The sequence below is a fragment of the Helianthus annuus genome, chromosome 6 (genome assembly GCF_002127325.2).
Source record: "Helianthus annuus cultivar XRQ/B chromosome 6, HanXRQr2.0-SUNRISE, whole genome shotgun sequence".
Taxonomy (NCBI): domain Eukaryota; kingdom Viridiplantae; phylum Streptophyta; class Magnoliopsida; order Asterales; family Asteraceae; genus Helianthus; species Helianthus annuus.
In genome coordinates this window covers 41,223,793-41,295,257 of record NC_035438.2, presented here as the reverse complement: position 1 = coordinate 41,295,257, position 71,465 = coordinate 41,223,793, and the positions used below count along the sequence as shown (strand labels likewise).

General features: G+C 38.3%; 7 protein-coding genes, 1 long non-coding RNA gene and 1 pseudogene across 8 annotated transcripts; 4 read left to right on the top strand and 5 right to left on the bottom strand.

Moving 5' to 3' along the window:
* The first annotated feature begins 2,967 nt into the window (after positions 1–2,967).
* Positions 2,968–3,801, top strand: LOC118479783 (nicotinamidase 2-like). Its single transcript, XM_035974545.1, has one exon. The coding sequence runs from the start codon at positions 3,006–3,008 to the stop codon at positions 3,597–3,599; it is 594 nt and encodes a 197-aa protein (XP_035830438.1). The 5' UTR covers positions 2,968–3,005; the 3' UTR covers positions 3,600–3,801.
* A 12,408-nt stretch (positions 3,802–16,209) lies between these two features.
* On the bottom strand, positions 16,210–16,893 carry LOC110944653. Its single transcript, XM_022186306.1, has one exon. The coding sequence runs from the start codon at positions 16,891–16,893 to the stop codon at positions 16,210–16,212; it is 684 nt and encodes a 227-aa protein (XP_022041998.1).
* Positions 16,894–17,431: 538 nt separating this feature from the next.
* On the top strand, positions 17,432–20,025 carry LOC110865298. Its single transcript, XR_002550517.2, has 2 exons — positions 17,432–17,639; positions 18,729–20,025. It is a non-coding gene; the product is annotated as an uncharacterized LOC110865298 (long non-coding RNA).
* Positions 20,026–21,485: 1,460 nt separating this feature from the next.
* LOC110865294 (protein POLYCHOME) lies at positions 21,486–23,512 on the bottom strand. Its single transcript, XM_022114542.2, has 3 exons — positions 23,331–23,512; positions 22,476–22,880; positions 21,486–22,237 (listed from the first exon to the last, which is right to left on the bottom strand). Exons 2-3 carry the CDS (start codon positions 22,863–22,865, stop codon positions 21,851–21,853), a joined length of 777 nt encoding a protein of 258 aa, XP_021970234.1. The 5' UTR covers positions 22,866–22,880; positions 23,331–23,512; the 3' UTR covers positions 21,486–21,850.
* Positions 23,513–25,591: 2,079 nt separating this feature from the next.
* On the bottom strand, positions 25,592–28,165 carry LOC110865295 (protein cornichon homolog 1). Its single transcript, XM_022114543.2, has 4 exons — positions 28,002–28,165; positions 26,325–26,506; positions 26,063–26,185; positions 25,592–25,871 (listed from the first exon to the last, which is right to left on the bottom strand). The coding sequence occupies exons 1-4, from the start codon at positions 28,074–28,076 to the stop codon at positions 25,799–25,801; spliced, it is 453 nt and encodes a 150-aa protein (XP_021970235.1). The 5' UTR covers positions 28,077–28,165; the 3' UTR covers positions 25,592–25,798.
* A 4,199-nt stretch (positions 28,166–32,364) lies between these two features.
* LOC110865296 lies at positions 32,365–33,682 on the top strand (annotated as a pseudogene).
* A 1,540-nt stretch (positions 33,683–35,222) lies between these two features.
* On the bottom strand, positions 35,223–38,582 carry LOC110865291 (FT-interacting protein 3). The gene is made up of 3 exons (XM_022114536.2): positions 38,317–38,582; positions 38,034–38,086; positions 35,223–37,819 (listed from the first exon to the last, which is right to left on the bottom strand). Exon 3 carries the CDS (start codon positions 37,801–37,803, stop codon positions 35,476–35,478), a length of 2,328 nt encoding a protein of 775 aa, XP_021970228.1. The 5' UTR covers positions 37,804–37,819; positions 38,034–38,086; positions 38,317–38,582; the 3' UTR covers positions 35,223–35,475.
* Positions 38,583–39,713: 1,131 nt separating this feature from the next.
* LOC110944652 lies at positions 39,714–40,402 on the top strand. The gene is made up of 2 exons (XM_022186304.1): positions 39,714–40,130; positions 40,178–40,402. The coding sequence occupies exons 1-2, from the start codon at positions 39,714–39,716 to the stop codon at positions 40,400–40,402; spliced, it is 642 nt and encodes a 213-aa protein (XP_022041996.1).
* A 3,115-nt stretch (positions 40,403–43,517) lies between these two features.
* Positions 43,518–49,071, bottom strand: LOC110865290 (alpha-soluble NSF attachment protein). The gene is made up of 10 exons (XM_022114535.2): positions 48,909–49,071; positions 47,637–47,821; positions 47,349–47,398; positions 47,175–47,247; positions 46,846–46,925; positions 45,255–45,406; positions 44,759–44,918; positions 44,629–44,676; positions 44,466–44,546; positions 43,518–43,836 (listed from the first exon to the last, which is right to left on the bottom strand). Exons 2-10 carry the CDS (start codon positions 47,779–47,781, stop codon positions 43,753–43,755), a joined length of 873 nt encoding a protein of 290 aa, XP_021970227.1. The 5' UTR covers positions 47,782–47,821; positions 48,909–49,071; the 3' UTR covers positions 43,518–43,752.
* Positions 49,072–71,465: the final 22,394 nt, after the last annotated feature.

Here is a 71,465-nt window from a genome sequence, read left to right as displayed (position 1 = left end):
TTGAAAAACTAGATCATGTGTTGCATTTTCCTTTTGATTTTGCCTCTACCCAACAAGCAGAGGTCGGTTGTATCCATCAATTGAGGTAACAATTCGAACCTTCTTCCGTGATTAAATGCGTAATATGTATATCCTACATATATGGATATACATGATATAAATTTACCGTTATAGTTCTGCGACTTAACTTTTGGTTTCCGGCCATGAAGAGTATGCAAATTAGAAACTAAAAGTCAAGAAGATAGAATCATAGAATACAAATCTAAGATATCCAGAAATCAAATTTATGAAATCCCCACATGAATTTTTTTAGAGGTTGAACATACACGTAAAACTATAGTGCTATGATTAAAAAAAGGATTTTGGAACGAGTCGGTTTCGATGAATTCGTTGGCAAAACCGTTGGTGACGTTACCAGGAAATTCTATTTTCCAGGATATAACTTTGACCTAGTCTTGCATGATATATTTTACTTTATTGTGAAATTAATTATTAAATGCTTCATCAGTTATTATTTTTTTTAAAACGTTCTTAATTGTGTGTGTAAGGTAGAAATAATGATAAGATATAACTACGATTTCTGTGTTCTGTTACAAGTTTTAATAATATGCTTAGAATTAATAGCACCCTATCATATAAAAAAAATATCTTAGCGTTGAATAGAATAATTATCCATAATGAGTTGGTTTATTCATACATACCTTAATGATTTCACGGAAATCACGGTTGTCATCATCATTAACAATAAATCGGTTCCCATGGCTTCCGCCGGAGAAAACCGGTTACGAACAGGAAAATTGGACTGGCGGTTACGATCATGACAAAGGTATTCATTTATCAATTAATACTATCATTAATAAAAAGTCAAGTCAACAAAGGTGAGAGTTACATACATCTCTTTGTTTTTATATCGTTAATAATTAATAATTAATTAACATGGCATAACCATAAATTAATACTATCATTTATTAACCTCTTATAATTTAATTATATATTGAATTTCAAATTTCTTTTATTAAACATCCCTTTTCTTTCAAGAGTTTTCTAACCCTCTATTTTTAAAGATAACATAGGCTATGTTAGAGAAATCTCATGTAAGCTAATAATTTGCTTTAAAGCTGGGTTTTGGATATTGTGTTGGCTGGTTATACCACTATTCATTTATAATACATCTATAGCCTACGCATGATGCCATATAATGTTATTTTTTTTAAACGATTATCTGTATGATTAAGTTGTGTTTTATTAAAATAGGATATATATCAATAGATGGATAAAGAGGTTGACATGTTTGAATAGATATGTTATCGAAAACATAACAAATTAGAAGCGAGTGGAGAGTCTTTACTAGGGATGAGCATGTGGTACCATATACCGATACCATACCGATACTGTACCGGTACCGTCCCGTACCGATACCATACCGGTTGTATTCGGTATCAGTATCGGCATTACCTTTTACCATTTTTTCGGGATCGGGATTTTCGAGATTGATACCGGTATTTTTAGGTAATACCGAATTAGCACCGATTTCCCACTACATAGGAATTTCCCACCTATAATTCATGTAGTGGGTTAACAGTCGGTACTAAAAACCGCAAGTTATGATCACTTAAAAAAAATCCAAGTCATGATCACTTGCCCATATATATAGGCTTTAAATTGGTAAAGAACAAAAACAGCTAGGTGTGTGTATATGTATCAAGTTAAAAGCTTTGTGGGTTTAGAATAAGTTAAAGAAAAGTCATGGCTGCAAGGGCAGTAAACAAGCGATACGAAGGGCTAACAACGGTTCGAGCGAAGGCGGTTAAAGGGAAAGGAGCATGGTACTGGGCACATCTCGAGCCCATCCTCGTTCGAAACCCGGAAACCAACAACCCGAAAGCGGTTAAAATCAAATGCAATCTTTGTGAAACTGTGTTCTTAGCTTCAAACCCATCAAGAACCGCTTCCGAACATCTCAAAAGAACACCTTGCCCCAAACTCAACTCAGTTTTACCACCATTGTCTTCCCCTTCATCTCAAACTAACCGCAAGTGGTTCGCTTCACTAACTTATCAATTTAAGAATTCGGTATCAACCGGTATCATACCGAAAAACGGGTACCGATACCGATACCATACCGGTACCGTACCGGTATTTTCGGTATGGTATTCGGTATCAAATTTTCATGAATATCGGGATCGGGATTTTCGAGATCGGTATCGGTTCGGTATTGGTTCAGTACCTTGCTCATCCCTAGTCTTTACAGAAGAATTAATGGAAATGGTTAATGCTTCGTGCTGATAACGTGTTATGAACAAGAGAGAAATATAGGGAGAAAATTTATTCAATCTCATCATTCATCTGACATATACATAGTATATATAAACTATTACAATAGAATCCCTAAAAACCTAAAGCCCATAAACATTGGGTTGGGCCTAAAATGGTTGCATTCATAACAAAACTAAATTATTGTAATTTTATTTTAAACTAAATTAATGTAATTTTATTTTAAATGTATATAATCTATTTTAAATTTATGTAATTTTAATATAATTTTATGTATGTTTTAAATTTTTTAAATAGATTTTTTAAACTATTTAAATATAAAATAATAACAAAAAGTGTATGTCACGTGTAAAATAATGTCACTCTCTCACACCCGTTGTTTTTGCACCACACCCCATTTATAACGCCTGCATACTTATCGTACACATATCAGAAAACATCCCATTTTCAAGCCATTCACACTGTATGGTCTAACGGGGTTCAAACCCTTTAACAAGGCTCAAACCCTTTACCAAAGAAAACAACACCCTAACTCTATTAGTTTCGCTAATTAAACCCAACCCCACCCCAAATGTAATTAGGTAACGGATTTATATAATAAAATTTATATCATCTATCGTGGAGGTCCAGACCCGTTACCCATGAACCCAAATTCCAGAGGTTTCTACACGCCTCAATATAACTACAAATAGCAATCGATCATTTTAAGTTCGTACGTATTCACCAAACCAATGGCTTCAATCACTTCCTCATACAAGAAATACCAAATCAGAAACCGAAACCCTAACCCTGAAACCTCCGTCCTTTTAATAATCGACATGCAAAATTACTTCTCCACCATCGCCAACCCAATCATCCCACCACTCACCTCCACAATCCAAACCTGCCGTCGCGCTTCCATCCCCGTCATCTTCACGCGCCACTGCCACAAATCCCCCGCCGACTACGCCATGCTCGGAGAGTGGTGGAACAACGACCTCATCATCGACGGCACGCCAGAGTCCGAACTGATGCCGGATCTGCCACGGCGGGCGGAGGATCCGGTGGTGGAGAAGAACACGTATAGCGCGTTTAGGGGGACAGGGTTGGAGGAGAGGTTGAAGGAGATGGGGGTGGAGGAGGTGATTGTGACGGGGGTGATGACGAATTTGTGCTGTGAGACGACGGCTAGAGAGGCGTTTGTGAGGGGGTTTAGGGTGTTTTTTTCGACGGATGCGACGGCGACGTCTACGGAGGAGTTGCATGAAGCGACGTTGAAGAATATGGCGTATGGGTTTGCGTATTTGGTTGATTGCAAGAGTCTCGAACGTGCTTTGTGTCTGTGATTTGATTGCCACGGTGGTGTATTTAGTAAATACTTGCTGTGTTATTGATTTAGTGTTTTGATCGGTATCGGTTTGTTACGTTACACTGTCGGTACAAGTCTGGTACTTAGTATAGCTTTGGCTATAGCTTACTTTGCTAGAAAAAATACTTTGTTGTGTTACGTTGAGAAAATCATAAAAACAAATATTCTCGGTTGTGGCATGCTTGTTTTCGTGGTTAAACCGTTCTTATGACCAACGATTTTATTAATATATGATAATAACAAAATTTGTATTAACTTAGAAAAGTTGTAAATCATTGAGAAAATAAATACTTTTATTTAAAATGTATATGATAAAATAAAAATCAAATATGTTTAGTTTTAGAAAATTACTATAAAAACAACATAAAAACTAATGGACCATGTGTAGACACTAATTAAAGTTTACCATTCCTCACTATACAATGTGAGATTAAATATATTATTAATATATTATTTAATCTTTTAGTCATTATAATAATTTATATTATATTAGATCAAAATATATTAATAACCTATTAATAATTAGTTGGTAATTGTTGATGGACCATATTACCCTTATTAACTAATTAGGTTTCCTCTTGGGTGTATATATAAGGAGATCATTAGAGAGTTTAAGGGTTAGACAATTACACAATTCACACAACCCTCATAACATCTATTTCGTCTCTCTCTCCCAACCGATTCTTCCCTAGTCTCGGTTTCATCACCATCATAACTTTACACCCTAAGGAGGAACCAGATCATCCTGACAATCATGTCGAACTTGATGGTTGCATCTCTGACTGGATTCTCTGCTGGCCTGTCTGCTGTAACAGGTATGTTATTCATGTTTTCCATTATGTTTAAACAGAACTGATCCAACATGTGGTATCAGAGCATATGTTGATAAATCAGTTTTGTTTTCGTATCCATTATTCTGGGATCAAAAATCTGGAAAACGGAATTTTTAAAGCCTTTTAAATGTCTCGGCTGATTTCGAGTACCATGTGCCGAAGTCACTGTTTTTCGGAAGAATGTTTAAATATTTGACTCGAAATTATAAAGGGTTAAACTTGTTGTTACGAAATCCATTACAAAACCATTAAAATTCAGGTTTCGGATTTCCAGAATTATGTTTATAATTTTAGGGTTCATCATATTGTTCTAAGAAAACTCGAAAATTCATTAAGTTTTGGAATATAATCCGGATTAGTGGGTGTTTTTACTATTTTGATCTGAATTTTATCTATTAAAATTTTCGAAAACTGTTAATAGATTTTCAGTTATTATTTTCGAAATCTTTTGATAATTTAGATCAGCAATAAAATAGGAAACACTATCTCACAATCCCTAAAAGTTCGAGTTTTCAGTTATCATCATAAAACAGCTGTTAACAGGGATTCGAGACCATCAGTCTCGACTCGAAATCATCAGGTTCTCAAAACTTTATAACTCGAGACAAAGGTCTCGACTCGAGACCATAAGGTCACAACTCGAGACCATAAGGTTGCGACTCAAGACCATAAGGTTACAACTCGAGACTAAGGTTACGACTCGAGACCTCATAATTGACTCGAGATCTCATAACGCAGTCGAGACCTAACTCGAGACCTGACTCGAGACCTCACTCGAGACCCCATTACCTTAGGCTGTTTCATGTGAACTAAATACTTGGTTTTGTTAACACTTAATTAAATAATCAGAATCAGATAATTTTTTTTTACAAAACCAAATATAGCTTAACTTGAATGAGCTTCTGATGTATTAATTCTGGCCAAAGCTGATTTAATACATCTATTCATTGTTCAAGTATTATAAAAGCTATGTTGGGTATGCATTATAAACGTGAAATGTCTTAATTCTGGCCAAAGCTGATTTAATTCATTTATGTTTAGCATGCTTGACAAGTGCATAACTAAAGTGATTGTCTCATTTCTGGCCAAAGCTGATTTGTCATGATTACTTTGCACACATACTTAAATGATTACACTTCTAGCCAAAGCTGATTTGCCTTCGTTTAAGTAGAATTTTACTAAGTCTATTATTTTGATGTTAGTAATAGACATTATCACAGCTTCATAATTAAAATGGTCATTATTTATGCCTGCCTTAGTATAACATGCCCTTAGATCACATTAGGACTTCTTTCTTAGTATCATAACTTGCTCATCTTATTTCCACTATCAGCACCCAATTGCGGGATTCCACCTTTGACTGGTAATAACTTTGCTGAATGGAAGGATGCCCTCATGCTTACACTAGGATTGCTAGACTTCGATTATGCTCTTAGAGAGAATAAGCCAGCAGATCTTACTACTCAAAGTACTGCTGCTGATCAGATAGTTCATGAAAAATGGACTAGATGTAACCGCATGTCTCTCATGTTCATGAAGCAATCCATTCACAATGATATTAGAGGCGCCATTCCTGATTCTGAAGATGCTAAAACCTATCTGGCTTCTGTGGAGGCTCAATTCAAAGGAACATCAAAAGCACACGCTAGCACTCTTATCCTCAAGCTGGTGACGACTAAGTATGACGGGAGGAGCGGCATTCGCGAACACATCATGATGATGCATGACATGGCCAATAAGCTGAAAGGGCTAGAGATGGAAATCAGTGATGGTTTTCTTGTTCACTTCATCATCACTTCGCTTCCTTCGTCCTATGAAGCATTCAAGATAGACAAATGGACGATGAGTGAGCTGGTCGCTATGTGCGTGCAGGAGGAAGAGCGTATGAAGATGGATCGCACTACTGATGTTGCTAATTTCACAACCTCCAACTCTAAGAAGAGGAAGCACAATCATCAAAGAAAGGATGTTTCCAAAGTCCAAAAGCCCAATCCTAATACAAGTGCACCTTCCAGCTCTAAGAGCTCCTTAGGCAAACCCTATTGCAAGTTCTGTAAGAAAACAGGACATAAGCAAAAGGAATGCCCTGACTTCAAGGAGAGGCTGGCTAAGAAAGGTAACGATTTTTTCATGATACTTGAGTCCTTTAATTTAAATGTTCCTGCTAATTCTTGGTGGTTTGATTCTGGTTCTATGGTTCATGTAACTAACTCTACTCAGGGATTCCTTTCAATCCGGAAGCTGGGAAGAAACCAAAGAACACTTAAAGTTGGGGATGATCGGGAATTAGAAGTGAAGGCCATAGGAACATTACAATTATTTTTGAAAACTGGTTTATGTATTAAACTTTATGATACCTTATATGTTCCTGAGGTAACTCGGAACCTTGTATCAGGACCAAAGTTAGACATGGACGGTTTTGTCGTTTCTCATGGTCATCGCAAACTCTCTATTCTCTATGATTCCGTTGTTTATGGTACTGGCATTCTGGATGGTGGTCTCTATAGATTAGAACTAGATGATAATTTTTTCAAATCTTTGTTGTCATATAATATCAATGAATCACTCACAAAGATGAAACAAATTCGAGACTTAGAGACTTCATCTATGTTGTGGCATCAACGTTTAGGCCACATCTCAAGAGAACGATTAAATCGTCTCGTAAAGGATGAAGTCTTACCTCCTCTCGATTTCACTGATTTTGGAACATGTGTCAAATGTCTTAAAGGCAAAATGACATCAGCGAATAAGAAAGGTGCCACTAGGACTTCTAATTTATTAGAACTCATTCACACTGACATTAGTGGTCCTTACCAAATCGCTGGCATAACAGGACATACTTCATTTATCACTTTCATTGATGATTATTCTCGTTACATGTACTTGTATCTTATTAAAGAAAAGTCTGAATCTCTTACAACTTTTAAAGATTATAAAGCTGAGGTTGAAAAGCAATTAGATCGTCAGATTAAAGTTGTGAGATCAGATAGAGGCGGTGAATATTATGGAAGACATACTGATGGGGGTCAAGCTCCTGGTCCATTTTATGAGTTTTGTAAGGGCCAGGGGATTGTTAACCAATACACCATGCCTGGTACACCTCAGCAGAATGGTGTCGCTGAACGAAGAAATCATACCCTTATGAACATGGTGCGCAGTATGTTAGCCAACACTAATTTACCATTATTCCTCTGGACTGAAGCGTTAAAAGCATCTGTTCATATACTCAATATAGTTCCTTCTAAGTCTGTCCCTAAAACTCCTTATGAACTTTGGACAGGAAGGAAACCGAGTCTTAAATATATGAAAGTATGGGGCTGCATTGCTGAAGCAAAACTCTATAATCCTTTCCTAAGGAAACTTGGCCCTAAAACAGTTACCTGTTTCTTTATCGGGTATCCTGAACATTCAAAGGGTTATCGTTTCTATTGTCCTTCCCATGTCACCCGTATTGTTGAAACCAAGCGTGTTGCGTTCCTGGAGGATTTCAAGGTCAGTGGGAGCAGTACCAACCCTTATGAAGAATTGCAAGAAGTACAAGACGCGGGGGGAGAGACTCGTCGCTTACCATTACTCCGTTTACTCCTCTTGTACCCCATGCAACTGCACCTGAAGTCACTGCACAAATTCCATCTCCACAACCAGAACCCATTATACCTCATAACGAAGGCACATCAAACATTCAAAACCAAGACAATGCTGAACCCGATAATCAACTCAAGAGGTCATCTAGGCAAAGAAGGCCTACTAATTGGGATGATTATGTTACCTACCTGACTGAAATGGATGCTGGAAAGCTCAATAATCCTATCTCTTATAATGAAGCCATTAGCAGTGATCAGTCTTCTGAATGGAATAAAGCGATGATTGATGAGCTTGAATCCATGAAGAAAAATGACGTTTGGGATTTGATAGAATTACCCAACGGTGTCAAACCTGTAGGTTGTAAATGGGTGTTCAAAACAAAACTGTATCCGAATGGGAACGTTGAACGCTACAAAGCGAGATTGGTTGCAAAGGGCTACACTCAGAAAGAGGGAATTGATTATCAAGAGACGTTTTCACCTGTCTCTCGTAAAGATTCATTAAGGATCGTTATGGCCCTAGTAGCTCATTTTGATTTAGAGCTGCATCAGATGGACGTCAAAACTGCTTTCCTTAACGGAGACTTAGACGAAGATGTTTACATGAAACAACCTGAAGGCTTTAAACCTGAAGGTCATGAGCATCTAGTCTGTAAGTTGAAGAAATTCATTTATTGGTTAAAACAAGCATCACGTCAATGGTACCTCAAGTTTGATGAAGTCATGAAGAGGCAAGGTTTTTATGAAGAATCAAGTGGATCAATGCACCTACCTCAAGATGAGTGGGAGTAACTTTACTATACTTGTCCTTTACGTAGATGAGATTCTATTGGCAAGTAATAGTTTAGACATGTTGCATGAGTCGAAGCAGTTACTCTCGCATAACTTCGACATGAAGGATCTCAGAGATGCTTCTTACGTCATTGGCATCGAAATTCACCGAGATAGACACAAAGGGATCTTAGGATTGTCTCAAAAGACTTACATAGATCGTGTCCTTACACGTTACAACATGCAACAGTGCAAACCCTCCGTCACTCCAGTAGTTAAGGGAGATGTTTTCGGTTCATTCCAGTGTCCGACAACAGAGGTTGAAAAGGAGCAAATGAGCCAGATACCTTACGTGTCAGTAGTTGGGAGCCTGATGTATGCTCAAGTCTGTACTCGCCCAAATATCGCTTATATTGCTGGAATGCTAGGCCGTTATCAGACTAATCCTGGCCTAGATCACTGGAAAGCAGCTAAGAAGGTCCTTAGATATCTGCAAGGGACGAAAGACTATAAACTGACTTATAGAAGAAGTGATCACTTAGAAGTGGTAGGTTATTCTGATTCTGACTTTGCCAAATGCAAAGATGACAAGAAATCCACTTCGGGCTACATCTTTATGTTAGCAGGCGGACCTATCTCATGGAAGAGTCATAAACAACAGTTAACTACAACTTCCACAATGATGGCAGAAGACATTGCTGTTTATAATGCAACCTGTCATGGAATGTTGCTTAGAAATCTGATCACTGGACTCAAAATCGTTAATTCCATTTCTAGACCATTGAAGCTTTACTGTGATGACTCAGCTGCCGTTAGTTTCTCGAACAGTAACAGTTCGACTGGAGCTGGTTTATATCTCGATACAAAATATTTGTTCGTACGTGAACGAGTTGAGGAAAATAATCTTTGTATTGAGTATATTAGTACTAAAGATATGCTTGCGGATCCGATGACTAAAGGTCTCCCACCTAAAGTTTTCGAAGAACATGTATCGAATATGGGACTTACTAAAGACCTTATTTAATGGCATATTGTACTAGCTTATGTTTTAATTAATAAAATTTCCTCAGTTTGATTTTGTATGTCTCTAACATATGTTCTGCCGGTGTAATGACATATAGACAAATATAAATACAAATCAGACGCTAAAGGGCTTATACATATTTTGATCATAACTATTAGGTTTTAAATTGAGGCTATAGTATGATTAATGGGGGTCCTGAGTCGAATGATGATTCAACGGCTGTATTTCTCTGCTATAGTTCTTGGTTTAAGGCTAAAATGAGTGTTAACTCCTGGCCAGGCTCATCTAATACTCATGATAAATGATTACTCGGCTAAGTGGGAGAATGTGAGATTAAATATATTATTAATATATTATTTAATCTTTTAGCCATTATAATCATTTATATTATATTAGATCAAAATATATTAATAACCTATTAATAATTAGTTGGTAATTGTTGATGGACCATATTACCCTTATTAACTAATTAGGTTTCCTCTTGGGTGTATATATAAGGAGATCATTAGAGAGTTTAAGGGTTAGACAATTACACAATTCACACAACCCTCATAACATCTATTTCGTCTCTCTCTCCCAACCGATTCTTCCCTAGTCTCGGTTTCATCACCATCATAACTTTACACCCTAACGAGGAACCAGATCATCCTGACAATCATGTCGAACTCGATGGCTGCATCTCTGACTGGATTCTCTGCTGGCCTGTCTGCTGTAACAGGTATGTTATTCATTTTTCCATTATGTTTAAACAGAACTGATCCAACATACAACTCTAATTGTTGACAAACTTTAGAGTGTCAAAAAGCAACATAAGAAAACTGATGTGCTAAAGTGGTCTAATTAAACTAACTAAATTAAACACTAAACTAGACTCTCTAAGTTTTAAATTTATAACTAAGACTCTCTAAACCTAGACCACACAACCGGCAAGTGTACCGGTCAATGTAGTATAGCCTAAGTAAGTCCGAGTGTCGAACCCACGAGACTCTCTAACTACGTTGACTAGACTCGACTAACTTAACTGACCTAACTGAATTACTTGTTTTTATTGTTTCGGGGGGTTTTCTAACAATCCTAAAATTACGACTAAAATAAACTAATTAACTAGACTAACTAAGACGCGACTTAGACGAAGATTTTGACCAGAGATGACGAATAACTACCTAGGTTAGAATCCTATTTAACTAGGAATGGATTTCTATTCGAAACTAAAGTGGTATGGAACCGGGATCTTTGTGTGCTAAACCCTAAGAAATCCCTACTAAGACCTCCCGACCCTTCTCAGGAAGAAACCTGTGAGACTCTACAGGGCTGTTATGACTACCGGTTGGTTAGACTTCCTCTCAGTCCTCTAACTTCTTTAAAAGTGCCTTAATCCGACAATCTACCTCTCAGCGCGAAAGTCTAAGGCAACTATGGATTTTAATTTAGTTTAATAGACACTAATAAGATTAGGGAACTAAGACCGATTTCTCTCAAAACCTAATCCTAGCTATATATCAAACCGAGACCTATTAATAACCTCGAGCCTCTCAGCGACAAGATTAGCAGAATATCAAGTTCTAAATATATTTTATTTACCGTTTCTAAGGTTATTGGCCAATTCACCCAAAGACTACCCGAACCCGCAAAGACTCGAACAATCAACACAAACCTATCCTATGAAAGACATTCACCAAGGTTCATGTGAAACGAATAAACAATCAATAATCAAAACTAGATACGCATACGCACTAAGTTAAAGATTCCAAAGTTCTTTACTTTTTAAGAAAAACCCATACACACAATAATAAACAAAAAGAAATCCAAACTTTATTAAATATTCATCTTAACCTAGGTAGTTTGAAAAGTCTAGCCAAGAATCATAACCAGTAAAAGGAAACAAGTCTTGAATAATAAACAATCCATAGTAATCAAGTTTAAAAACACAAAGTTATTAAAAATTGAACACTAATAAATTGCAAACCCGGACGTGAATCTTGATCGTGGCTTGAACCCTTGAACCAATTGATTTCCTTCTCTTTGATTTTTTTCTCTTGATCGCACCTACTGTCTTGCCGTCCTCTCGTCTGATATCGAATGATGTCCCCCAAAAATATTATATCTCTTCAAATTCGGCTCTCCTTAATATATATATTCTTTCTTTTTCTTGTTCCTTACGTCACCACAAAAAGAACCCCCATTCCATATTCCATAATAATAATAAGTGGCGCCTCCCTTTGTAATTTGCATGGCCCAGCCCCCACTTTCTCATGTTGAAAAATAATAATATCCGTGGTCTCCTGTCTTTCAACCGTATAAATGGCCCATGTTTCCAATTTCATGATAACATGGGCTTGTCATCTTTTTGGTCGCCCAACAGTGTTTATTTTGCCTTTGATTGGCTCACAAGAAATCATGCCAAGACCCATTAAACTCTCGTCCAAATTGCAATTTAGTGTAGCAGCCATTTTAGATTCCCTTTGTTATATTATGAAGCTTTTTTTTAAATATAATATATTGCAGTAGTATCTTATTCTATAGAGATAGTGGACTCGGCCCAATCAACGAAAATAGCGGCAATTTTACTTCGGTTTTTGACACCTCACTCTGGCCAACTGGCTGGTCATTTCCATATCACTCGTTTTTGCTCCATTTGCACCAGGATCTGACCAAACACAAAATAGTGTAATATAACACTAAAACTAAATAAAAACAAATAAAAATATACAAAAGTTATACAATCTACACGAGACAAATATGTGTATTTTACCCCCACATCAAAAACCTAATGGACCATAGGATTAGGTTCAAACGTGAACAAAATTCCAAGAGTGAACTGCGTGAACTAATCTGGTCCCTTGATTTTTATGATCTTGAGATTTTAAGTGAATGGCATGATGGTAATTATTTGGTTATTTGTTACTATTTAATTAAGTGAATAAGGGTATTTGTGTAATTTTCCATTTAATTAAATTTCATTTTTAATACGGAGTTTTCAAAATCAGTTACCTAATCCTATTTTAATGTGATTTCAAAAATATCTTTCAAACTTTAACAAGATTCCAAATCAGTATTCATCCAAAATACCTAGTTCGACAGTTTTTTTTCTTTCAATCATCTCCTATATTCCAGAATCGCATACTCTTCAATTTTATCAGTTGCTTCATCGTTTTTTCTCATAAACCAAGCCATGAATCAATAAAAAAAAAACAAATGATGAAGAAGGTTACAGTTGGAGACCGATTTGTTGAGGAAAACAAAGATGAGTGGATCTCTGCCTCCAACTCTGGCGGCACCGTCGTCCGACTGCAGCGCCGACATGATCTGGTGGTTTAGCTTGTAAGTCGATCTATATCGTAGATGTTTCCATTTGAACATGTTTAGCAATTTACGAACAAAAGATATCCAAAAGCATAATTTATTAATATTTTTCATGCGTCAGCGGAACTACAGGAGGGTCCCGGGGGTCACCGGACCCTCCGGCCGACCAAACTCTCATAATATAAGTTTTCAAAATTGTGATATTTTTTGTGCCTTTGACCCTCCATTTTAGCAGTTAGAGTAGTTAAAACGTACAGAAAAGAGTTCCGAAAGATTTCATCAATGTGTTTTTCCGCGATTGCGGTAAACGGCAAAAGCAGCAGCACTGCATTTTTAATCTAGAGAAGAAGATGATGGGGTATTTTCGTAAATAATGCTCAAATAGTTTGTTGAAGTCAAAGTTTAATATTTTATTCACTATACTTTTTCACTTTCCAATTGGTTTGTCTTTTGGGTTCTACTCCTACCTAACTAGTCACAAACGATTTATGGAGTGAATATGTTAATCAAAGTTTTCATTTTTTAACTTATTTTTTAAGAAAAAAAAAATTATAACTCAAAATAACAATATTTATTTTAATCGATCATATTATTTATTTATAAGATTATACGTAATTTGGATTTAAGTTATGTATTTCTTTATAAGATTATACGTAATTTGGAATTAAATTATGTATTAACTATATGTTGTGTAAGTTGATTGGTTAATAAAATATAATTGTATCTTATTTGAGATAAGTTATTCAATAAAATTTCTTAAATCTAGGAGTGATACAAATACACAATAGATCGTATAATATAACACAACGAATCGTAAAATATAACACAGTGTCAAGGAAAAAATTGTTAAGCCTTCATTTATCTTTTCAATTTTAAAAATTATATTAATGCGATGTACACATGTGTATTCTGATTTTGCTCTGTTTTTAATGCGATGTACACATGTGAATTCTGATTTTGCTCTGTTTTTAATGCGATGTACAAATGTGTATTCTGATTTTGCTCTAATTTTAACCCAATGTACACATGTGTATATCGTCTGCTTTTGTGATATCTCATAATTTTGTGTATTGAATGTGTAAAGTTGTTGATGTACACTTGTGAATTATGCAAAATATTAGTTGCTGAGTTTTTTTGTGCTATTATAGGAGATGTCGTTAACGAGAAAAGTGGAGATGGAAGGTCGATAAGGATGATTCACGTATGAGGCTGATAAGGATGATTCAGCATACAACGTGGCGAATAGTTGTAAAAGATTATGTTTTTTGTTTTTTCGATTATGTTGGGTTTATTGTTTTTACGAAACTGGAACTTGTAATTATATGTTTTTTGGTTTGGTTTGGAAAACATTATGGAACTTGTAATTTGTTAAATATAAAATAGTTTTACAGGTATTGTTTCTATGTATGTATTATGTAGCTAATTACACATATGTACGATTCTGAGTACACATGTGTACTGTTCTATTTATATCCAAGTACACATGTGTATACCGTTGAAATATGAAGGTTACGTGGATCTTAAAAATCAAAATTTGAATTCTGGTGATGAAATCTGAAATAAAAATTGAAATTGAAATATGGTGATTTGTTGTTTGTTTTGATAATTATCTTATTAATAAATAAAACATAATGTGGATAATGAATTTAAATTAGGAAAGATGTAACTTAATTCAATTATTAAAATAATTATTTAAATCTAATTTTTTAGATAATTACAATCCTACCCTTAACAACTAAAAAGGAAATCAAGGGTCCAGATCTGTTCACGCAGTTCACTCTTGGGAGGTTGTTCACGCTGGAACCCTACCCATGGACCATATGTGTAGAAGCCATCTAAAGTTTACTCTTTCTCTATATGTTATGGATAAATACTATAACTAGCGTGATTCCTCACGCTTTGCAGCAAGCTTTAGACCGGTATAAGCAGTGGCGGACCTATCCTTTGGCGAGGGTGGGCGGCCGCACCCCTTGAAAAAAAAAATTAATGTATATTTTAGGCCAAAAAACCGACCGCACCCCTTTAAAATATGGTTGAACACATCATCCGCATCCCCAGCAAATAATTTCTGGGTCCGCCACTGGGTATAAGTTCATGTTCATTACAGGATTGAAGCTGACCTATGAAATTAGTACAATATCGACACTTTTTATAGCTTAGAATACCAAAAAGATAATTTATTGTGAATACCAAACTGTTTTGAAACGTCGGGAAACCCATTAAAGCAAATATCCATACAAAAGCTCAGGCGATATCGGTTCAAATCAATTATATATGACCCTTGTTGAGAAAACCATAAAAATTGAATACCGATCCCGCTTTTATTCGAACAACATCGATCCGTCATGTCATAGTAAAGAACAAAATAAAATATATTTGACTCTTACAACTCCGTTTTATTTATCGAAACGTAGATCAAAACCGGGGCGAAGCTAGCGTATTAGAAGGGGTAGCACGGGCTACCCCTCAACCCCGTCTCCGTACCGTTTTCGAAGTAAAAAAAATTCTCGTTTTATACAAAAGATACCCATGATCCAAAAAAAGAATGGGCTGCCCCAAAAATTTTTTGCTAGCTCCGCCAGTGGATCAAAATATGCACGTTCGTCACTTTATATATGAAAAAAGTAAACTATAAGAAAGCTTTGATGACATGTACGTCCGTGCTTTAGTTACTTTTAGTTGTACACTTCTATTTACAACTCGATTTTAAGTAAAATTTATAGCGGTATGTATCTAAAATATTATGTTCGAAAAGTAATTTTAGCAAGTTATATTAAAAGCTTAAAAAGCAAAGGCAAACGATTTTAGTGTTGACTACTGAGTGACGCAGATCCATCTAAGTAAAATTTTGTTAACAAAGAGTCAAAAAAGCACTAATTATTTAATTGCAGCACTATTCACTATTTACATTTACCATAATAAATGTTAATTTTTTTTTTTAAAGAACTTCATAAAAAAACATCTCCGACCCAAAAGAGCAAAAGGTCAAACAATACACACCCCCGACCCAAACGGGCAAAGGGCAAGAAAAAGCAATTACAACATATACATCGAGTATTTACACCACTCACCTCAGCTAATATAGTTACAAGACGTTCTATTTTTAAACCAAGCATAACCTCTCGATTTAATCTCCCTCACAATCTCCTGCGGGCTACGACTGATTTGGTTGAAAACCACCTCGTTCCTTCCTTTCCAAATACTCCAACACGAAATAATCACCAACCCTTGGATAATATTCTTTGCCTTCTTTTCAACTTGAGAGTAATTGTGAATATCCAGAATGTCTTTGAATTCAAAAATATAAATCGGAGGGATTTTACACCAAACACTTATGGCCGCCCAAACCCGAGTCGCCACTAGACACGCCGTAAAAAGATGCTTCATCGTTTTCTCAAATTCGTTGCAAAAAGGGCACATAACGGATATAATGTCCACATTCCTTCTTAAATTCACTCTTGTAGCAAGTCTATCCAAATTACCTCTCCAAGCCACAATGTTGCATTTAATAGGCACCCATTTACACCAATCGAAATTAGTAAGCCGACCATTTCCTCTTTCGGCGATCAAGGCCTTCTTAACAGCCTTCACCGAAAAACCATCTTTGCTATCTTCAATCCAGACCCACCTATCCTTAGAATTGTTGAGTGTCACCATATTAAGAGTCTCGCTGCAATCCTGCCACTCCTTTAACTCTACGATCGACTCAGGTTGTCTAGACCAATTCCAAGCAAAACTGTCATTTTCCCTTTTCATCTCCACTCTGTCTGCAACCTTGCAAGTTTTAAGCAATTCCAAATCAAACAGATGTGGCCATCTTTCCAAAAAAGGAGTATCTCCTTCCCATGTGTCGATCCAAAACCTAATATCTTTCCCGTTCCCAACCTTACCCAAGACCAAATGGTTTAAACCCTTCCCTTTGATTTTAGTTTTATAAATCGAATTCACTATATTTTTCTAACACCCTCCCATATGTAACACCCCGAAAACAGGTTTGGTAATTAAACCCCGTTAATACTAAAGACGGGGAAAGTACCGTTAGTGGTAAAAGTAAACCGGAAAATATTAGGAATCAAGTGAATAATCCTAATATTAATTAAAAGTGAATAAGAGCCTCCAAGAAAAATAGAATGGATAAAAGGCCCGATTTAATGGGACTTAAACTAAAACGGGTTTTTGAACAAGATGAATAACTAGGAAAATTATAACCTAGTTAACTACAAGTCTAAAAATAACTTAAATAGGGTTAAAACAACAAAACCTTATGGTAAACAAAAGTGAGGACTAATATTGTCAAAACTTAAACTTATATTACTAAATTAGTGAAAACAAAACCAAATACCCCATAATTGAGGTGTCTGGTCGTACAAGAAGCAGGAGGGCGACAAGGGTTCTTCACCAAACCCTAACTCTCACAAAAATTGATCAATTGAAGGATCAAATCAAGTCCAAAACGAAAATCGAGCATAGATTAATGATCCTCATTGTAAGGAGATCATAAGGTATGTAAAATTTTATAAAAATTCTCTACTTGAAATTCTCATGAATTTGGGGAATTCGAAATTGGTTGATGCATGCTTGTTATATGGATGAAATAGGAACATTGTAGTGTTTAGAACTAAACCCTAGACAAGATATGTTGAAATCGTGCCTAATTCTAGTAAAAATCCATGAACACCATTGAAGGTGATTGTTGTTAGGGTTTTTGATTGCTAAAATAATGTTATGAGGTCAAGAACATGCTTAAATTGAAAGCTGAATTCAAACGGCTCTTGATCAGAATTTACAGCCGACTTGTATTGGCTGTAACGTGGACAAAACGTGACAAAAACGTTTGTTTCTTAAGTCTAAAATGTAATTCCAGGGAATATCTTTAAAACCCCACTGGAATCGCATTTTTTCGACGAAAATTGAGCGTTTTATGAATTTTTCCGTATCAAAGGTTCAAGCTGCGTTTTCTGGCAGAATTTGCAGCCCATTACGAATGTCATAACTAAATTTAGGAATTGAGTTATGATCTCAAATTCTTACTGTAGAAAGTATTAAGTGATTAGAAGAATTGCCAATTGGAATTTCGTTAATCGGATAAACGAGTAATTTTTAATGAATTTTTCCGTAAGCTGCAGTCAGAAGTGACGAATCTGAGTGCAACTTAGTAGATGAATTTTTACGAATTTTTTGTAAAGAGTTAGATCTTGAAATTTTAACACAAGTTCTAACCCTCCGAGGGGTATGCCACACAAAAAAATCATAATTTTTGAAGGCTTGTAAACAGGTTAAACAAGTCACCAAAAACAGCCCATTTTCTGCAATATGAAACATCTAAATAAAATCGCGGCCTACTAGTTAGTATGTAAAATTTGATTTCGTTAAGAGGTCGGATGAAATATGCCTAAGTGAGTTCATTGAACCAAATGTGCATTTGAATATGTTGATAAGTCAATTGAATTTTAAAAAGTCGAACCGACCAATGATTAGATCGAATGAAAATTTTGATATGGACGAATGATAAATTCGACATAAAACCCGTAGGATGGAATAGTCGTAAATGATTATGACTAATCTAACCACCTTACGAAATATGATGATAGTTTGACACCTAACGAGCTAGATGGAAGCTTGTGGATGAAGCGGGTCAAACGGAGCAAGTACGGAAAGAAAAGCGAGGCATGGATGCAAGGTAAGTGAAACTTACACCTTTTAGTAAAATAAATGTTCATCCTATAAGTTTCAAATACACTAAGAATAATTTTCAAGATATGGTTCCCGACGCGAAATAATACGGGTCAGAACTAACATAAATGATAAAAACCATGTTTAATGGTAAAAGAGATAGAACGGTAAATTAGCCATGAAAAGCTAATTATAAAAATGGGTTTTTGAACGGCAACTATAAGTAAACCTAATGAATAAAAAGAGTAAAACGGGTCAAATAGTAATGTGGATACCATTTGACAAATATCGACTAATAAGCACTTGTCGAGTTTTATGCTTACAGGATAAAGTAGCTTATGAATTAGCGTTGCTATGAATTAGCAAATTTTCGAGACAAGGTATTAAAACGGGTCAATGTATTGATCCGAGCCAGGTACGTGTAATTATGTTATAGTTAAAAGTGATTAAAGCATGGATATTGCTTCGTAACATGATTGATTGTTCTATTGTTGACAATTGAATATTGACATATTAAAACACGAGAATTTAATATGTTGGTTGTTAGAATAAAAGATTCGAGAAATTGGTATGGGCAACACAAACAAAACAGTCAAAAACTTACATGTGCAGAGGCTACCGTAAGTTACGGTACCACCGTAACTTACGGTAGAGGTCAGAAGGCTACGGTAAATTACCCCTGTGTTACGGTGGAGCCCTAAAATTGAATATTGAACTTTGTCTATTTTCTGAAATCAAATCCGTTTTTAAACGTAGTATTGATTACGTAATATTCCTAAGAATTTCTAACATTATGATTTGTTAAAATCTTTAGTTTTGCTCGCGGCACGCGAAAGATCAAGAGGAGTCTGTCGCGTGGCGCGACAGACTAAATTCCGAGATTTTATTTGTTTTTGATTGTTCGATAGTAGAACTTGATTATACTATTATTTAAGATATCGAAACTAACTTTTAAGTTAGTTTTGATCTTAGGTGAATATCAAGAGTACCCGGATGAGGATCAAGCGCGAAAAGAACCGAACACATGAAAAAGAAGCTTCCGCACGTTGCATCGTTGTTATTTCTAAATGACGAATCTAATTACATTCTGTTGTATCATTTTCACGTTGTAAAAGTTTAAATAAACCCGTATTTTCATAAGTATATGTAGTCGTAATTACTTATTTCTTTTCGTAATTTATACGAAAAGCGCTAAATAATAGTACGGGTGTTACACCATAATACCTTTAAGAGGAAGAAAACCCCTATGATTTATTTTACCATGACAAGCATCGATCACTTTTCTCCATAAATTGTGATTTTCAACCTTGTACCTCCATCCCTATTTAATCACAAGGACCTCATTAACTTCTATAAGACGATTGATACCCAACCCTCCACTAGATGAAAACATCTAGGACCGTGCATGAATACGGCATACCTACCAAAAATTTACTGTTTCTCAAAATGTTATAAATTAACAATATATAAATATATAAATTAACAATATATAAATATAAATTAACAATATATAAATGATAATTAAAAATTACTGAAAAACAACATAAAAACTAATGGACCATGTGTAGACACTAATTAAAGTTTACCATTCTAAAGTTTACTGTTTCTCCGTATATTATGGATTAACACTATAATAATAATAATAATGATAATGATAATGATAATGATAATGATAATGATAATCTTATCGTTTATGGAATGTGAGTAAAAGCTTTTTTAATCAAGCTAAACGTATAACTGAAAAACTAATTTTATTATAATTTTATAATAATAATAATCCGTAAGTTTTGACCTATGTGGAAAAATGAGTACAACAAAAATTGAAGGTTTTATACGAAGAAAAAGTGTTAGAAGGTTTTATATGAAGAAAAAAATGTTGAAACGTGGACGTCACACAGAAATAAAGGTTTATGGGTTTCACCAATGAGCGCCTCTCCCTTTTTGTATGTCGTTGGAGGCACAACCAAAGAGAGGATGGATGATGAGGCACAACCAAAGAGAGGATGGATGATTCGACGCATTCAGTGGCGGACCCAGAAAATATTTTCAAGGGGTGCGGATGAGGGATTTAACCAAATTTTCAAGGGGTGCGGGCAGAATTTTACCTTATAAAATACATTAATTTTTTTTTTCAAGGGGTGCGCCCGCCCACCCTGATCTCTTACTAGGTCCGCCCTTGGACGCATTTATCTAAACGAGTCAAATAAGTTAACAGCCATCTGTCACAGAGGCTGCCACTACAACTTCACAAATGTTGTTGATGTAATATGATATAATGATAACAAGTTTCTTGATGAGTTTCTAGTATGATCCATAAGAAGAAAACATAAATTCTTTATTCCATAGGTTAAGTAAACAGTGGGTTATGTCTCGAAAGTAAGTGGCGTCATACGTTACAAGGCACCCACCCACAGAAGAACTAGAAAACCAACCCATATCAAGTTGAGAGTTTTTGTAAAGCTTTATGACTATGAGGATGTCACCATGGTTGGAGACTATATATTGAAATGATGAATATAAGACCATTGGTGATTCAGTAGTTCAGAATACATATTACTGATTGATTTACTGCAACATGGCCACCATCATCATCTTCAAAGAAGAATCAAATGTTTACTAACCAAAATAATACCCTTGTTTAAATTCATATCATCAAATTCTGCACTCCAACAATATTCATACCCAAAAAGGAACAGGCTGTTTTATACATCTATTCAAGTGAAAACAGTTAATCCATCTGCTACTACTGAACCACTACTTAAAGAAACGATGCCCAAAATGCAGACTAATGTTATTACAAAATATCGCCTATAGATACAAGAGATATCATCAGCCGCTGCTCATGTCTATACCAAAAACAAAACTAAACCTTTAAAGAAAAAAGGTAAAAAAACTAGGAGCCCAATCATCAGTAGATGATCAATCAAACATGCCTACGGAACATCCTCTCTAACTGTGCTCAACGAGAGTAGAGTCTTCTGTAAGTGTGCACCGAATCTAAGAAAGATCCAATCAATCCCTTCACCGACATCAGATTTAATCACCTCATCGACATCAGAGTTCTCACCTTCTTCTCCCTCTCTGCCTTTTTAGCGGTAGGTGTTCTCTTTAATCTGTTCAACTCCTCCATCACCACCTTCTCAACCAAGTCTATTGAGTTTAGCAGCTTCTTCTGAGGTGTTAACAACTCTGAGTCCCCTTCAACTTTATTTGCAATTGCAGTTAAGATGATTGGAATCTTTCCCAGTGTACAAGGTTTATACGTCTTGTATGCTAATTTCGGCTTCGGTGTCACAAAAGAAACCTCGTGCTCTAGCTGAACACCCAACGATGATTGTTGTCGGCCGGCAGTCTGATTCGTTGGGATTGGACTCCCCAAAATTGACCCTTCACCATCTCCCAAATGCTCTCTTCTTCTTTCAACTGCCTGTATAACAAGTTGAGAAACAAATTAACATTATTGATCAAGAAAGACTAATTCAATATCCGAAAAGCACAATAAGTAATAATCAAGAGCCTACTTAAACTAACTGAACATAATAAGACTAATATTAACATTGTTGATCAAGAAAGACTCGTTCAATATCAAAAAATGCACAAGTAACAACCAAGAACCAAATTGTACTAATTGAACATAATCAGACCAAAACTAACAAACATCATACCCGAACGACGTGAGTGATGTCACGAAGAGGCGTGCGTGGATACCAAGCAGGTAGAACACTAGAGTGGCCGCCTCGGCCTCTCCGAACACTACCAGCCGGCGGCGTGTTCTGCATCCGGCCTCCACGCCTATCAACAGTCATTGGTGTCCCAAAAAGCCCTCTTCCAGAAGCACCTCCTCTAGTTGCAATTCTAGTAGCAACAACCCCACCTATCCGTTGACCTGAACCGTCACCGGTCAATGGTGTTGTCCCCCACCGAAAAGGAGTCCGGCTGACACTCCTTTCGCTATCTGGAAGTATGCCAATGCTATCTACTGCCATTTGACGATGACTATACATTTCTGCAATGTCATTGTTTGGCCTAGATAGCCTGTCTCTTGATTCCGGCATTTTTAATCGTTTAAACTGCAAATTGAATACAATTTATACATCAACAATCGAATAATTTGTGAAAAAAATGCAATTCAACAACACATAATCTATCCAGAAGTTGACCTAGGGTTTTGACTTCAACTAAAACATACAAATGCAACTCAAAGAAATTCATATGTATTGCCGTAAATTAAAACTATATAAACCTAAATTGTTTTACATAAATCTCTTGATTCCGGCATTTTCAATCGTTCAACTACAAATTGAATACAGTATATATATCAACAAGCGAAAAATTGATGACAGTGAGATAATATGTAAACAAATTCAATTGAACAACACGCAATCTATGAATAAGTGAACCTAGGGTTTTGCATTCAACTAAAACACACATATGCAACTAAATTGGAACATTGTAAACCTAAATTGTTGTACATAAAAGCTGAATTTGTCATAGATCTAGAAAATAAAGCTGTAAATTACCTGATAACTTGTGTAATTCAGATCTCGGTGAGGTTCAGGTGAAATGAAGAGAGAGAGATTTGGGAGAGGCGAAAACGGTGGATTTTGAATTGAAATGTATGTGGTTTTTATATAACTTGAAATCGAACAAACAAAAAGTTTGAATTTTGAAATGATTTTCTGAAATCTGAATTGAATTTCATTTCGTGAGAATGAGAGTGAAATTTCAGTGGAAGTTTTCGAATTTCAAATGTGTGACACTGGGCGGGATGATTTTGTTAAGGTGAAGTTACTATAGTGCCCTTCGTTAGTGATGGTGCGTTTGTTTGTCAATGGGGTGAAAGTGTAAAATCAGTCAAGTTGCTTTGACCGGAAGCAGATAAGGTCAAAGTAATAAGTCTTTAACAATATCCGTTTCTGTTACAAACGGTTTTTATGTTGTTAGAGAGTGTAACATCTGTTTTTCTTTGTATTTCTTTTTCTTCCTTTCAAAATAATATTACATTCTTAGGTAACGAAATTTTTGTCATTGTTCACGGAAGCCAATTGATATGATTTAATGTTCTTAATAATATTTACGGTTGCGATATTAATGTCCTTTTAGCTTTTTCTCATTCGGAGTAGTAGTCGCAACTTCTTTCACAGTATATCCGATTCACTCCCACTCTCAAGGTCACAATTGGTTTAGCAATCATGGCTTTGTTACGGTTATCATACCGCCTTCATCCTCGTCGAGACGTTGAGTGCCTTAATTGAGTATTCGCATGTACTTCAAGATAAAAGTGTGTATGAACATCTTGAGAAAAAACACAAAGTAACAAAAAAACATGGTAAGTAAAAAGGCAAAGACAAGATAAATATTAATGAAAAGTGATATGAAATATTGTGGCCATTTTCAAGAATAACCAGATCAACGTTTCAACATTATTGACTCCCGGATGAGACTAGATATGGAAGAGAATATAAACATGCTCCACAAAGGCATGTATAGGCAAAGGATTGCTCACCATTAAATAGAGCAAGTCTCGAGAATAGAACAAAGTGCATTCGAATTAAAACAATGTGAGAGTGGGGAGTGAAGTAGTGAAAAGGGGTGTAGAAACACCACCCCCTCCATGCGGGAACTTTAAGTTATCCTCCCCATACGGCGTTCCCCCAAGCTCCCATGTTTCCACTCCGACCACCTTTCTAGTGCATTCCAAACCAAAGTCCCTGCAATAAGCTCCAAAAACTGTAACTTGCTTCTTCCCCCAAAAAGGGGTCGATTTCGGTATGTTTTCATAGAGTATTTTAGAACGAATACATATAAAAGGAGAAGTGAATTCACAAGTTGGAAAACCTTACAAAGGAGGAGGCACTCGTCGAAAATACCCTCCCACCAACCAATAAACGGCGTCCCGTCAACTACCCAGAGACCATAGCCCACATACCACTCCATCAGCGACGATGTTCACGCCTAGAAAAACACATACCTGAATGTCTCTCTCTACTCTCCACACACATCACACAACATACCCGCTTTGGTAACTACAACCTACATCCTCAACCCGCACAACATACCTACGGCAATGTTACCGCACAATGAATCCTACGTGGAGAGGGGTATCCGCAGGCACCCCCCCCCCCCCAATAAAAACTTAGTGTACAACCTAATAATCCCTATGGAGGTCTACTAATGGTCGATTTAACATTAGCATTAGGGACTAGGAGACCATAGGAGGAGTAAATAAACAACTCTTGACATAAAGGATCAAGATCATAGGAGAGATCATGAGAACTTCTTCACTAATTTGAGTATGTCTCTCTCAAATTGTCTTTCTCCACTTTCAACAAAGAATACATATTAAAACTTAAAAGGAAATGCGTCGTATTTTGTCTAAGACTAACAGAATCAGAGTTTAAACTATGTTAATTGTTGTCTTTGTGGATAGTAGTAGAATATTAAATAGAAAACTATGACAATCGCATGTAACTATTGTTTTCAATGTGATGCCAACTCTCTTTTCAAAATTTATTTTAAAGCACTATGTACAAGTTTTTAAACAGTCAATCTAATTATAACTGGGTTATCACAATGGATGAATAAAACCGTGGAGGTAGTTATGCAGCGTACAACAAACAGGCTACAGAACAGATAGATGTATACATACAGATTCGGTTTGATCTTATTAAAAATAGTAAAGAGGTCGAGCCGCTGAGCCATTGGGCTTAACCGTATAAAAATAAAAATATATTCTAAAACCTTATGCAGCAAGAATGCAAAATCACCAAACAAAAAAATATTCTAAAAACAAATATTTCCATGGTCAAACATACCGATACAAGGTCAAACACAGTCAAAATTGATCAATCATGACAATAGTTAGCAAACACAGCTTAAAACAAATAAAAACAGTACAACAACTTTACAAAACCTGCTCAACAGATGTCCAAAATATGTGGTTTTATCTGCCCCACAAAACCTACAACTAATGTTACAAACCCAAGAATCAATATATTCCGTACCCATGTAACACTTCTTCCTTGTCGTCTATCAAATTGTTAACGATCGCTATTACCATCCTGCACGATCATCAGCAACAACAAATTAGTAGGTCTTTTAAGATGATATTATACACTTGTTTTTGGATAATTATAAATTAACACCGATAACACGTGTATGAAAAGAGGTTTTCACTACAAAAGTCAAAATATCTCTATTTTCATATATAATGTATGGGAATAATGTAATTAAGCAATAAAAAACATCTGACCCGATAATGACTAGAACAAAGAGGAGCAAATAAAAGGCAAGCTTAACGATCCGAAGCTTCTTTTCAGCATCAATGGATCTAAAAACTTCAGTTACGTCAATAAGATGTCTTCTTTTCGAGTATCTGAAACATAAATAAATATAACAAACTCATAGGGGTTTATCATAAACTCAAAAAAAGCACTTAGATCAGCAAAAGGATAGAAAAATGTATATCATTATAATATAGATAAACCATGGTAGATCGGTAAAAGGGAACTTACAACATAGTATTATATATCGTAATGGGGAGTGTAAGAAGAAATAAGACCCAGTGGCCTGTCATAAGGAAAAGAGCACACCATACACCATGGACCACCATCTCGGGAATCACCACTGCGTTAATGCGAGCTGATGAATCATACGGGTTCATGTAGTCAGCCTCCAAGTCTGTTAGGCACACTATCTACATGTTCATTATTAGAAACTTGTTTAAAACACGCTAAAAACAGAGTAAATGAGCCAACATAATAAAATGCAATTAGTAATAAATGGGAAAGTGAGGACATTTTCTACATACAAATCCTATCCTAATTCATGTGCTTCATTGACACTGTGTCGTGAATATAAGTTTATTTGCAATCAAGATTTCAAGTTTTCTTTCTAACAAGTTAAAGGATCAACCGATCAAACAAGCAGCCAACATCATTGTGATCCTCTTGGTTTAAAAAAGCGTGAGGCGCTCCACGCCGTTTTGGTCCCAATAGCCGAGACGTGCGTCTATGTACCAAATAAGCTTTATATACAACCGAAAACTGCATATTTCTCATCTCTTTTACATATAAACCTAATTATTAAGTAAACTATTGTATATCGGTTCACCGACCCGCTCACGATTATGGACCTATCGTTACAAGACAACGGTTCAAGACCCCAAGCTCATTTGTTTGGTGAATTCAAGAACACAAACTTTTCTGAGTCATGCAAGTTCACCCCCACGTAGTGCTTCATTTGTTATCTTAAAATTATTGTTTTTATTTGTAATTGTGTTTCTTTTAATTTCCATGTTTAGTCGGTTTTTAATTCAGTTTCTTATTCCTAAATTTAAGCTATGTGGACTGAATTTTCTTTTCATTTCACTCTATGTATTTGGGAAAATGAAATGAAAAAAAAGGCAGTGCGTTTTGATCATAAAAAAAAATCTCTTTGGTTGGTTTATCTCAATGGAAATATGGAATTTGAGTTAAATTGATTGTGTCTATGCTAGCTCAACCGTGGCACGTTGGGTGGTGTTCTTAGACTCGAATTCATAACCGGAGTGGTGATTTCTGTATCTTCAGGAGCGATTCGCAGCCCTACCGTAGGTTTTGGTGGTGAATCCGTATCCAAAACAAACCGTAGATCTATCCTTTATTTTATTGTTTGATTTAAACCGGTGATTCGGGGTCTTACTCCTATCATAAACCCTTCACAATTTCTATTCTACATCCGTTAGGTTGTTTTTACATATAAACCTCCTACCAACCTTAGTTTTGACCAAGGTCATCCTCAACATAATGAGTCAGAAGCACAAGACTGCGCGTCTAGTGCGCTTTCTAATACCAAGACTCAATGTGCATACGAGGACAAACTTTGATTCGACTTATTGCTTAAAACTCTAGCTAGCTAGCAACGTTTGTAACTTTGAAAACCAACCCTTAAAACAGCACCTAATCTCTGATAGTCAGAGAAAGACTACACATTGTTGATGATTCAAAAGGTAACTAACTATATAAAGATGCTTACATAAAACATCAACATGTGGCCTTGTGATTGTGGCAAAAAGCAGATCAATTTGGTTAGAATGAGAGTGATATAACTAATCACTAAATGGAAATAAGTGAAAATAATAAAACCCTACATTCAAACAGCGTTTGTTAGAAATACAAAAGGCGCAATGATAAAGAATGATGATACGATACCTGATACAGATTAGAGGCGACGAGAGCGACGTTCATTACGAAGAAGATGACCCACAGAACCACTTCCCACGCCATTTAATCAATCGTCTCTTTCAGGATGAAAACAATTCAGGGTTTTTCCGATTGAAGAAAGAGTAAAGAGAAAACCCAGACTTTGGGGGTGTTTGGCCTAGCTTTTTTAACTTTAGTAAATTACAAGTTTTTTTTTCCTTTATTTTTACACCAAATAACACGCTCTGTATTTTTTTTTCCAAAAGTTTACAGACGGTGTCCTTAACTTTTCAAAATCTTGCACGTTATATCCTTTAAGCCAAACCCAGTTAAAATTTTTGGTTAAGTTATGTCATGTGCAAGGCACATGAGGGTACCATTGTAATTTCACCTATTTAATTTAAAAAATAAAAATTGCATATACAAACCCAGTACATTTCTCTATCCCTCAACACTCTTTCTCTCTCTAGTTTTTGGATTCTTGAAGGAGAGAGAGATAATTTAGGGACTATCCGAGTAACCTTCATCCGTTTTAGGGAATATCCGAGTAACAACTTGTCAAACCACAAGGACTAAGAGTGTAATTCTGAAAAGTTAGGGACTAAAGGTGAAATTTCACCAAACCACAGGGACTATCCGTGCATTTTACTCTATTTTTTTCGAATCACTGCTATTTTATTAAAAACCAAATAAAATAGAACATAAGTGCCAGCAGGAAGCTAGAAATCCAAAAAAAAAAAAAAACTAAAAATTACATAATTATATCTCTAATATTAAAATCTCGTCATCTCTCCCAATCAAGACTCACATATGTGGATCTACACTTTAACCACATTAAAGACTCCTTTTTAATTCTATCAACAATATGATCCACCCGCACCTTCCTCCCGTCGAATATCCTCTCATTTCTTGATTTCCAAATAATCCACAAAGCCGCAAACAAAATAACACAAATGGTTTTTTTTCCCAATTGTTAGAACCTTCAAGCTTATGAATCCACTCTAACATATCCACAATCGAATTAAAATCGCCATTAGTTAGAAGTTTTAGCCACACCCAAATGTTTCACCATACAACACTAGAAACCGAGCACGAAACCAATAAAATTTTTAATTCGATTGTGGATAGTTTATTTTACTATCCGAATTTTGGTGTTGCATCCTGAAAAACAAACACAAGAATTGAGACGCGAAATATGTTTTTAATGAACCATGTAAAAGTCCAAACTTCTCTTATGCTAACCATTTTTTGCATTTCATTTTTTAATACTAACCCATAACGATATTTCCTTTCAATATCTATTTGTTTTCATTTGGTATTGTATTTTTATAAAAATATAAAAAGAAGTATCTTCAGATGTTTGATTCCATAGGTATCAAACACATTGGGGGAGGGGGGATCCTTTATAATTTTAAAATTTTTGGACAAAAAATCGGAAATTTTATAGTTCTAACCGAAACATTGGGGGGACGGGTGCACCCCGGGTATCAACTATCCTTTGACCCTGGGCACCATACACTTTAAAAACCGAACGATTTAAAAGAAATGTTTAAAACTAGTGGTCGGTTTAAAACAACGTTACGAAAATTCACGTAAAAACGTAGATAAAAATGATAATAAACTGATTATTTTTTATTCATTTAATTTGGTTAGTTTTTTTCCAAGTTCAAGGTCATTAATTGTTGCATCTCCATTAATATGGAAACTTTTGACCTCAAATATCATTTATTATTATTTCGCGGGAGATTTTTTGTCATCATCTTCCGTTTTCTGTCTCCACCCAGAATCCTGTTTTTTCCTTGGAAGTTCGAAAGTTAAGGTACCATCTTGTCTTGTTCTCTCCTCACTCATGTTATTCATTTGCTAATCCAGAGAAATTTTCAAATATATTGTTTAATCATTAGTTGAATTCAGTATTTTTGTTTCCTTTTTATTACACAAGTTGTTCTTGGAGCAAGAAATAAAAAGAAAAAGCTAGTTACACAATCTTTTCATTAAAAAGATTGCATATATATTAAGAGGTTGTATGTTGTTCAACAGGTTGATTCAATTTTTTCTTATCTTTCGGTTGAGTTTTTTTCCAACTTCCTCAGTGTTCTTCTTGATTATAATGCAAATTAATTTGCAGCCCTCTGATGTCTACCCGGAGCACAGGAATCTTTCTGGATGAATATGATAGCTACCGGACTCCTTTTAGGTGGGGTGCGATACCGTTGACGGGTCAAAGTTCAGGTCAATGGACAGGTGAGGCTCTTTCTACTACTACTACTACTAGGATTCGGAACACACAGGGTGGTAGAGTCCGTAGAGGCAGAGGAGGACCCCTTTGGGCACACGGGATGTTACCATCTTCTTATCCACGTATTCCTCTTCGTGACATCAGTCATGTCGTTGAGGTCAGATTCTGGATTTTATTCCTGGGAACCCATAAATGTGGGCTGGTTTTCGTTAACTTTACTATTCTTTTGATGATATATGATTATTAGGTCTAGTGAAGTTTTGTTAATCTTAGTTTTATCATGTTCCGTTACATTAACAAGCCTGTCTTTATTGATCAACTCTATTAGTTCGCAAATAAACTTATTATTACACAGGCGGTTGAAAGTAACCTTCTTCTCTCGGTGTAATGTTCTTGAATCATGCTTCTGTTATTGATTTTGAAATGAATTTATTGGATATAATCTCTGATTATAATATCATGTTTGTGGATGTGGTGCAATTGAAGTCATGGTTTCAACTTTTCTTTATTGGTTTGCTTGCTGGCTTTTGAAACCTTTTTCTTTTGCAGTTATGGTTTTTGCTTGCTAAAATGTGCACCTTACAAGGAAATATGCTTCTTTTGGACTTCATTGTTTATATAACATATTTTGTATTTATTGTTTGATCTCGAGTACTTTACGAGTGACTCCGCTTTATCAAATGGATATCAACAGGACTTTGTTTCTATTGAGGCCATATTTTTACGAACTCATCTTCAGAAGGTATCATAAATTGAGTTTATAAAGTTAGCAATTGCATTTGGTTTATTGTTTGATAAAATATCGAGCGTATTGTCGTGTGCACAGCTTTTAGTTTCACTCAGCACGCGTAAATTATATCTTAATGATGTAACTTTTATACAATAGATATTAACAGCCTATTATGATGGCATGGAAATCCAAATAGATGAATGAATATTTCACTATTAAACATTTTACAAATAATTTTTATGTAATGACTTGATCGTTTTGGTTTTTACTATATTTAGCTGATGGCTTTGGTGTTCAAACCAGAGATCCCGAAGGCCCTGCAGAGTGTTTTATCGATCCCAGTAAAGAAGAAATAGTGTTGATTCTCTTCACTTTGGTTGATGCGAATTTTCGCCAAATTTTAGTGTTTCTAGTGCTGTAATGATCTCTGAGTCCCTAATTATGGATTCTTTTCTGGGTAATTTGCAAGAAGCCATTTTTACTGTTAACCCACATACTACATAGGTAATCGCTCACTTTCACTTTACACTGTCGTATGGGTTGCTTTTTTTACTTCAAAGTTCACGAGAGATGTTCACTTTTTATGGAAAACTTTGATAACTAAGTAATGGATTAGATCAAATACAAAGGATCCTAATTGTAAGAAGTGTAAGAAAGATTTATAGAGTGACAAGTGTCCAATAACCTAAAAAAACCCACTACACAAAAAAACCCCACTAGGAAAAAAAAAAAAAAAAATTAAACATCCACCACCACCAAAAACCTAAACCCCCCCCCCCCCCCCCCACACCAATTTTTTTTTTTTTTTTTTTTTTTTTTTTGCCGAGGGGGTGGGGTTTAGGTTTTTGGGTGGTGATGGGGGTGGGTGTTTAGTTTTTTTTAGGTTTTTGAGGGATGGGGTGGGGTGGGGGGGTTAGGTTTTTGGGTGGTGGTGGGTGTTTAGGTTTTTGGTGGTGATGTAGTGGGTTTAGTTTTAGGTTATTGGACTCTTGTCACTCTGTAAATCCTTCTTACACTTCTTACAATTAGAAGCCTTTGTAGAATAAGTTGACACACTAAGTAACTATAGGAAGAGAATCAAGTAGAAAAGAAGTGGAGTTAAAAAAAATATCAAATTTGAATTTGATAAATGGCTAATTGCATAAATAGGAAACAAAAATTGGTCTGATGTTATATTAGAGTAAACAACTTATATGAGGCCTACAAAAACCATAGGAGTTTTGTAAAAAAATGATTCATGTTAATTACCTAATTTAAGATGACGAGTTTCAGATATCACCCTAGAAAAAAAAAGTAAGTATGGTCAAAAGTTACGGACATGTAGGGCTGTAAATGAGCCAAGCTAGATTGGGAGCTCTGCGGCAGATTCATCTTAACAAGCTGAAATGCCGAGCTCCAGCTCCTCTCATAAAAAGCTCGAGTCGGTTCATGGCTTGTGGGCCAACTCGTTGATTTGAAAAAAAATATTTAATTTTATATTTTTACACATGTTGGAAAAAATAAAAACTAAGATTTTTAACATACACATAATGCATCAATTATAAACAAAAGAATTCATAATTTATTTATATATTAAAATTTGTAGTATACTTGTGGGTTATGATTTATATATTTTAACATTTGAGCTGTAATTAAAACGAGTCAACAAGCCAGCTAAACAAGCCTAACGAGCCAAGCTTACCTTGGCTCGGGCCCGGCTCGTTTGCAAACAAGCCAGTTTGAAACATCTTTTTTTAGTGAGCCGCGAGCTTTTTAAGCAGCCTTCCCAACATGTGAGCTCTCATGTCATTGTTTTGACCGGGTTACATTACATGGAATCCGAAGCTTTAAAAACCGGTTACCAACTTGTATAATCAAAGGAAGTTTTTCTTAAAACATAGGGGAGAAGGTGATTAGTTTTAGTTCATAAGTGGTTCCCTTTTCTTGTATGCTTACTACATTTGCTCAATCATTATATCTTTTCAACCTACTTTTTTTTTAATTGACAATGTTGGCGGTATTGCTGAGATGGCATGTACGAGTCATAGAATCCGTGAGAGGACTACTGCTCATGATGTTGCCGACACCACTACCGCCATTGGAAAGGTGATTATTTTTTTATACTGCAAAACTCTAATTATGTTGATTCTGATGGTCATTTATTTAGATTTTTTATTATCTTGTAGGGATTTGCTACTGTCAGCTGCACTGGTATCATTAGCACTGTTTGGGGCTTTTGTGAGCTGTGCAGGCGTCAAAACAGTTGATGTTTCAACACCAAAAATCTTTATGGGTCTAAACGTTGGTGCCATACTGGTTTTCAGCCATGACCATGAAGAGTGTGGACAGTGCCGCCTTGAAAATGGTGGAAGAAGTTAGGCGGCAGTTTAACACCATACCCGGTCTCATGGAAGGCCTTGCAAAGCCTGATTACACCACATGTGAAAATCTCAACTGATGCATCTATAGGGAAATGAGTCCACCTCATGCCCTTGTGATGCAGACTCCTTTGATTGTTGGCAGTTTTTTGGAGTCGAGCCTCTTTCGGATGTAAGACGTCATCATTCGCCCTAACAGTATCGCTCATGACGGTAACATAGACGTATGACAGATAGAGAGAGCGTTGATCGGTTACGGAACATCGATGGCGATAGGAACACCTACGAGTTTGTTACTGTCACACCAATCATATTACCGGCAGTATTGTTTGCTATTTTGACAGTTAATCGTTGACGGTGAATATAGGGGAAGATGATTATTTTTTGATTGGATTATGAATCTGAAAGACATGGTATGTTTACATTTGTGTGTTTTGAAGAAACAATCTAACCAAGTAACCGTAGACTTTATTTGCATGCTTGTGACCTTATAGGTTCTACGGCTATTTTTCGTTGAATGGAATAAAATGCTAGAAACCCGGAATGGGTTATGGTTACTAATATATACATCATAAATGAATCTGGTATTAGTAGGCTCACCCGCTGCAACGCGCGGGCATTCCTACTAGTACTAGTAAAAAGGTATACATCATTGTAGAATGTCAACTAAACATGAATTTGAAAACCCTAGATCTATATGACAGTTATGCTTCGCGAGTTTTCACATGGACCTTGATTTTGTCACGATCATATGGACGTCGATTTTGTCGCGAGGGTACTCGAGGAGACTGTGAATATCCTTGAGATAACTGAAGACTGAAGTGCAAGGATTTCCTTTTCATTTCTTCAGTGTTGTATATATTTGTTATAAGAATAACCTTTTAAACACTAATACTATCTTTTCCTGTTATCAGATCTTGTTAGCACATTAAAATACCAAGTGTCTAATATTATATTAAGATGCTCCTCTGCATATATTCTCTTGTATTAAATATTTAATATATGAGCCACCATAGAACATTCTTTATTCTAAAGAGTTAAATAATTTTAGTGAAAAAGTATTCAATGTTTGTGGGAGTAGTCCTCATTTGACCATCTCTTACAAATGTCATGTTGGGATGAAAATAGACTCACATGGGTCAAATAAACACAACATTGCTTACATTTGAATGAAAAACAATGCAAGAGGACAGTGTGCTAAAACTAACACCATAACCACTTTACCCGCAACGATTTATTTACCCAAAAAAAAAAAAACATAACACGCGGTAACTTGAAAGACATTGTGATTTGCGAGCAAATATGATGTTAAAACACAACAATGGGTTGAATTAGATATTGTAGATCCAATGGCTTTTTAGCATCCTTACCCACAATTTAACTCAAAATAAGGTTTTTATGTGATGTTAACTACATGTAGGTACCAAAAAAACCGATTGTACAACATTTTAATGCATAAAAACACCCACGGTACACAAGACATACGGCTGTGTCTCACCCTACACATAACGCCAGCCTCTGCGCCTAAAGCGCGCTTTTTAAAACCAAGGTGGTTATATGACAACACTTCAAGATCTTAAGGTGGCGCTTATGTACATGCAGGTCAAAACGGGTCAAATTATGTCTGGGGAAGATTCGAAAAACTGACCAAAAGCGTGACGAAATTATGAAAGGTTTATTTGATCAAAAGGCTGAATGAAAAAAAGATTAATGATAGTAAGATAATTCCTGAGACCAATATACCCTAGAATATAATCATGTTCATTTGCACATGAGTTGATTCCAGGAGTGCATATTTTTGTCTGCTTCCAACATGCATCATTTCACTACTGAAACTAAAACAAAAAAAAGACACCCAATTTAGTAGAAAAGATGATGTGCCATTTTGTCTCAGCCAGCAGAAATATTCCACAAATTAAGAATCATTAACAAGAAACCACTAGTTCAAGAAACATCAGATAGATTCATTAACAAGAAACCATTACTACTAATAACAACTATCGATAGATTCAAATGAAAATCATAACCTAAAAAACTACAAACCAATAGGTGACACATTCAAGTTACGACCTGCGAATGACCCTGTGTTCTCACAACCACAAGATGTACAAAATATTGTTCCAAGAAAATTGTATGCATCTTACCAGGATAGTTTTCTCAAAGCATGCAGTCGGTTCTTGCGGGTAATCTTCTGAAGAAGTTGAGCGGGACAGATGGCAGCTTGTGGCGGAACCTCGGGTGTCTTAGCACATAGAAGCCTGTTAACAGAGCCACGACTTGAAAAGGCGTGACATACAAAACAATAGCAGCGATTAAACAGAATATGACGAACAGTGCGGTAGCTCTCGGGTCTCTCCAGCTGAGTAACGACTGAAGTCGTTCTCCTTGTGTCGCTAAATCACCAACCACGGTTTGGATCCTTCCGGATATACTCCGTAAACGATCATATCTCATTCTGATGATGTCAGCAGGGCGAGAAGTCGGAAACGTGTCGAATTCTTCATCGAGTTCGTCAGGGTGAGCACCGTCTGCACACGAGAGGCGAGTGTCCATGTGGGGCGGGTTCTTCGGTCTCCATCGGTAGTACCAAACGCCAATCAAGAAAAGATAGAGAAAAATCGTCGGCAAAATAAGCTCCGGATACAAAACCAATATCAAGAAAAGAATGTGAATCAGAACCGTAGTGATCGGATTCTTCCAATTGCATATCTGATCAAACCATTTTCCAACCGCAATCAAACCACCGAAAACCCCCATGATTCTGAAGAAATTTGCTTTACTTCTTCTCATACTCCACATGTGTGACCCGACATCGAGCATATATTCCACGATCTCTTTCCGTAAAGGCGGCTCGGCTCGGCTAAGCCGCATCGACACGATCTGAGTGGCTTGGTGCCTTAAGCTGTCGAGTTGGCTGACGGTTAACGGATAAATGTAGTGCATTTTCGGCAGCAGCGGTTGCGAGTACATGTGCATCATGTTTAGCAACGACGAACATGTAAACCTCACGGCTAAATGAATCTCGCCCATCTTTTTCACCCCAGACGGATGCAAAACTAAAAGCGGGTACGAATGGGTGTACACACGGTCAGTTTCGAGAGTTGATAAACGGATCCTGACCTTACCAATTCTTGAATCCCGTGCCCCGTTACCCTTATCCCCGCCTTGCAGATGGCAGTTATCGAACACACCAATGGTTATAACTGTGCACGGATCGAAAACTTCCCAAGTATACTGCTCGTTCCATTTCGGAGTAAAACTGTCGATTATTGTTCTTGTTCGGACCCACTTTGTACCGTACTTAGCCACACAATACGCATCTGTTGTTGCCCTTCCGTCTTTTGTCTTCATCGGTGTTAACCCGTGAGCGCTCAAGATTCCCACTTCAAGGACACCGATGCTGTTCTTCCATAACTGTTTAGCCGTAGGTCTAAGATCGCTACTGTAGTGAGTAGATTCATCAAGAACGTGATAACCGCCTTCTAAACAGATCCGTAAATGAAGCCTGCTAGCAAATTTCACTTCTTTCTTCTTTTCCCCGTCGATCATAATGTGTTTTTCAAGATTAACCCACTTGGAGTGAATCGGTTTATGATCTAGCCTTCGATCGACGTACTGTAACGGAATCATAGTCATTCCGAGACTCTCGTCTTTATTAGGCGCAACCCTATCTTCGACGCTCAAAATCAAGTGTTCTTCGAACGGTTCTGCGGCTACGAACATCAAGTCTTCATTCCACATAGGATTTATCGACTTGCTCATCGATACTCTAGTCCGTAACGCCTGGTGTCCAAGCTGTGCCTTCACGAAAACTTCCGGAAACCTCGTTCGATCACTCGGTATCAAATCCTGTGCTTCGATCACGTTAACTCTAAGATACCAAAGTTTCGGCGAAAGATACACTTTCGACCGGATATTAGCAAGTGCATCCGACCCACCGACAGTTGCAGCATCCGAATGCCACGCTTCCGGAAAAGCTTCATCTGCTTGAGTACCCCACCACACGGCTAACATTATCTCTCCTTTCAGCTTCATCCCTTTTCGATCTTCCAACCGATACCATTGCGGAGCTAGAGGACTATCCGGCGGGACCCGCTTCGGAACCTCGGAAAGATCAAACAACACCCAACCCATGAAATCGTCTTTCATAAGATCTTTATCCTTCACGGCAACCTCGAGCATCGTCGACTGAATCCTATCTCGAGAAAAAGCAAACACTTGGTTCCATTCCGGGTTCGACTTCTTCTCGAAATGTCGAGTTGTTCCCTTATAGTTTCCTAACCGAACTTCAGCATACGGGTCACAACTACCCGTAACATCCTTAGCGGGTAAATCTCTCGCTTTCACCACACGAACGTATAAGTATTGCATTTGTTCCACAAGGTCATATGTGCTAGTGAGCTTATCCCCTGTGATTTTTCCACCGCCAAGATGCGGTTTCGTCTCCTTGAGGGAGAAATCATCAGGAGGTGGTCTGTGCATCATCTTGATTCTATCTCAACTGTAAAAAAAAAATCAAAAGTTTTATAAATTCAAACTATGAAACTGAATAACTAATAATAAGGCTTACATTACTACTAAACTAATGGAAACTAATAGCTAACAAAGTTAATTTATAACTTTATACTCAGATCCTAGTGTAGCTTGTAAACATATAAAGAAAACTACTAAAAAAAGTGATAAAAATAAAATATTTATTAAATAAAGATTAATACCTGATGAACTTTAAAAAGTTGAGCAGAGGGCTTCAGATCTGAGTGCTTCTAGCCTGTAATCAAAAAGTAAATCAAAACCCTAAATTAAAAACACACAAAACATCAGAAAAATACTAAATTTCAGCTAACTAAATCAACCCACTAGAAAAAAATTAAATCTTTTTAAAAAATAATAAAGAAGAAAACCCTAGAATCACAAGAATGCATGAATCTTTAAAGAATAATAAACTTGCACATATATATTCAAGAAAGAATATAAACAGAATGTGTATATACTATATACCTTACTGAGAACAATAATGAAAAAGAGATCCCATGATAGATCTGAGTGGATTCTTGAAAAGATTTATAAGCTAATTCACCGACAGTTTAAACTAGCTTTTTTCGATTTCTTGAGGGTTTAGATTCATTGGAATAAGGCAAAGATTTGAGAGGAAAAAGGTAGAATGGTGACAGATGTTTTTAGAGAGAGAAACAAGGTTCTAGAGTGAGAGAGAAAAGCGGAGGAGGAAGAGGGTGGTGGTGGGTATGTCTGTCTGTGTTCCTGTCTCTTTAAGGAAGAGTGTGGATTTGGGTTATTTGCAACTTGGGGTTTTAAGTTTGTGATTTGTTGTTTATGGGCCCTTGGTTGTTGTAAGTGTTTGCACTTGAGACTGTTTTGTTGTATGTATACGGTAGCAAGGTTGGAGAAGTCGCCAGTAGACCGGTGAGGTGGGACTAGCACTTACTCGGGATTAATCGGATCGGATTTTTTATACGAAATTTCCAGTTGTATGTATATATATACACATTTTATAGGTAAATATTTTAAGTAGACAGGTTTTAATTGTTCCTCAACTGATTTTTGAAGTATACAAGATTAATTGTTGGAATTCACATGGTTTGATTGGAAACTGGCTAATTTACAAGTTTTGGTCGGAATACACATGTTTTTTGCCAGGGAATCTAGCCAAAGTGGCCGGTTTTTTGGTCGGCCGGCTAGGTCCAACTAGAGCCGACTAGCAATTAATAGACTGATTAATGAAAAATTACTCAATTACTAGCTGACTAGCAATTAGTCATCGACTAGTCGCGATTTTTACAATATTGTACAGTAGATTCAAACCTGGAAAAGATATAAGGGAAACAATTATTTGTAGTGGGTTTTTTAAGGAATTGGAAATTTTAAGAATTTAATTTTTGATAAAGGTATTTGGATATCGATTTTAGTTAATTTTATAAAGTTTTCTATAGTTGTATTAAGATGCTAGAGAAATGAGTTATAATTTGTGACACATTCTAGTTCCAAGGGGCATGAAGCTAAAATGTTGTATGTTTAGTGATACATGTATCGAAGGTGGCTATGAAACGATGATAGTCGTTGTTACGTGGCTCATATTAACCATTGAAAATCATAATCCAACAATATGTGAGTACATAGTTAGTATTGCTTTTACGACTGAAATTAATCATCTAAGTTTTAAATCTTAATCAAGTTAATTATATTATGCATATGTTTACATATGGTTAACTACACATAAACTTCGAGGCGTCTTGGGCAATGGTAGGAATATCCGATTTTGGATTGATCCTTGGGTTTCTCAGATTCCTTTAAAAAGCCTGTTTCCGGATCTTTTTCGGTTAGAGTCAGAAAAGGATTGCAAGGTTTATCATAGACTTGAGTTGCAAGATACTGTTTGGATGTTGTCTTGGAAGTGGCGGCGCCTACCTAATACAGATATAGAGGAAGAACAATTGGAGGATTGTGTTCAGTTGATCGAAGGTATTGCTTTAGGGGCTAACAATGATCCTTGGGTGTGGGATTCGGCTTCGGGAGAAGATTTTTCGATGTTTCAAGTTCGGAAATGGCTGGGCAGCGACCGATCTGTTCAGCTGGCTTCGGCTTTTGAATGGTGTAAATGGCTCCCGATTAAGTGTAATGTGTTTATGTGGCGTATGTTGATGGATAGAATTCCGACTAAAAAGGCGTTACAGAGAAGAGGCATTGATTGTGGGGATTTAAGGTGCAAGTTTTGTAATGAACAGGAGGATTGCATCGACCATATTTTCACGGCGTGTATGTTGACGTGTGGTGTTTGGAATGGGATTGCTTCTTGGGTCAATCTTCCTCAATTTTATTTCTTTTCTATAATGATATCTTGCAGATTTATTCGTCATCCGGATGGTCGAAAGCGAAGAAATCAGCGTTGCATGGTGTTCTTATTTTGACGTGTTGGCGGATTTGGAAGGCTAGAAATGATCTCATCTTCAGGGATATTCGGTGGAATGTGGTTGAGATTGTTTCGGACATCAAAGCGTTGGGTTTTATTTGGTTTTCTAGTAGATTTAATAAGGGGTTGTTGGGTTGGAAGGATTGGCTTTTGTTTTGATGTAATGTAATTCTTTGGTTAGGGGGTCTCCGCCTTGGAGATTTTTCCTTCGTTTTGTGGTTTTATAAAATTTGCCTTCCAAAAAAAAAAGAGTTAATTGCCATTTTAGTCCCTGTGGTTTGGGCCATTTTGCCAATTTAGTCCAATGGTTTCATTTTTAACATTTGGATCCAAAAAGGTTTCATCATTGCCATTTTGGTCAAACTGACTTAACTCCATCTATATCTGTTAAAGCTGCCAAGGGCATTTTTATCAGATATGGATGGAGTTAAGTCAGCTGGACCAAAATGAAATGACAAAAATGCCCTTGACAGCTTTAACGGATATGGATGGAGTTAAGTCAGTTGGACCAAAATGGCAACGATAAAACCTTTTTGGATACAGATGTTAAAAATGAAACCTTTGGACTAAACTGGCAAAATGGCCCAAACCACAGGGACTAAAATGGCAATTTACTCAAAAAAAAGTACACATAAACTTCGAGGTGATGTATGTCACAGATAAATATGACATAAATATGACATGGAAATATAAATACAGCTTGCTAAAACTTTATTTTTTATGATATAATATTTGCTTTCGCTATCGCGGTTTATTCATTAGCTCTCTTTTGTCTATGGTTTTCATCTCAAAAAACGGGAAAATAGGCAAAAGATTACTAGATCAAGAACAAACTTTCTTGAATACATAACTACTGTTATTCATTAATCATTACTATCGTATTCATAAGCTGAAATCGTATATTAGGTGAAAGTGAAATAAATTAAGTAAGAGGACTGTTATTGATATTAAGTCAGAATACAGGGTGTCTTGGGGGCGATAAACATATTTAAGTTCACTAGGTTTTTGCTAGAGAACAATGGTCAGTCACTATTCCACGTGCAAAGTCCGTGTCGCCTTCAATTTTATTTTATTTTATTTACTTTTTTTAATGTTGTGTGTGCGTGACAAAAGAAAGGATTTCAATAAATTAGTTAAAAGAATTTGGTTAATAAATAAAGCGACTCGATGAACTAGTATTTTAGTGTTTTGTTTATAGATGCATCATTATTATTATTCAAATTAAATTACACTGTTAAATAACAAATTAAATTAAAAATAGAGTTAAATGTCATTTTAGTTCATGTATTTGGGCCATTTTGTCAGTTTAGTCTAAAGATTTTATTTTTCGACTGTGAGTCCAAAAATGTTACATTGTTGTCATTTTAGTTCATTGGGTTAACTTCATCAATTTTTCTGTTAATGAGAAGGATAATTCGATCATTTTATATGTAATTCTGTTAACTTGAAGGACAATTCGGCCATATAAAATGACCAAATTGCCCTTCTTGTTAACATGAAAAATGGATAAAGTTAACCCAGTAGACTAAAATGGCAATGGTGAAACCTTTTTGGGCCCACAGACGAAAAATAAAACCTTTAGACTAACTAGCAAAATGACCTAAACCAGAGTAACTAAAATGACATTTAACTCTTAAAAATAAATACCATTAACATGATACAAACAAGCCAAGCCAAACATGAATTTGAGCTCACTTAGAGCTTGGTCGGTTTGCTTAAAGTGAGCTTGAGTTCGAGCTCACCTAAGATTGACTTGTTTAGGTTTAATTTACAGAGTGATTATAACAATCTATTCAAGATTATATAAAATATTACATGTTAAAAAAATACATTTTAAATTAAAGTTAGTAAAATAAAAAAAATCAGTAGTGTCATATTATCATAATGTAAAATCTTGATGCATTTGGTAATTTTGAGGGTGCATATCCCTTATTTGTTATCTATTTTTTCATCAAAACAACTAGACTCTTACAAAATCACCACCATCCAACCATATTTCTTATACGTCACCGACTTTTTTCAAATTACTAAACTTTTCATTTTAGCTCCTTCAAAGTCTATCTTGTTAATTATAAACCCCTTGAACAAAAATTTATCAAAACTCTACAAAACAAATATAAAATACATCACTAAATGTTATAAACTAGACTAATCCCCTGCGCTACGCCGCGGGAATTCAGTCACTATCGATTCATTTTGTGACAGGAGCAATACAATGTCGTCACTCGGTATAGCAACATAAAAAAAACTCTAAAAAAACAAGATCATGCCATTACTAAAACAACACATACACATAGAAAACACATTACGTCTAGTAATGTTCAACCCGCACTACACCGCAAGAAGAATGTATCTTAAAATATTATAATTTTTTAAAACAAATTTGGAAGGAGAGACAACTACATAAAAGTTAGAAAAAAGGAATAAATAACTAAAAGATCTTTTGGAGAAAAAAATAAGACAGTTTACTCTATTTGATAAATATTGAGATTTAACCAGGCGGGATTCAAACCTGGGACATTTGTGTTGCTGACATGCAACTGGAACCAACTGAGCTGCATCAGAACCTTATAGATAGTTGGCGCATTTGTTTTTATAAGCTATAAATAAATCGGAAAAAGACAAAAAAAATAAATAAACAAAGAAAACAACCAGGAGGTGCCACTCTAAATGCGTTTTGACAAATGTTATAGATATACAATTTGGGTCGTATTAATCATCATTAATATTAAAAATGTACTTTAATTGTCAATTATTTTTTTATACCTTTTCAAAGGTCACAAGATCAACATCTTCTAGAGGTAGGCAAAAAAACCAGTAGGGAACCCAAACCGAAACTTAAAATCAAATCGGTTTAGGCGGAACTAGTTTGTAACCGGTTAAACAAGTAGGTTTGGGATCCCCTTTATTGAAACCGATTCAAACCGAGCCAAACCAGCTAAAAAACAGAAGCGGTTTGAAACTGAACCAATCACTTTTTCTTCGGAGACCAGTTTGGAACCAGAACCGGTCTGTTTTGACTTTTGTTGACGAGAACCAAAACTGCTTTGGAATAAAAAAACTTGCGCACGCTTTGGAACCAGAACCGGTCTGTTTTGATGTTTGTAATTAAACCCCATGCTTAAAGATGAGAAGTACAGCACTAACTGATCATCAAAACCCCAAAAAAAGTTACCCTACTAGAATGATGAACATATACATAATCTCAATCTGTGCCTTCCATGTGAACCATGTACACACATTGCCTGTTGGAGAAATTCAGTTATACAGTTGATCAGAGCTAAACGGATTCTGTTATTTAAGAAACACCAGTTTTACATTACATGCACACGACGGTTGTATCTATCATCATCCTCTAGAAAAACCCAAATCCCAGCACAATCCAAATATATTTGCTCAAATGGAATTACATACTCCCAAAAAGAAAAACCCACCTCTTTAAATGCACACACATAAAAAGCACAAGAACAAAAAACAAATCGAGTTACGGTACATCAAATAGAATGAACTTAAGTAAGATCATCGTCATCCTCTTCCTCCTTGGCCTTCAGCAACAGTTTCACTCTCAATAGAAGGGATGTCTTCCACTCGTCCTAAATGCCAGCCAATAATGTTAATATGTCAAACTTATATGTCAAATTCTGATACACACACACACACACACACACACACACACACACATATATATATATATATATATATATATATATATATATATATATATATATTCAGTCATAATATCTAGGGCTGCTTTGTTAAGGAAATATATGCATTCACGAACTGTTCATGAACACCTACCGAACAAGGTTTTTTTGTTCGTATTTGTTCATTAAGGGAATGCGGGTGTTCGTGTCCGTTCGTTAATTTTAGGTAACGAACACAAACGCACGTTCATGAACACAAACGGGCATATTTTTAAAAGGTATGTAATATATTATATACTATACAACACACTAATATTTATTAAATAGTTTATTAGCTGGAATTTTGAAGTATTTAGAAGAGATATAAAATTAAAAAACCCTAATGAACTATCGAACACAAACGAACATGTTACCGAACGTTCACGAACATAAATGAATGAACGCGGCCTACGTTCATGTTCGTTCCTTTAACTATTTATTAAACAAACGAACTCAAACGAACTTCCCGCTAAACGGTTCACGAATTGTTCGCTGAACGTTCGGTTCACGAATTGTTCCCGCAATAAAGTTATTATTACCAGCTTAGTCATGCTGTCAAACTCCTTGACAGCATCAGTGAACTTTGCAACATCTTCTTCGTCCATAGCAGCAGCCAAATCCTGCCATAAGACGGAAAAAAAAAAACCTTAAACCTGTTACACGTTTTGTCCCAGAACAACAAACAAGTTTTCAGTAACATACCGCGAGCAATTTGTATTCGCGTGTTCCTGAAAACGTGGGGTCCAATTCCTGCATAAACAATTGACATTTTCAGTCAACAGACCAAAATTTTGTAATGAACAATTAAGACGTTTGGAAAATCAAAGTTGACCTGGTAACGCTCCAATGCATTTGTGATTGCAACAACATCGCCTTTACAGAGTTGGCAAATGCCAGCATTCAGTAGATGCCCTCTAACACTGTATTTTAGCAAGTTATTGTTGAGCGACTGTCGTGCTATGTCTTCGTAAATCTCTATAGCTTTCTGATACCTGGAGACAAATTGTGAGGTTATATTATATATACTATTAAACTATAAATTATTAGACTATGAGCCCGTGGGCCAATATGCTATTTTGTCAACATCAAACAACTTTATCCCCTCTACTTTAATAATAAAAAAATTTAGCCCCTCAACTTTAGTAATGACATGTTTAACCCCTTAACTAAAACAGCTTTAGCCCCTCAACTTAAATAATAAACAACGTTAGCCCCTCAACTTTAATAATGACATGTTTACCCCTTAACTAAAACATCAAACTTCAACTCTTGCGATTTGCTTATTTTTATTATTAAGAGGATCCATACGGATAAAAGGTACAACTTACTGTTCCAGTTGAGCTGAAAATTGTGCGATTTTCTGTTTGCACTGGTTTGCAGAAGTTGTCACTTCTTCACCTTGGAAAAGATCGGCTGCTTTATCATAGTAAGCTATGGCTTGCTCCAAATTTTGCTCCTGTTCGTATAATTCAGCAATTTCCTGCAAAGAGCGATGACAATTTACTAGTTACCTTTACTTTCAGATTTTTAAATTTCTTGATATTTAAATCCAACACTAGCATTAAGCCACCGCGTTGCGGCGAGGTGTAAAACCGTGAAAAAAGTAATGTTGAAACGTTTTATCGAATCCGTGGGTTGAAGGGGGTATCGGACCACGCTTTGCGGCGAGATTGTTAAACAGAACGGAAAGCAGACATAAAAACGTTCAGCCACGCCACAGTTATCGATAGCGAATAGCGATCAATACCTACCTATATGCAACGTAGTGATCGCGACGAAATAGCGCCCGCTATTTCATGTTTAGCGATAAGGTAGTAGAAAATTTTAAAAATAAAAATATAGCTATTTATAATTATATACATATATTATAATGTTAGTTTTATACTTTATATGTATAGATTTGCAAGTTTAAGAACCAGATGTAAACTAGTGAAGATAGAGGGGGTTAAATGTTAAAACACACAAACTAATTTCACTCTTTTTATGTAAAAATTTACAAGTTTGAGGGGTTAAATTGTAAAACTACACAAACTAATATAAACCTAAAATAGCTAATTTGTCACCCCAATTGTAACCTCCGCTGTCCAGATCCGTATACGACGGCCATGAAATTACAGAATAGCAGTGGGAAAACTACTATGAACGTCATCAAAATAAGGTATCGCTTCTTTCTTTCCATCAATTTGAGCCTTCGGTTTCCTTCTTCCTCGTTTCTGGCAGAAGTTGCAGCACCGGCACCGGAATTTGCCGCCAGACGTCGCTATTTGATCGATATGTGGTCACATAGTACCTTATAGCGGCATATGGCCGCGTCGCTACGCTATTCGCGATTGCGTCTGCTATGGACGCTAATGATAACTATGAACCACGCATGCCTGTTGCGGCGTGTTAACGCGCAAAAATTAAAACATGAAAAATAATAACTAACTCGACTTAGAACCCGCGTGTTGCGACGGGACCGTTAAACTGGGACAGTAGACATAAAAAGGTTGAACCACGTAAAAACGTGGAACCAGCGTGTTAGCTCGCAAAATTTAGACCAAAACGTTAAACGGAAAATTTGTAATAGATGAAAAGTATAGGGGACTAAAGTTGAAAATGGAAAAGTGTTGGGGTTAAAAATGATAAAAGCTTTATGACAAATTTGTAAAAGATGAAAGTATAAGGGTTAAAAAGAAAAAAAAAATAGAAAAATTAAAAACGAATAAACAAAGCACATTGTACAAGCTCTAATGCATAAGAAAGTTGATATTTAATATATATAATGTATAAACTATGCTGGCTAAACCTAAAAAAAGGAAGAATCAATAAATCATATGAACTGACTTATATTTCGAAATTGAGAGGGTTTAAAATTTAAATCATGAGAAAAGTTGATTTATAGTAACATGATAGCACGCCTGCAAACATATGATGTACCTTGCAATATCTGGCGGACATGCTGAGTCTTCCAATTTCCATGAACAAATTCAATGCTTGCTCTAGGTGAGCTATGCACTCTGCACAAATTCAACAAGAAAAACAATGGATAAGTTTTTTAAAAACGCAGATATAAATTTTTACTTTTGAGTGGCCGATATTTTTGAAGCAAATAAAAAGGCTAAACCAGATCAAACGGAAGATAGAAACTTAAAACAACTTTATTCAGATTACCAAATTGCAATTGATTTGTTTAAGTGGATGGTAGATGAAATATGTTAGCAGCGGTGATTTAAACAGATGCAACCAACAACTTTATGCATGCTTACCCTTGGTGTTTGTTTTCTTGTATGAATGAGCTGCATCAGCATAAGCATTCGCAGCTTCATGTTTGCTATCCATCTAGAAAACATAAATCCATAATTAAAATGGGTTCGTCAAACGACGACATGATACAAGTGGGACAATCAAATGAGCTAAGAACACGAGCATTGAGCACTTACTTTCAGATGGCACTTCGCCAGCTTGACATATACAGCTCCAGCTTGGTCCCCTGAAAAATTATTTGTCAAGATTAGCATGTTCAGCATTCTACTCATATACAAGGAAAAACGACTAAAGCAAACAAATACAGGCCACCAAAACGAACATAACTGCAGATTCTGGGACACATACTCTATCATCAAAACATAAGGAAATCGCAGCATTTACTAGATTTGATAAACTGAAGATTGAAACACAAAATAAAGCATAAGAAAGAGTAATATGAATGCTTGGGCATTGATACTAACAAGATTTTGCGAGCTTGTAACAGTTGGCAGCTTTTTCATACAAATCGCCGGCATCTTCATACTTTGACCCAAAAAATCCCCAGCCGTTGAGCTTCTTCTCAGCTTTCTTCTCAAACTCCAGGCCTTTTGCTATTTGATCGGACATTCTCACCAAGTCTTTTTCCTAGCAGGATGTTTATCCTACTCTGTGAGTTTGCAGACAAAAGAACAGTAAAAAGACAACTTTCAGGTATCAGAAAGAAGAAATATACACCAGCACCAGTACATTAGTTATGCTACTTACTAATATCTGAAAAAAAAAAAACAAATAAAGATCAACAATTAATTTTATGTTAATGAATAAGCAGAGTTATATGTACCAGGCACCAGCCCGAGTTCGAAAACAAGAAGTAAAGTTAAAAGACTCAGCAGCTTTGTTGGATACAGTTATGCAGCCATTAATCAATATTAGTCTTATAAAGGATATTGATAACAGATAAACTGATCACTACAGCATATGCTCAAGTTACCAATTCATCTTACTCGGTTAATATGGCACTTTCACTGACTGTTATAGTGTTATGTTTCGTAACACTTCACAATTGACATAATACAACCAAACGAGATAAAAACACTAGATAAATTACGGGAACATGGAGTTCAAACATTCAAGATTAAGAGCAAAGATCAAATCAAATGGCAAACAAATTTGCTACTTTCCATCACAAAAACATTTCTCAGTTCATCCATACCCAATAAATAGTTAACTGACTGCACCACACATCACACTTCTGCGAGCCCAAGATTCTTTTCCCACTTCTCATATTTCACCCCGTCGAATTGTACTTCTTTTTCGCGCTTCTCGTATATCAAAATATCGTTTTTATAATATTCCTAAATCTTGATTACTAACTATTTAATATTTCCTTTATTCGACCCGTGTAATACTAGTTTCTAACCTAGCAATGAAATATAAAAACATATGTAAACTGGTACACCAAATTAAATGTGCGTCTACAAGTATCAAATTTCAATTACATACAATCAATAAAACAAACTCAATTAGTAACAGATTCAAAAGCAGTAGCCGATAAACCCTAACACGATGACAAAAACAACTGATCTGAAATACAATACTAATCAGTCTCAATAAACACGATCAGATACTGATCAAACGTCAATTGAAGAGTTTTGTAACGAGTGAATCAGATAAAGTTAATCGAATTCATCGTAGACCACAAAATCAACAAGTGTTTGTTCATGTATTGGGCATCCATGATGAAGAATACTCACCGGTGATTGCGGAAGAGATACGACGTCGTTGATGACGAGGAGGAGGAGGTACCGAGATCTCGTTCCTGATTTGATTTGATACGATAAAAAGAGATGAGATGGTGGACTTGGTAAAGATTTTTAGGAGAAACGGAATTGGGACTTCACAAAGATTATATCATAAGTTTCGTTATTGGATTATATCATAAAGCCCCTTTTTTAGGCGTTATGCGACAAATAGTGAAATACGTAAGGTAAGAGAAGGGTTTTATGGTGCTATATGTTATAAGAGGGTGTAGTGGTAAGAGGGTTATATAACCCCTTCAATTATACATACATATGTATGTATATATATGTGTGTGAGTGGGGGAAACATTGTGTAGAGGATGACGCCGCGAAGAGGATAACAGGAGATGGAAAAACCCACCCCATAGCGCCCGCTGTAGTGGTGTTGGCGGAGCTATAGAGGCGCCATGCTTGAATTTGCCAGGAGGTCGAACCCCACTACGGGTAGCCTAAGAAAAAGAAATGTGTAACAGTTTTCAATAACACCGATTTTGAATGGTTGAACACACAATTATTTCCATGTAATTACTTTAAAGCTGGTAAGATTTCCTGCGCTCCGCGACGGCGTTTTAGTTGGTGTTGGTTCGATTTGTTACAATATTGGTTATGTTTGTTACAATATCGGTATGATACCGACCCTTGGTATAATAATTGAAAGAGATATGCTTAGGAGGATACTGACAGGTGTTTTACATTGATCGTAATCGTAGAAATGAATATTGGTACTGACACCGATGTTGATTGGCCGGTATCGGTTCGGTTAAGCACGGTATCACTACCATATCGGCGCTCGCCATAGCTTGTATACTGTCACGTCAAGAAAACCATAAAAAACGAATGCAATGTCGGTACTAGTGTTATTCAGACGATATCAGGTCGGGTTTCATGGTAAAGAATAAAAAAAAACAACTATATTTGACATGTTCGGATAAAACTTATATGGAATCATAAATAAAAGTAAGCATGTCGCAACTGTTTATTAGAATTTTTTTTCAAATGTTATATTATATAACTAAAATGAGGAAAAGGTAAACATTATCATTTTATATAATAAAAAAAAAAGAAAGAAAACTAACCACGAGATAGATTTGTGCCTTAATTACTTGTATATTAGTATTTAGAACTCGATTTTAAATAAAGTTTATACATATGCGTAGATAAGACTAAGAACATTACTCAAAATCTTATAAACCGTCTTTTTGCAAAGTTATAAGGGAAAAATAAATTATGATAATTAAATATTACAATTATAAAATATATACAGAAAAAAACCCGCCTACTAATGCCACTGATATGTGAAATTTAGTGTAACAACCCGAACGTTCGTGCGTTGTTACTACTCGTTATACTCGTTACGCCTAGCACCAAAGATTCGGATCATAATATAGCTATATCGCATACATCGCTATTTCGCAAGATTTTCGCATATTACGCATACTTTATCGCTATAACACATCACATCGCACGTACTAACACTCACGATGACGTCGAGTGAGGACCTATTCTACCCTCCTCGATAGTCGTGATGTGTCGCAACGCAACGCATATTCGAAACGCGCAACTCGATTATTGCAACACAGACTTTGAAATGTGGATATTTATACGACCCTTTGTGACTAATTATAATAAATATATGAATGTTGGTATGAAGATGCGTAACCAAACTATCGCAAAGCTTAAAGAACAAAACGAAACATCGAAACGCAGTTCGCCGGAGACCACCGATCGAGTGACTGATCGATCGGAGGGCCAACCGATCGGATTGCCACCCGATCAGATTGCTAACCGATCGGACGGCCAACCGATCGGATTGCCACCCGATCAGATTGCTAACCGATCGGACGGCCAACCGATCGGATTGCCACCCGATCAGATTGCCAACCGATCGGACAGCCAACCGATCGGAGTGCCACCCGATCAGATTGCCAACCGATCGGACAGCCACCCGATCGGATTACCAACCGATCGGACAGCCACCCGATCGGATTGTCATCCGATCCATGGCACTCCATCACCTTCTCTCCTCTTCACCTATAAATAGCCCTTGTCACATCACTGTTCAAGTGATATGACAACTCTCACTCGACCAGCACGCTTTGGGGCTATTCCCTCTCAATTTCTCGCGATTCTTGTAAGTTTCAACCTCAAATCTTGTAATTCTATGATCTACATGCACCTCTTCATCATTTTCACCTTTGAATCTTAACTTTTAACCGTGAAACCAGTGGATTTGAGGTGTTCTAGGATGATGTCATCATGGAGTTCTTATGAACTTCAAGTCTTGGCCTCATTCCACCAAAAACAACTCAGACCTGAATGATTTCCACATGATTTCACAACGATTTCACATAGATCTAAACATTCTTGAGTTAAAAGGATTGAAAGAAGCTTTTCCAACTCTCTTTCAACTCTTTTACACTCACATGCACTCAAAACCGATAGAATCAGAGCTCGTTCTGATCTTCTACTCTTTCTTAGTGATGTGTCAGCTCAAGATCTGAGTTCTATTAAAGAGACTACCGATTTCGGGTTAAACATGAACAACCGTCTCGAACAGAGGACTGATCGGACTAGGTTGATTCCTGTTCGATCGGGTTACTTGAGTCTTGATGGGGTTTCTGTTGTTTGGCACGATGACATACCGTCTCGAGAAAACCGCAAAACTATCAAAGCGACCAAGTATCAAGACGACCAGGCCGCCGGGACAGATTGTCGTCCGATCGGCTTGCACTTGGTTACTCACTTAAACTATTATTTTAACTTTTCAAATTTTGAACGTCAAACGGATTGCCATCCGATCGGATTGCCATCCGATCGAACAACCATCCGACCATGTGATGTTTGATACTTCAACACTTAAACAATTTTCAACATGTTCAATACATAGTCAGTTCCAAACGGATTGCCACCCGATCGGATTGCAATCCGATCGAGTGACAAACTGCTGTGAACTTGTTCTCACTAAGTGTCCTACTAATCGGATCGTCACCCGATCGGACCACCGTCCGATCAGTCGACCTAAAAGGTAGAGATATTTCTCTGTTTTCAAAATGCTACAACGAAAACTTCAAAATACAAACCATCATACACAAACACATCCTTACCAAACGAGGTGACAATCCAATCGAATGGCCATCCGATCGGATGACCATCCGAACGGATTGCCACCCGATCGACTGGCCATCCGATCGGATTACCATCCGACACTTGGTTCATCACCACTGTTTAACGCACTATTCAATGCTTACGCAATCAATAAGTAATCAGGCTAATCTCAGACGCACTCCCTTCAATCCAACCAAGTTGTGTTTGCTTGCTGAGCACCGACTGTGAGTATACTCGAACCCCTTTTTATCGCATTTTGGGTGTAGCATACGTTTCTATCAAATCAAATTTATCAAAACGAATTATTCAATCAAACTGTTATCACTTGCGAATAACTGTTATGCATATTTACACGTGATGCTAGTTACATATGTGTTAGGACTTATACTCGCAAGGTCCCGCCTTAACTAGTATAGTACTATAGAACCCGACAGGGTCTAGTTAGGATGAATAGCAATCGCAATCGCAGCTTGAGTGACTTAGCTGGTAGTATCTGTCTTGTATGCATGTATGTTGAGGTATCTCGTTTATGTATTTGGTAATTCGCAGCACTTTTAACTATTTACGCTACTCTATCAAAACTTGTATACTCGCCAATACTTTTGTATTGACGTTGTTTTAACGTATGTTGCAGGTCTAGTCGCAGTCTACATCAAATCAAGCTAGGAAGTCTAGAAACTCACCTAAAATCTAGGTTGTCGGATTTGAATTGTTTGAGAGGACATGAAATTCGTGACAGCTTATGTGGTTGTAAATTGTTTATTAGTATGGGATAATGAACGCATTAAATACTGTCACAATATAGTTGTTGTGGATTCTCTTCAGCAATCTGATTCGACTAGTGTCGCGCCCCGATGATTCCGTCATCGGTTTGGGTGTGACATTTAGGGGTGAGCATTTGTTATTACTCGACCCGACCCGAGAACCGACTCGACCGTAATATCATACCCGATTTACACACCCTAAATATAGGGTCGGATCCAGTTATTTATTATATCGGGTATCTCGGTCGCAGGTATAATACCCGACCCTATATGTGTCTCATGTTCAAAACCCATGAGTTGAAGCCACTGTACAAAGAAACCATATGAACGACATATAATGAATCATTAAACTAGGGTGTATCATGTATGGCATTTAGGAATTAGGTAATGGGGTCCTTAATTTCAATCCATTCAATCAAATTAAAGGTATGAATTCCATTACATTGTTTTTTCCTATGTTTGAATTTCTTTAATTGTTATTCATTGTCAATTGTGAAGCCTACTTTGAATTTATTTTAACGACCTGTAAATACCTTTGTGATATATAATTGTTTATGTTTCATGACAATTATTAAATTTGCAAGTTAATTAAGCTTTATATATTGTTTGTGTTTCATGATAATGTCTAATATCCATAGTTAAACTCTTTGCATACCAAGTGTTCGTTAACATGTCCTAAAGAAATATTTGACAAAACATGTCACCAAATGTTGATGTGTGTGATATATTTCCTATTTTCATTGCCAAACGCTGAAAACATCAAAAGATGTAAACAAAAACTTTATAATTCAAGTATCCAAACATCCAAAAAATACCAAGGAATTTAAATATAGGGTAAATTACTTTTTAAGTCCCTGTGTTTTAGTGGTTTTAACTAGTTGAGTCCAAAATCAAAAAGTTTAATGACCGGAGTCCCTATAAGCATTTTCATTAACCATTTGAGTCTTTTTGGGTCCAAATTTTAACCTTTTGAGTCCAATTTTTTGGACTCAAATCGTTATAAAATGAACAAAATTGGACTCAAAACGTTATAAAATAAATGACTAGGGATTCGGGGCGTTAAACTTTTTGATTTTGGACTCAAGTGGTTAAAACCACTAAAACATAAGGACTCAAAAAGTAATTTACTCTTAAACATAATACCGAACAAACGTAAGTTAATGATCAAAAAAGCGAATGATGAATGATGGCTTGTTTTTGCCATGAATTAGTTAAGTAGGTAATAAAAAAATCATATCTCAAATGGGCTGCTTATACTAGCCCATAACCTAGAGCCAAAAGCCCGAAACAAAAGAACCTATCTGTTACATCTTTAATAAATTAGTTCCAACTGTTTGATCTCGTTTTTTACCCTGTTTTTGGACCAACCCAACCTGATTAAGTATAAATATTGGAACGGATTTTCAACCCTACTAGATTCGGTTCGATCCGGTTCAGGTGTCTTTTCGGGGCGGTTGTCGGTTAATATCGGTCCGGACCTATTTATGCTCACCGTTAGCGAAATTGGTATAGATAATGTAGAGATATTACCAATCTTCTAATACTAATAAAATAATCAAGTTAATGTCACATGACATTCTCTTCTTAAATTTATTTTAATATCATATGTCATTTTCTCCTGTAATAATATAAAATTAATGTCACATGACATTCTTTTCTTAAATTTATGTAAATATCATGTGACATTCTCTCCTTTATTATTATTATTATTATTATTATTATTATTATTATTATTATTTCTTTTTTCAATTCATTAATAATATTATTACCTATTAATTTAATGTTGTTTGATTTAATAGATTTAACAGATAAATTCATCCATTTAGTTTAAATAATCACTTCACTTCACTATTTTTAATATATAAACTCAAATCCGAGTGTTATTATTTTATATATTTTTTGTGGTGTTGATATGAAATATTAATGCATATAATTAAAAAAATTAACGTTTTTAATAACGTAACACCATGTTTCTTAGACAATAACAATTTTTTTTTTCAAAAGGTAAAGAAATCATTTAATTATATTTATACTTGATTTACGCAAAACAGATAAAGTAAATAAAACCATATACTTATCCATTTTAAGAAACAATAAAATCATAGATAATTTATATATTATTTAATCATAAATTAGGATTAGATATTAGTGAATTAATAATATCATTAATGAATTGAATGAGAGAATGTCATGTGGTATTATTTGAAGTCTTTTATTAGTAATATCATTAATGAATTGAATGAGAGAATGTCATGTGGTATTATTTGAAGTCTTTTATTAGAATTAGATATTTATAGTTATTTGTTATTATATGTTTAGAAATATTAGATTATTAGATATTTATTAATCTAAATCTAATAAAAGAATCCAAGAAACTCCAGCTGTCAACATTTCTCTTCTCTATTCATTTAAATGCTTTAAATGCCACGTGGCATTTTCTAATGCTTCGTTCCAAACCCTAATCAGCGTCAACCTCGTCACGTTCACAACCGGCTCCCTCCCCATCACCATTGATTTGCATCTCCATCTCTCCCAAACCCTAATCAACCCTATCCACGACGAAGATGAAGTTAGAGAGACAAACATATACAGAGAAGAGGTGGGATTAACAGGGGCTGTCGGGACCTTCTGTTCGTGGCGTTCTCCTAGGCGGCGATGGTGCTGTTCTGTACCTCAAATTGTCGTATCCCTACCATCACCCTACATATTGGGTCTTGATCTATGGTATGTTATAGCTCTGGTTAACTTGCCTCCCTTTTAGACGAATGATTCCACATACCCCTCTATTCTGGTTTTAGGCCGTTGGTTTGTTTCCTTTTTGACTCGATGATGGTGGGCATTTGCAGATCTGAGAGGTGAATTTGATCTGTAGTCTGATGATGGGTGTAAACCCTAATTTTTTTAGTTCGGTTTTGAGATGCTGATTTTGTTCCTGTTATTGACTAGATGATGGTGAAATTATACTCTACTGGAATTATACTCCGCTGAGCACAAGAAATGCCGTTTATTGCACCTATGGGAATATATGTTTCCAGTAAGACTGTAATGTTGGATTTGCTTAGAGAGAAGTTTACAAAGGCGAATGACTTTGGAAGGGAAGTAATTCCAGGTGCAACTTCAATCGGTCTGCGGGTAAGTATAGGCGCTTACCTTATGCATTTTTCCATTTTTTAACGATTTATCATAATTTAGGGGCATGCATTTCAGATATGACACAAACCTGTCAGCAACTACTTAGACAGCAATATAAACAACATTTATGTTCTTACCCAATTCAACTCTGCTTCACTAACCGTCATCTGTCGCGTGCGTATGCAAATTCAGGCAAGGAATGTATTTATATGAACACTTTTTCCCATCAGTATAATGAACAAACAATAAAGGTTTCATATAATAACTACATCATTGATCATTCTGTGTATGGTCCACAAATTAGGAAAGTTGGAAACAATAATGCAAGTAACAGCATCCAATGTTGCAATAGTTGGAAACAAAATTTAAATAAGCATTATAACATACACTAATTGAATTATTCACTTATAACTAATATATTTTTTACCGTTAGAGCTGGTGACAAAATTAGGGGTGTAAATGAGCAGGGTCGAGCTTGAGTTCGCCTCAATTCAAGCCTATTTATTTGAGCTCGAGGTCGGCTCACAAGTAAAACCCAAAGCTTGAGCTCGGCTCGATCCATTTAGAGAACAACCTCAAACAAACTAAAAGCTTGGCTCGAGCTCCCTTCAATATCAATTTAAAGAGCCTGCATGAAGTTGGTAATAAAAAGAAACATGAGTCAGGATTTAGGCCAAAACTTTGGTCAATGCAGTAGCATGAAGCAGGCACCTATTATGGGAACTAAATCCCAATTAGTTAACATTTTAGACTTCGAGGGGCCATGACACCTCATCTTGACCTTAATTTTGATTACATTCTTTTTAGGAACTTTTCTAAGTGGGTCCCAATTCACAGGTTTGTGCAAGACAGGTAGTGTGACAACCCGAACTTCCAAGGTTAGTCTTGTAAATCTGGCTCCTCGTTGTTTCTCGTTCACATTCTTGCTACGGTTAATTGATTAACGCAAACGTGTCGGGTTATGCCCGAGTGTGTTAGTCGTGCCATGTCTTAGTGTCACTTGTTCGAGCGGGCCGCACCCTAAACTAATGGCCGCACCCTAAACTAATTAGATTAATCACAAGCCCATTAGACTAAACACAAGCCTATTATGTTTTTTATATTATTATGGGTTTAATCCTATTGTCCGGCCCCAAAGAAGTTCACCGCCCCAAACTCACATATTATATGGATACGTAATATGTTTTTGATTAGATTAGATTTAAAGCACAAACCAAAACAAACCCTACCTCTTCTCTCTTAATTTACGAAGGCAGTAGCAGACCCCCCTGTTCGAAATAACATTCTGATCAACCGAGACCCTGGTTAGTGGTCGTACTTGCTGATTTTCATGGTTGTGTGATATTGTTCATGTGTGAAATCTTCTGTTTGATATATATATATATATATATATACATGTATTCGTATTATGGTTGCAATGGGTTTGATGGTATTGTAAATTCTTGAACTGGATGTCGTGGCATGTATGTAAACTAGGAAGTAGGTATCAATTAATTTAGCATCTTGCTTTACACGTAAATTAAGTCTTGTCTTATGATAGGGTCATGCTAGAGGAATACATGTGATTAACTACACTTGGTAATTTTGATAAGATGATGACTGATTTAATGTGCCATGTATAGGGACTTGATGTAGTGATTATGTATGTTAAGGATTAATGAACCAGTAAACAAAGACGTCAAAACAGGACTGAATAGATGATGCAATATATGAGATAAATTGGGTTATTCACTTGGGCCGCATATACCTATTGGGCACACACACATAATTTGATCTTCTAGTTTTGGGCTTGGTGTTTCATAAATGGGCTGCTTGTATAAATGAAATAATTGTTGATTGGTTACCCATTTGTATGGTAAGATATGTTAACAGAATGATAATATTAATTGGTCGATCCCCACTGGTTACTAATGTGATGATATGTGATGACATTAGTGGTTGCAAATTGTATGTGGAAAGTATCAGATATTGAAACAACCATTTAATAAATTGGGTATAGGATTTGGGCTAATAAAAATGTGAACACTTTGGGCTGCATAGTTTAGGGGTGTGGGCCGATGATTAAACAATTATTATGGATTGATTAAGGGGGGGTTGATAACTTATCCGGGTTGGGCTGCTAGATGAGTTGGGCCAGCCGCATGTTATGCGGGCTGGGTTTCATGGGGGCACTTGTAATTGGGCTGGGAATTAACTGGGCCATAGCTGGGCCGATGGGTGGCATTGGGTCACCCAAAGCTTAAGAGACTTGCTAACTTGATTTACTTACTGATATGTTGATAGATTGATTGTATGACTCGAATTACATGCTACAAGTACTATAAATGTGCGATGTACAAACAATGTGAACGTGAATTAATTGTGCATGGGATGCGTGATTTACGAGCATGCGAAACTGATTGTTATTGGTAATTACAATAGGAACTAATTGACCAACTTGGAATACGTGTTTTAATCTTACCGAGCAAACCAAAGGTGAGTTCATCTATTGAGCATGCGTCCCGGTGGTTGGGACAGTCAGTGGGTATCCTGGGGAGGGATAAGTCTTTTGGGTAAAACGGGGATGTTGGATAATAATCTTACCCTATCATTCTTAAGTCCCATCTTTTGTTACCGGGGAGGTAACGTGGTATTAGTTGGTAGCGCTACTTAGGTTTGGCACCCTCACACTGTACCGGGGAGGACGGTTGTGAACTAATGACCCAGTCATGCCCAATGTTGTGATAGGAGCACTGGGGAACGGGCAAAACATACATCAGGAGCCGTCTTGTTCAGTATCGAGATATTATCAGCATTACTTTGGATTTAAATTCAATGGATTAACTAAATACTTGGTAACCAACGTTTTCGTAAAACTATGAACTCACCAGCATTGTCTGACACACTTGTTACATGCTCGCAGGTCGTTAGGTATTTTGATGGGAACTTGCTGTCTGAAGTAGCTGGAGAGGTCATGGGTCGACTGGAAGGATTCAGTTGATTGATTATTGACAGTATACATTGGTTTTGAACATTTTGACTTTGGTTTACTATTTGCTTCCGCTGAACATGTTGGTTTTCATTTAAACTTGTTGATGGTATTTTCATTAATAATGAGGATTTTATTTATAAACTTGTATGGGTTCAATGTAATTAGTGGCTCGTTATTGGTACGTCACACACCTAGCAGGGACATTCCTTAGGTGGTATTTTGGGGGTGTGACATGTAGGACCTGTGACAAAAAAAAAAAATCCATCACTTTCTTCAACCCAATGCACTTAAACTACACACCACTCTTTTTTTTACTGTAATCTGCATTAAGCATAGTGATTAATTAACTATAAAATTTGTTGAGTTGTCATTCTTATTATGTAACACAGTGTCTAACCCTTTGTACCTTCTTATTTTTGTTCTTTTGAACATCTAGAAAATCTAATCTCAATGTCAATGATGTGGAGCTACCTGGCGGACCTGTATATGGAGTAGGGTGTCAATTATGCTGGGTTCAATACGTAGATAACAACCCACATATTCATTTGTGTCATGTCAACTATGGGAATATATGTTTTCAGTAAGAATGTAATGTTGGATTTGCTGAGAGAGAAGTTTACAAAGGAGAATGACTTTGGAAGCGATGTAATTCCAGGTGCAACTTCAATCGGTCTGCGGGTAAGTATTGGCGCTTACCTTATGTGAAGGCTTGGTTTTATCGCTCATCGTCAAGGTTTATATTTTATTTAGAGGTGTGAAAGATTTGTTATTGCTGTTGTCAATGGTAAGTTTGTGAAAATGCTTCATGTTTGGCAATGCTTTTTGGATGTGGTTGTATTAAAGAATAAGATACTATTGAAAACCAATAAATTGCATTTAATCACATTTGAGCAATCCAAATAAATTTTATTTTATGTTTCCGAATTGATGTGAATATGAACTGAATTCGTAACTTGAGTTTTAAAATTTTGTTATTAATAAATATAAATATTGATGAAACAATGGTTAACCGAGCAGGGTTAACACACTGGTCTCGTCAAGAAGGGTTAATCCCTTCCTCTCGAGGATCGCTGGCTGGATCACCGGTGGTTGATCTCCTGCACAAGGAAACAAGCCGTGACTCGTAACAAGGAGGATGGGGTGGGGGGTGCTCCTTGTTACCACTCTCCGGCGTGAGAATCAGTAGTTTGCTTGGGAAGCAAAGTAAGATAGTAGTAGTAGTGAGAGAGTTGTGAAGAGATGCCTCAAACCTGGTTTGGGGTTGGTATTTATAGCCGAGGAGTGAAGGAGGAGGATGATGGATGGACTGACGACGTGCTGCACCTTTGCAGGTGTGTCAGGCTTGTCGGTTGTGGAGGTTACGCCACGTCAGTCCATTGCTTACGTAGCTCTGACAGATAACTGCCATTGGTGCCACTTGCACTGTGGTGTCAGTCCCATTTGTTGAGTGCATAGGATGCGGTGCAAGCCGCATCGCTGCGTGCGGTAACGTCTGAGGTTACCGCGTCTCCTACTTGTGATCAAGAAATACGCGAGATGCGGTGCTGGCCGCATCGTCGTCCGCGGAGACTATTTGCCTGCATCCCTTGTCGTGACGAAAATGCCCATATGGTGCGGTGCCAGCCGCACCGTTATGTTCATTTTCTTCTATGCCTAAGGTAAGGCTTCCTTATATTGATAGAAGTGTTCACTGGACGCGGTGCGAGGCCGCATCGCTATGAATACTTCCGTTTTCATACACCAGATGTGATACTATGTCGCATCACTCTACCGTTCTCATGTTCCATGTAAGTCCTCCTTCGTTACTAGATAGATTGGATTCAACCCTTGTGCCGACGCGTTCTCGCATGGGCACAAGTAGGTTGTTAGCTGGTGGGGGTTTTGATAAGGGTAATGGTCACTCGCGGTTGATGCTGACGCGAGATCTGGGACCATACCCCTTCAAGTCCCCCCAGTCTAGTGTTGCTGCCACATACAAGTTGTGTGTGGGAGGAGTACTGGACTATGGTGTTTGGAAGGTAGTTTGGAGTCTGGAGAAGATCCTAGACCATGTGGATGGTCTTTTCTGTATGTAAATCAAGCTGGAGGTCTGGAAGGGTCACCTGACGCCTCTTCCGTACCGGTGAAGGAATTTCGTCTGATGCGAAATTCTCAGCCGTTTTATGTCACCAGGTGGGTTGCCACCTGTTGTTGTGCCGAAGGTCTCTTGGAGACTTTGTTAGTAATGCTGCACAAACTTCGAACCAACCTCTGAGATGGTGGTTTGAAGGTATGCACGAGCTTTCAACCTCTGAGAGATGGTCTTGTCTTCAAACCACTTGTTGAAGTGGTGCATGAAGAAGAAAAGAAACTTTGGATCAATCTCTGAGATCGGGATCCAAAGTAGTTGATGCTTGTAAGTGCTTTGCTCAAGCTTTATGTTTAGCATCTAGTCATGAGATGACGATCCCTTTTTTGTTGGGTTTTCGTGTTTGTCGTCATAGCTCTCTAGTAACCGCACGTCCTTTGCGGTTACCTCGTTGCGTCATTGTTGGCCATGTTTTGTCGAACAATGTAGATTTGTACTATGGGTAAATAAACATGGTCATAGGCAAGGGTATGCCCACCCTTGCTTATTCTATGCGGCCCATAGACGGGCAAACAAAGTCATAAGCAGACTTGTTACCGCTGTTCGGACGCTTGCCGTTCGACAAGGGCTTGTTTAGAGCGCTTATCTGCGTTCTTTTTGGAGCCACTTACCTTCACGCTCCAATACCGAGTTTGCCTTGAAGTAGCTTCGCTCGGTGATGTGGAGTTAGCTTGGCTCTTCCGTAGCAACCAGTCTGCGGAAGCTATGGTTATGTCCGTAGCTACTCGTGAGTGTCTGCGGTTTTGCATTCCCATATTCGCTCGAAGCGGGTGTGTTGCTCGGATGTAGCTCTTGAAGGTTCAGGAAACAGGGTTACTGATGTGCGCGCGCGTACATTCCCTTCCTTCTTTATGTTAAAGAAGGTGTTCATGTACCCTCTGCGGTTGTGAACCGGACAGGAGGGATTTGAAGCTTGAAGAGAATGAAGGCGATGCGGTTTACCTGTGTCTGAGATGCGGTTCAGTCCAAAGAACAACGCTGGTTCTGAGCATCTGACACACCTGAACGGGCTCGTGTGTGTCATGTCCGCATATTCCACGTGTGCTCGTGGGTAGTGCGGATAGGTATTATACCCCCTTATAGTATAGAGATATATATTTTTACCTATTTTTAGGGGTATGTTAAAAAACGACATGCGGTATGGGTTATGGTGCGGTATACCAGAGAAACCGCATGCCGCTTATTGTTGGATAATGTAGTCGCTTTTTCTTGCCTACGTGGCTGATCTCACGTGTGAGTTGGTGGAAGTTGGTGAGATCTTCCTGGCATGTGCTGAAATGAAAGGACGTTTGCACTGCCCGAGGCATTAAATGCACTGTAGCAAAGAGTGTAAACGTCTCTTATGTCAGGCGCGTGGGCGGCCACGCGCGCGTGATAACCGTCAGCGAAACCGGCGCTTGACACGTGGTGTCGCGCAATTCGTTCTTTTTGAACGTGATGATTCGTTTTCCCCCTCTGCATTAATTGCGATGGGTATATAAGGGGAACCCGTTCATGGTTTCCCCTCACTTGTTCGAAATTTCAAAAATTTGCCGGTGAGAGAAAACTTGTTCTTTGTCTACTCCGACGATATTTCTTGAAGTTCCGGTGAGGTTTTTAGTTTTTCCACTCACGTTCTTTCATTTCTCCGATATTTTCTGATGGCCGAACAATCAAATCCACACAATGTGGAGGGTGAAAACCCAGAGCCTTCCTCCCCGGTGGCGGCAGAGGAGGAAGAGGGAGGAAACGCCGGTGGTGGGTTACCGGCGTTAAAGTGGACCAAGAAGAGCTTTGATCGTCTGATTCTGGATGTCCAAATGCCCCCTGAATATGGGGCCTGTTACCCATCGGAGGGTGACACCGGTGCCGATGCTCCGGCCGGTTACGTGACCATGTGGGCAGATTTCTTTGGTGACTGTAATCTCCGGTTACCTTTGACTGTTTTTGTTGTCGAGGTTTTGGAGTGGTACAAGGTCCACATTTCTCAACTGAGTCCGTTTGGTATGATACGGATTCGAAATTTTGAATTCACCTTTCGTGCTCTTGGCATAGAGCCTACCGTTGGAGATTTCCGACGGTTTTATCAAATGACGGTCTCCTTGGGGTTCTTTTCTTTCCGTCAGCGAGAGGGTAGTCCCAAGCTGATGACTCCTCCCAAGGGGATGACGATGTGGAAAAAGAAGTTCTTTTACATCAAGGCTGCTGCCATTGTTGCAAAGATGACGTTTCGGAATGTGACCGAGACGATCATAGCAGAGACCATTGCGGTCCCAAGTTTGAAAACTGTGGAGTGGTTTCCGCAGTTGCAGACCATTGAGTCTGTGAAGTTGACCAACACACAGTTGTGGGTGTTGCGCATGATGTTGACAAGGAGGAACAAGAAGTCGAAGCCCGTGGTGCGGGAGAAAAGTGGTGGTACGTACTTTTCATTTGTTTAACTTTCTTATCCTTGTATGCGTTACTGATTTGTGCGTTTGCTATCAGAGGAGGCTCCTGTATGGAGGATGTTTGCCCCGGATTTCCAGGGTCAGGTGGAAAAAGTTGTTTGTGCGGATGGCGAGGAGGAGTTTAATGTTATCATTCGAGATAACTTCCGGGTGCCTACTGAGGCCGCATTAGCAGTTGAGTTGCCGCGGGGCAAAGGTATGTTTTAGGAATCCTTTATTCTTGTGATAACAATAATGGTTGCACTGACTCACTTCTTGCATGGTTTTCATGCAGGTGATCTTGGGGCCTTAAGGGACCCTGATGCGAAGGGTGTGCCTAAGAGGCAGACGGTGAAAGGCGTGCGCTTTCGCCAAAAGAAAATATCGGAGGTCACTGTTGTGCCTCATTTGGTACCGCAGGCGGCAGGTATCTCTCACTCTTCTTTTCGTAGATACTTGGATTATGTGATAGTATCTGATACCCTTGAGGGTTTGGGTACAGCTGCGGGCTCGCAGTCTGGTGCTGGGAAAAGGCCAGTAGAAGAGACGGCTGCTGGTGCCGGTGGACCGAAACGTCGGAGGCTGCAGTCTAAGAGGACTGTTCCGACATCGAAGAAACCTGCGGTTACCGTTGGTAAGTGTTGTTTAGCTGATCTCAAGTGTGATGTATAACATGTGTTTTGATAGCTATTTGATTTTGTTTTGCAGAGCTTCAAGATAAGGATTTCTCTATCTTTGATGCTCCAGAGTCACCGCCGCATGATGCGGGTGCGGGTGTGACTGAGGAACCTTCGACACCTCCTGTCAAGGTGGTGCCCGAGTCAACTGTGCGGAAGGAGGGTACCGCAGAGAGGGTTGCGACCCAGATATTCGATACCGTTGACTCGTCCAACAATCTGATCTCTCCCAATGAGGGAGATAATTTGAGTGTGCGGTTTGCTGATTCTGGGAAGCAACAGTCTGATGCAGAACCGCGAAAAACTGGTGCTGAAGTGCGGCAGCATGATGTTGAGCCGCAGAAATCTCCTGCTGGTGAGAAGGGTACCGGTTCGTCTGCCGGTACTCCAATTCAGCCTGGGGAGTCTGAATTGGAGTATTACCATCGCACCTATACCCAGGGTCGAAGTACTGTTTATCACCGACCCCCCTGGACTGTTATGCAGGGGGATGATATTTCCAACGACCCTTCGGCATGTAAGGAGATTCTGGGTGGTCTGGGCACCCCTTTCGAAGTTGAACGTGCCCGTGCCGCACCTCGTGAGCTGCGTATAAACCAGCTCTCGACAATGTTAATAGGATCTTCCATTGTGGCAAATGCCATTTTGGAAGATTACAAGGTGTTGGGCCGCCGCGAGGAAGAAGCTGCTCGCATGCGGGCTGAAGCGGAAAAGTTGGTCGAGGCTGCTCGTGCGGGTGCGGAGCAGCTTGAGAAAGATAGGGCTGCTTTTGAGAAGCAGAAACAGACCTCTGAGTGGGCTGCCACTGCTCAGCTTAAACAGGTTCGTACTCTTGCCAAACTCCTTTCTGATGAACGCAAGAGTAGGAATGAAAAGTTGTCCAATGAGCGTAAGAAGTGGAATGAATCTTGGGCTAAGCAGAATGACACTCTGTTTCGTGCTCGGCAGGAGTTAACGAATGCCAAGGCAGCGAACGTTGCCTTGGGCAAGGAAAAAGCTGCAGCTGAGGCCATTGCTTTTAAAGCGCAGCAGGCGAAGGCCGAGGCCCTAAAGGCGCTTGAAGAGGCCAAGGAAGCCGGGGCGCGTGCTGCAAAGGCCCTTGAAGAGGCCGAATAGAAGGAGAGCCGTTCTTCTAAGGCTCTTGAAGAGGCGAATGCGGAGCGCATTCGTTTGGATAAAGTTGTTGCCAGCCTTCTGGTATGTTTCGTTACCTCTGTTGTATATTTCCTTCATTGTTTTGAAAATGTTTATCGAGTAAACTGTTTTCTGTTTTTTGACAGGCTGAGGTTCAGGCCCGGGAGGTCGCGGTTGAAGACCTTACTGCCCGCGTGTCGGTTGCGGAAGAGCGGGCTGATGTCGCTGTTGAGGCCAAGGATGCCTTGGTGTCCTCTATGGACCAGCTGAAGGCGGACCGTGAGTGGTTGCGGACTCACGGTATCGCGCGTGTAAGTATCCGTTGCCTTTATATTTGCTTGGATTAGCATCCGAGACTTATGCTCCTTTTATTGCAGATTGTTGAGGCTATCATGGATGCCCATGAGACCGCAGCTGGCTTGGACTTGGTCAAGCAGCGTGCTCGTGACGCTGGTTTTAAAGCTGGTTATAACCGCTGTATTTCCCATATGAACGTCATGTCTATAGGCGGTGATATCGAAGAGCGATCCGGGGTTCGGGACGTGGATACTGAGTCTCTTCTTAAAGCGGCCGAAGCCTCCTTTTATGATACGTCCCTTGCCTGTGTAGAGGAACTGGACAATTGTTTAGAGGCTGCGGACTATGTTGATCGCCTGCGGATGCTTTATCCTGATGCGGAAGAGGAAGATCCCGCTGGTGGTGCCGGAGGAGGTGCGGGAACCAGCGGTACAAAATAGGGTTTAGGTTGGCTAGTGTGCCTCCTTTTTGTTTTCCTCTTGTATAGAATAGGAACTTTATGTAAATCCATTAAGCATCACGTGGGTGCTTGAATTTTTTGAATATAAAGTTTTTTGTTCAGTTTGTACAAGTGTTTTTAATTCTTGCATGTCTGAACATATGTATGCGTAACTTTACCCATTTGTGAATGGGGTCAAGTATACTCCATACTTTTGTCGTATGAGTACGCGTCAATTCTGTTATTTACCGCGTTAGGGTTTTAGAATTGTGTAAGCTTTGTAAAAGCTTATATATCCGGAACTCTACCCATTTGTGAATGGGGTCAAGTGTACTCCATACCTTTGTCGTATGAGTACGCGTCAATTCCATTGTTTACCCCGTTAGGGTTTTAGAATTGTGTAAGCCTTGTAAAAGCTTATATATCCGGAACTCTACCCATTTGTGAATGGGGTCAAGTGTACTCCATACCTTTGTCGTATGAGTACGCGTCAATTCCATTGTTTACCCCGTTAGGGTTTTAGAATTGTGTAAGCCTTGTAAAAGCTTATATATCCGGAACTCTACCCATTTGTGAATGGGGTCAAGTGTACTCCATACCTTTGTCGTATGAGTACGCGTCAATTCCATTGTTTGCCTTTTTGGGCTCAGGAATTGTGTTAAGTGTTAACAAAAAACTTGTTTATCCGGCCGGATAAATATGCAAGTCTTTTTGCCTTCTGCTGGCCTATTACAATATTTGTGTGTGGTTACCACTTTGTATGGGTATCGCGAATGAAGATTTTGCCAATCTGTTTTTGGGATACCGCAAAGTGGAACACGCATTTGTAATAGTAGTAACAAACAATAATGTATAAAATTGCTTATTTATTTATTTGCAAATGGCCTGCGGCCCGATGGGTTACATAGAAAAATGTAAGAACATGGCTTACATATAATAGCGTCGAAGCTGTTGTGCATTCCATGTTCGTGCGATAGGTTCGCCTTCTAGCGTTTGTAATTTGTACGCGCCTTTCCCTAAGACCTCTTTGATGAGGTAGGGTCCTTCCCACTTGGTGGCAAGTTTGCCTGGGCGCTCGGCATTAGATGCCTCATTGTCGCGTAGGACGTAGTCTCCTGGGTTGAAAGTACAAACGCGGACCCGCGTGTTGTAGTACTTTTCAAGTTTGGATTTATATTTGGCCTCGTTGATGGCAGCGTTTTCGCGCCTTTCTTCCAAGAGGTCCAAATCGATCCTGCGTTCCGTGTTGTTGTCTAGTTTTTCAATAGCCAACATTCTAGGAGAGGGGAGACCTACTTCTGCGGGGATCACCGCTTCTGAACCGTAGACTAGGCTGAAGGGTGTTTCCCCATTGCTTGTTTTTGGGCTTGTACGGTGAGCCCATAAGATACTTGGGAGTTCATCGACCCAGCCACGCCTGGCCGTTCCCAACCGCGCCTTGATCCCTTCGACTAGGCTTTTATTGATACTCTCAACTTGGCCGTTCCCTTGCGGGTGTGCGACTGATGAGAATATGTGCTCAATATGTAGTTCTTCTAGCCATTTTTGAAATTCGTCGGCAGCGAAGTTGGTGCCGTTATCGGTGACAATGCACATTGGTAAGCCGAAACGGCAGATGATATGTTCCCAAATGAACTTTCTTGTTATCATAGCAGTGGTTGAGGCGAGCGGTTTTGCTTCTACCCATTTTGTGAAGTAATCGACTGCTACTATGATAAATTTGACCGCACCCGGAGCGTCAGGGAAGGGTCCCACAACGTCAATTGCCCATTTCTGAAAGGGCCATGCGGTTGTGACGGGGACTAAGTTGTTCTTTGGCCGCAAGGTTTTTGGAGCATGACGTTGACAGTCAATGCATTTGCGCAACTCTTTGACGGCGTCCAGGTGCATGCCGGGTCAGTAATACCCGGCATTCATGATTTTGGCCACTACCATGCGTGGTCCAGCATGTATGCCACATATGCCCTCGTGTATCTCTCGGATGAGGTATGTGGCATCCTGCGGGTTGACGCATCGCAGGAGTGGCCCGAGGTATGACTTTCGGTATAAGATACCGTCTCCCATTTGATAATGGCACGCTTTGTATTGTAGCTTGCGTGCCTCTGATTTGCTTTCGGGAGTCACACCTGATTGTAGATATGCGATAATAGGTGTCATCCATGATGTTATACCGTATTGAATGACATTGACTTGGCGTAGGGGTACCGAGGGATTTTGCAGAATTTCGATGCGTATCTCCTTTGCCAAGTGTTGGAAGCTGGTAGATGCAAGTTTTGATAGTGCATCTGCGGACTTGTTTTCGCTTCGATTAATATGGCGAATATTGAACGAAGCGAATTTGGATATTAGTTGCAGGGCTTGCTCGAGGTAGAGGATCATGATATCCCCTGTTGCGGCATAGTCGCCGCGTATTTGGCCTGCAACTAACAAGGAGTCGACGTGTGCTTCCAGATGTTGCATGCCGATTTTGACTGCTAAACGTAGCCCCGCTAATAGGGCCTCATATTCTGCCTCGTGGTTTGTGCTTTTGAAATCGAGGCGGATTGCATATGTAAGCTCTTGGCCGTCAGGGCTGACGAGTCGCAGACCTGCACCCGCACCTTCCTCGTTGGAGGCACCATCGGTAAATAGTGCCCATGTTTCTGAGGAGGATGGCGTTGGTGCAGGAGTTTGTGCTTCTTCGCATTCTTGGATGCGATTCACCGGTACTTCAGCGGCGAAATCAGTTAAGATCTGGCCTTTAATCGCGGGGCGCGGTTTATAGTGTATCGTGTGCGCGCCCAGCTCGATTGCCCATTTTGCTAATCTCTCAGAGATGTCGGGTTTGGATAGGATCGGGCCGATCCTGTAATTGGTTAACACTGTGATGACGTGGTTTACGAAGTAGCGTCGTAACCGTCTTGAAGCGTGCACTAATGCTAGCACCAATTTATTATTGAGTATCTCGTCTCTGGGTCGTTGAGCATCTTGCTGATGTAATAGATGGGTGTTTGAACCCCCTTTCGCTCCACTATCAATACCGCACCTACAGCGTTATCCGCGGCGGATAGGTATAATATGAGTGGCTCATCCTTGCGTGGTGCGGTTAGAGTTGGGAGTTGTATCAAACACTCCTTCATTTCCCGGAAGGCCTGTTCAGCCTCTGCGGTCCACTGGAATTGTTCTTTCTTTGAACAGCTCCGCAGGGTCTTGATGAACGGATAAGACTTAGCTGCATGGTTGGCTAAGAATCTGTTGAGTGCCGCTAGCCTGCCGGCTAGCCGTTGCATATCTTTCATCGATGAAGGCGATGGCATGCGCTCGATCGTCTGGACTTTCTCCGGGTTTACCTTGAATCCATCTTTAGTCACGATGAACCCAAGGAATTTGCCTTCTTCCATTCCAAACGAGCATTTCCCTGGATTGAGCTTTATGTTAACGCTTCGCAGAGTTTGGAATGTTCTTTCAATATCCGTGAGCATGGTGTCCTCTTCCATGCTCATGACGACCAGGTCGTCCATGTAGATTTCGACACTTTTGCTTATTTGCCCGCGGAAAGTGTCGTTCATCAGCTTTTGATAGGTTGAGCCCGCGTTGCGCAACCCAAACGACATCTTTGTATAACAGTAATTTCCGGTGGGAGTCCGGAATGCCGTTTTGTCTTCATCCTCGATTGCCATTTGTACTTGATGGTACCCTTTGTAGCAATCGAGGAAACACTTCCACCTGAATGGTGCGAGATTATCGACTTTTTCGTCGATTTCTGGAAGCGCGTAACAATCCTTGGGGCAGGCTTTGTTAAGGTCTTTGTAATCGACGCACATGCGCCAGCCCCCGGAAGGTTTCTCTACCATGACTGGGTTGGATAACCAAGTCTGGTATTTGACTTCCCGCAGGATGCCTGCGGAGAGCAGTTCTTCGATCTGCTCTTGCATCGCCTGATTTTTAGCTGACCCAAGGTGGCGTTGGCCTTGGATCACTGGCTTAATACCTGGCAAGGTATTCAAGTGATGTTGCGCAATATCACGTGGGACCCCGGTCATGTCTGCGGGTGTCCACGCGAAGATGTCTTGGTTCCTGAAGAGAAGCTGCTTCAGGTGCGCTTTGGTGGTCGGGGATAAGGCGTGACCCAATGTGACCTTTTGTTCTGGGTATCTCGCGTTGAGAACCCATTTTTCTGGTTGGTCGTTGGGAGTGGGCCTTGCGACCTTGGTCGGACGTACTTCGTCCGACATCATGACGTCCCTGCGGGCATAGATTATCGCGACCCCCGATTCGGTTGGGAAACCAACCGCAGAGTGGGGGACGGATGTAATCATATTGAAATCTCCTTGGGATTCTCTCCCGAGGAGTACGCCATATCTGGAGGTGTGAGGTAAAACCATGAAGTTTACCTCTTCTGTCCTTGTGCGATTTCCGTTGGAAAGACGCACAGGAAAAGTAATTTGGCCCAGGGGAAAGACAGTTTCCCCTGCGAACCCAGCCAATGGGTAATCTACTGCTTGCAACCGATATTTGTCCTCCTGGTCGAACTGGTTGAAGCATTGTTCGTAGATTATATCAGAAGTACTGCCCGGGTCAATGAATAGACGCTCGGTGCAGTAGTGTGCCAGTTGGCCTGAAATAACGACGGCGCACCTATCGCGCGGTCCGCCTCGGACTTTTGGAAAGACGACTTGCTCGTCTTTCCAGTCATTGTCCGGCCTTCTCGCCGCTTTGCGCGGCCTGCCTTTGCCTCCGTGGATCATGTGGGTGGAAGCCACGTACATGGTTCTCTTCCCGGAGGAGGTACCTTCGCCATGAGGGGTGATGCGCTTGGTGGGTTTTTGCCCACCTGGCAAAAGGTGTTGCAGTTTCCCCTCCTTTAAGGCCTGCTCAATCTCCAGCCGGAGACTGATGCAGTTGTTGGTGGTGTGGCCCGAGTCCTTGTGGTACTCACAGTAGAGTGCGAGGTCCTGATTTTTCTTGGACTTCATTGGTTGGGCCGGTCGCAAGAACTGTGGGTCCGCAAGGAGGACCTCACTTGGCGACATGGTGATCTCGGTTCAGTTGTGGTCCCGAGAATCTTTTTTTGACGCCCGACTGTCTCGGGCGGGGTTGTAGTTCCTTGGGTCGAACGGGTTGGTTCGCGGGAAATACGGTTTGGAAATATCACGATTTCCGACCTCCCGGTTGCGTTTATTGTTACGCTTGGACCCTTGGTGGGATGTTTTGGCTTGGGGCTTTGCCTTTGCCACGTGCGGTTCGAGTGACCGCTGTGTCTGGGCGTATGTCTTGACCGCGGTCATGACATCCTCCCATTTTTTGGGCAAGCCCTCCTTGCCAGAGATGGTCATGATCATCTCTCTGTCTTTGACGGCACGGATGAAGTGGTTTCGTGCCATCTGGTCTGCCACGTCACCTATCTCCAGGCACTCTTTATTGTAACGGACGACGAATGCCTCGAGGTATTCGTCGTCCCTTCGCCAGATGTTCATG

What these genes read in the sequence shown, in the direction of transcription:
- LOC118479783 (XM_035974545.1), top strand. Translation starts at nt 3,006, where the DNA reads ATGGCTTCAATCACTTCCTCATACAAGAAATACCAAATCAGAAACCGA.
- LOC110944653 (XM_022186306.1), bottom strand. Translation starts at nt 16,893, where the DNA reads ATGAAAAGGGAAAATGACAGTTTTGCTTGGAATTGGTCTAGACAACCT.
- LOC110865294 (XM_022114542.2), bottom strand. Translation starts at nt 22,865, where the DNA reads ATGCCGGAATCAAGAGACAGGCTATCTAGGCCAAACAATGACATTGCA. An exon ending in ACATCACTCACGTCGTTCGG is followed by an intron (nt 22,238 to 22,475) that starts GTATGATGTTTG and finishes CTTGTTATACAG; the next exon opens with GCAGTTGAAAGAAGAAGAGA.
- LOC110865295 (XM_022114543.2), bottom strand. Translation starts at nt 28,076, where the DNA reads ATGGCGTGGGAAGTGGTTCTGTGGGTCATCTTCTTCGTAATGAACGTC. An exon ending in TCGCCTCTAATCTGTATCAG is followed by an intron (nt 26,507 to 28,001) that starts GTATCGTATCAT and finishes ATGAACATGTAG; the next exon opens with ATAGTGTGCCTAACAGACTT. An exon ending in TTTGTTCTAGTCATTATCGG is followed by an intron (nt 25,872 to 26,062) that starts GTCAGATGTTTT and finishes ATGATCGTGCAG; the next exon opens with GATGGTAATAGCGATCGTTA.
- LOC110865291 (XM_022114536.2), bottom strand. Translation starts at nt 37,803, where the DNA reads ATGATGCACAGACCACCTCCTGATGATTTCTCCCTCAAGGAGACGAAA.
- LOC110944652 (XM_022186304.1), top strand. Translation starts at nt 39,714, where the DNA reads ATGTTGTCTTGGAAGTGGCGGCGCCTACCTAATACAGATATAGAGGAA. An exon ending in GGAATGGGATTGCTTCTTGG is followed by an intron (nt 40,131 to 40,177) that starts GTCAATCTTCCT and finishes GATATCTTGCAG; the next exon opens with ATTTATTCGTCATCCGGATG.
- LOC110865290 (XM_022114535.2), bottom strand. Translation starts at nt 47,781, where the DNA reads ATGTCCGATCAAATAGCAAAAGGCCTGGAGTTTGAGAAGAAAGCTGAG. An exon ending in CAAGAAAACAAACACCAAGG is followed by an intron (nt 46,926 to 47,174) that starts GTAAGCATGCAT and finishes GAATTTGTGCAG; the next exon opens with AGTGCATAGCTCACCTAGAG. An exon ending in GCGAATACAAATTGCTCGCG is followed by an intron (nt 44,547 to 44,628) that starts GTATGTTACTGA and finishes GTCTTATGGCAG; the next exon opens with GATTTGGCTGCTGCTATGGA.